The sequence below is a fragment of the Oryctolagus cuniculus genome, chromosome 19, assembly GCF_051225735.1.
Source record: "Oryctolagus cuniculus isolate XC-2025 breed Fujian yellow rabbit chromosome 19, ASM5122573v1, whole genome shotgun sequence".
Lineage (NCBI taxonomy): Eukaryota > Metazoa > Chordata > Mammalia > Lagomorpha > Leporidae > Oryctolagus > Oryctolagus cuniculus.
In genome coordinates, this window is record NC_142885.1 from 29,539,444 (window position 1) to 29,610,455 (window position 71,012).

General features: G+C 45.1%; 1 protein-coding gene and 1 pseudogene across 3 annotated transcripts; both read left to right on the forward strand.

The window, feature by feature from the left end:
* Nucleotides 1-3,094: 3,094 nt before the first annotated feature.
* LOC149120446 (proline-rich nuclear receptor coactivator 1-like) lies at nt 3,095-5,761 on the forward strand (annotated as a pseudogene).
* A 6,010-nt stretch (nt 5,762-11,771) lies between these two features.
* LOC108176275 (glutamate receptor ionotropic, NMDA 2A) lies at nt 11,772-37,450 on the forward strand. Of its 3 annotated transcripts, XR_016226046.1 has the most exons (8): nt 11,772-11,889; nt 13,250-13,425; nt 13,681-14,207; nt 14,705-15,389; nt 21,755-21,960; nt 25,728-25,897; nt 26,003-26,154; nt 37,356-37,450. XR_016226046.1 is itself a non-coding variant. In XM_089321438.1 (7 exons), the coding sequence occupies exons 4-7, from the start codon at nt 15,360-15,362 to the stop codon at nt 26,089-26,091; spliced, it is 495 nt and encodes a 164-aa protein (XP_089177564.1). In that variant the 5' UTR covers nt 11,772-11,889; nt 13,250-13,425; nt 13,681-14,207; nt 14,705-15,359; the 3' UTR covers nt 26,092-27,011. The 3 variants fall into 3 exon arrangements, 1 of the variants encoding a protein (XP_089177564.1); XM_089321438.1 differs by lacking the exon at nt 37,356-37,450 and having other exon boundaries at nt 26,003-27,011; XR_011384394.2 differs by lacking the exons at nt 11,772-11,889; nt 13,250-13,425 and having other exon boundaries at nt 13,442-14,207.
* The last annotated feature ends 33,562 nt before the right edge of the window (nt 37,451-71,012 follow it).

The following is a 71,012-nucleotide window of genomic DNA, read 5'->3' on the forward strand; positions in this document are numbered from 1 at the left end:
TCTCGCTTCCCATGTTGGATCACACTCCCCTTTATTTATTCTATCGGTTAGTATTAGCAGGTACTAGACGTGTTTATGTGCTCCCTTTGACTCTTAGTCCTTTCATTATGATCAATTGTGAACTGAAATTGATCACTTGGACTGGTGAGATGGCATTGGTACATGCCACCTTGATGGGATTAAATTGGAGTCCCACTTTATTACATTTTTTATCAAGTCTTATAGTCTCTTTGTAGAGTTTCTAGGTCTTTCTACAGACAGAAACATGCCATCTGCAAACAGGGAAATTTTGAGTTATTTCTTTGCTACTTATACAGTCTTTTAACTCTTTTTTTATTTTTTCCTAATTTCTCTGGCTAAGATTTCCACTACATTTATAAGAGCAATGAGAGTATATATTCTTCTTTTGTGCTAGATAGTTAAAAAAGATACCTTCAATGTTTTCCAATTTAGCATGATATCTATTGTGGTATGTCAAGACTTGTTTAGCATTTATTATATTGATCTATGATCCTCTCATACTTAATTTCTTTGAGATTTGGATAATGAATGGGGTAGAATACTATCAGATGCTTTTTCTGCGTCCATTGAAATGATTATAAAAGATTTTCATCTTTCATTCTTTTATTGTGATGCATTACACTTACTGAATTTAATATGTTGAATAATCTTTGCATTACTTGGAAAAATTTTCCATGATCATGGTGGATGAGAATTTAATGTGCTGTTATACTCTATGTGCTAACATCTTGTTTAGATCTCTACACGTTGGTTTATGGTTTTCTTTTTGGTGGTTGTTTCCCTATCTGGTTTTGGTATTAGGGTAACATTACCTCTTCAGATGGATTTAGGGGGATTCTTGCTTTTTGGAAAAGTTTGAGAAGACGATTCACTAAAATTTTAGTGGAATTCAGCAGCAAAACCATCTAGTCCTAGGTTTTTATTCATTGAGAAATTTCATTTACTGATTCAATTTTATTACTAGTCATTGGTGCACTCCAGTATTCCATTTGTTCATGGTACAATTTTGATATATGTATATTATATGTATATATATCACATATATATGATATATGTATATATGTATATATAATATATAATATTATATATAATATATATAAATAAATGTATTTATTTATCTTAGGTTTTCCGTGTTTTATAGTTATTTATGATAGTTCCTAATAATCTTTTGTTTTTCTGTGGTATCAGTTTTACGAGATTCCTTTGTATCTCTGATATTATTTTTTTTGCATTCTTTTTATTTTCAGAGAAGGGGTTTATTTTAGCACAGTCTGGGGGTCTGTGGAAAAACCGAACAGAAAGAGCACTCCTTGTGTCTCTTCCTCCTCTGTGCCAGAATTGGTCAGTGGGGCAGTCCCGGGGGCACACAGGTCGCCCTGGCACTGGGCGTTCTGTGGGCCCAGACAGAAACCATGCGTGGCCACCCTGTGGCATCACATGCTGCAGTCGCACTTGGCCCTCAGCCCTCGGCCCGCTGCCCCACCCCCTCGGCCTCAGAGTCACTGCTTTCTGGGGATGGCAGGCAGCCGGAAGCCCCCGGAGCCATAGGCATTCATGGGGCTGAGCTGTTAACACTCAGGGAGGCCAGGAGACCCCCAGGCTTTAGGAAGACTGGGCATCAACAGCCCACTCCCAGCTGGGGTCTCCAGGGCAGAGCAGGTCACAAGGAGAGGGTCAGGGGAGCCTCACCTGCTCCGGGTTTCCAGGGCCACCCTGGATCAGGCCCTCCCACTGTGGTGGCCGTAGGAGCAGCTGGCCACTGGTCAGCCCTGAGTGGGCGGTGGTCTCGGGCTGTGCTGTGTTGTCCCTCCCTCACCCCAGGCTCTCCTGTGCTTGGCCACTCCATTGAGGGCCCAGGGGTTCCTGGAGGTGGCGTCAGCACTTGGGCTCTCTGTCCCCCAGGCAGGCACAGAGGCGGCCCCCGGCTGGAAGGAAGCTCCAAGCGGCCTGGGCAGGTTGTGCTGTGGAGGGCAAGGACCACGGGGCAGGAGAGACCGCTTCAGAGGAGAGGCAGGCATGGTCATGGAGTGAAGGACTTCTGGCTTGGAGCTGAGCTGGGGGCAGGGCAGGGCTAGGGTTAAGGGGTCACTAGGGGCTTCAAGCCCAGCTGGGAGACCCAAGGCCGGGTAGGGGTCAGAAGTCCAGGGAAAGTAAGGCAGAGACAGTGGCAGACCAGGAGGCCCAGAGGATCCTGAGTAGGATCCTTGGGCCAGCCGTGGGCATGAAGAACTCCTGAGAGGCTACTCGGGGGCTCCATCAGCCCAGGACGTGGGAGTGGCAGCCACCACCTCCACCTCCCACCAGGCCTGAGCCAGCAGCAGGAGGAGCCACAAGACAGGGCAGCGCCAGGCCTAGGTCATGGTCAAGGGTACCTGTGGGGGCCCCAGGGGCTGGGGTCGCCACAGGGGATTCTGTGGCCTTGAGGAGGGCCTGCTGACATGTGCCAGCCTCCGTGTATGTGGAAAGGGGCTTGGAACCCTGCATTTGTTTCCCAGAAAACAAGACAGTGCAACAGGCCCAGAGGAAGCCAAGAATATTCCTCAGTCTCCTGATGGCCAGGTCTCTGCTCCCCCGCTGTAGCCAAGTTCCTGGGCCTTCCAGGAGGGGTTGGCTGGGCTCAGCCAGGCATGTCCTAGGCCCTCATCTCCCCACCTCTGTCTCTGCCAAGGCCACTGATTTCACAGCTTCCTCAGGGTCCATCCAGACCTGTAAACCCTCACCCCATCCAGGCCCCATGGGAGCAGTCCCGAGGTCTCAGGGCTGCATTCATTCCCCTGCCCCCTGCCCTTGCTGTCCCTGGGCCCTGACCAAGAGGAGCTGGGGTGGGGGCTGCACTCGTCTCTGATTTCCTCCAGCAGGGCCCAGGGTGAGGCCATGCCCAGCCAGCTGTCTGGCCTCCTGGTTTGAGACCAAAGGCCTCTGGGCAGCCGAGCACCTGCCCCACATGTGGCCAGGTGATGGACGCCGCCTCCAGGGCAGGGCCTGGAAAGAGTGGGGACCATAGCAGAGGCAGCCGCTCCCTCCTCAACACACCCCAGCCTCAGCTACACTGAGTCAGCCCTGGACCCTGGCCATGCTGGCCACCAACCTGGCCGTAGCACGAGCCACCATGCTCTGTGACTCACATGGCTTCCCGCCTCCACCTCGACTTCCAGCATCCAGAAAGAGCTCCCTAAAGCAGGTGTCAGACACCACCACCACCCCAACTAGCAGCTCTCGACAGCCGCCCCCTCACCTGGTCACCAGACCCCAGGAACGGCCCTCCCAGCCCAGCTCCTCCATACCCACCTCAGTCTGCTGGGAGTCGCATCCCCCCACCCCCTCCCCCATCCTGGCCTCCCCCTCAGCACTTGGCATCTGACCTGTGAAGGCAGGGGTTGTGATGGCCTTGGTGACTGACCCCAGGGGGCTCCAGGAAAGGACGGACGAATGATCAAATGAAGGAATGAAGGGACCCATACCCAGCCGCTTCCTCCCCGTCCTGCTGGGGAGCCCTCGCCTGGGTCTTGTCCTCTCTCTCCCGCTGGCAGGCCCCATTCATGGGTTGGATGAGGCTCAGAGAAGGTGTCAGAGTGGGTGAGGAAGGCGGGGGTGCAGCCTGGCACCGAGCAGGCCCAGACCCCACCCCATGCTGCAGGGTTCATCTCCACCAGGCCCACAGTCCCAGAGACCCCATACCCGCACTAGCCTGCATTCTTCCTTTTTTGTCTTGGTCATTCCAGCCACAAGTTTGTTGTGTTTCTTGATATTTTCAAGAAAACAATTCTTCATTTCACTGGAAATTTGTATTTTTTAGACTCTATTTCATTTGTTATTTTTCTATCATGGATATTTCTATTCTTTTACTAATTTTGGTTTTGTTCTTTTCAGGATTTTTGAGATGCTTTCTTGGGTTGTTTATTTGAAAATTTTGCCTTTAAAAATCTAGTTGCTTCTTATGATACATTTGTTATTATTGCTTTTGCTGTGTTCCTAAGATTTGAGATTTTGTGTCTCCACTATTGTTTGTTTCAAGATAGTTTTAGACTTAACTTCTGATTTCTTCAATGATCTGTTGTTCATTTCACAGTGTGTTGGTTACGGGCCATGTTTTTGTGTAATTATCCAAACAGAAGAATCTTATTCCTTTGTGGTCAGACATGAATCACTGTTGCTGCTCTGCCACCGTCCCCATGGTCTGCGCTTCTTTCTGGCTTTCGCAGCAGAAGCCACCACCGCCGCCCTGGAATCACACTGGCTTCACTTCCTCCCCCTCTTCTTCTTCTTCTTGCTGAGCCACTTGCTTCCTAGCACTCTGACCTTTGTCTCTGTCCAGCAGCGGGAGCCCTTCATCCCGGGTGGCCTGGTTGCGCCGCTTGGCTTTTCTGCTAGCGGTTACTCCAGGACCCTCCTGATGGTGACCACAGCTCCGCCGCCTTTACCCTGGATCCCGGACTCCCGGGTGCTGTCCCCGACCCTCTTTCTCCCTCACTTCCTAGGGAGAGACAGCTCCTGTGTGATCCCCAAACCTCGCGCTCCAGTAGCTCTGCCTAACTGCAGCCCTGCGATGGGGGAGGCACCTTCACCCCATGATGGGGGAGGCACCCTTCAGGCAGTGCAGAAGAAGTGGTGAAACAAGGTATGGGTCAGCCTGGCTGGTCAGCTGTCTGGCCGCTTCCACCAGTATCGCAGCACCGACAGAGGCTAGAGGGTGGCCCAGCTGGGCGGCAGAACAGAGCAGGGGACAGGAGGTCCCAGGCCAGGCCACTGTCTTGTGCCTGACTCCTGGGACAGCAAGCCAACTGAGAGATTGAACCTGGTCCCTGGGCCACTGTGACCCACAGCACCTGGCCAACTGCCGCTCAGAAAAGAGGTTTTAAAATCAAAGATGGGGCCGGCGCTGCAGCTCAATAGGCTAATCCTCCACCTTGTGGCGCTGGCACACTGGGTTCTAGTCCCTGTCGGGGTGCCGGATTCTGTCCCGGTTGCCCCTCTTCCAGGCCAGCTCTCTGCTGCCCAGGGAGTGCAGTGGAGGAAGGCCCAAGTGCTTGGGCCCTGCACCCCATGGGAGACCAGGAATAGTACCTGGCTCCTGCCATCGGATCAGCACAGTGCACCGGCCGCAGCGCGCCGGCCTTGGCAGCCATTGGAGGGTGAACCAACGGCAAAGGAAGACCTTTCTCTCTGTCTCTCTCTCTCACTGTCCACTCTGCCTGTCAAAAAAAAAATCAAAGATGGGAAAATCAGAGAAAGTTACCCTTTCCCACTGCCAGCTTGTTAATGGTATACACGTGAGTGAACAACCAAAAATAAACAGAAAAGCAAACCTAAGTTGCCAGTAACCAAGATCACTCCTACAAAAAAAGAAATGAAAGTAACTTACAGCAGGACTCTGTTTCATCTGATAGAATTCAGAAGCAGGAAAAAAAGCCTTTTAAAAATACAGAGAATATTAAAAACATGCATTTGAAGAAATCAGCATTTCTAACTGAAGTGAGCCAAAAAGTAGAATTATGCTGGCATGAAATTTAGTAACCCACCATCTCCTACTGTTCTTCCAGAGCCTCCTAGTCACTGGATGGGAAGCTCTGTTGAAAATTCCAACCAAAATGGGGAGCTGATGGCTGTGCACTTGAAAACACTGCTGAAATTCAAACTGAAGATTTCAGATTTCAATACATATGTAAAACATAGTTTTTCCCAATGCCCTGGACTCTTGGAAGTTGGTGCAGATCTGGAAAGCTGCCTTGTTGCAGTGTAAGAGTACAAAAGATGAGTTTAAAAAGCTATATATAAACAGCTTGCATTATATTTTGTATTTTGTAAATACTGTATACCATATATTATGTATATATTATTCATACTTGAGAAGTACATTATAGTTCTGTTATGAAAGTATGTATTTTGCCCTGCCCACATGGCAGGTCATTGTGTATATATATGCACATATATAATATTATATGTTATAATACATATTTTCTATAGATAATGGAAAAATTTTAAGGGTGCTAAAGCACATGGAAGATCAGTTTATTTGCCCAAGGTACTGAGAGTTTACCAAGAAGCAGCTGTCAGATCTCAAGGTGAAAATCTAAACGTGAATAGTTTACCAATGCACTACTGAAGATTAAGTCTGTGGCACAATCATTGTAAACAATGGAGTCTGTCTTTATTTAAATTGATTTCTACCTTCCAATCTATAATTACTGGAAAAACTCCTCTCCCTATTTCTACCAAATTTAATTTCTTGTTTTTGGTACATATGCATTATTCAAATTTAAGATGCCTCTAATTTTAATGCCAACAAAATTGGTCATAATTAAAAATTTTTTTTTTTATTTTTTGACAGGCAGAGTGGACAGTGAGAGAGAGAGACAGAGAGAAAGGTCTTCCTTTGCCGTTGGTTCACCCTCCAATGGCTGCCGCGTGCTTGTTCTTATAGAGAGAAATTAAGCTGTACTTTAATATTATATATTAAATGATTAAGAGGTTATATTCCAATATGACAGTATCCACATCCAAGAATGTCTTACTTGTAGGAGTCATGCTGCTTTCAAGTGTGCACATGGTGATTCTTTTGTGCAGACTTCAGAGGAGGTCCCAGCACCTGGGCAGCATGAGTCTCCTCTGCCCAACAGCCTTCCCAGAGTAAAAGGCCACCCAGACCATCCTGCTGCTGGTGAGTGCCTTTGTGGTCACCTACCACCTTAACCTCATCATCCTGTCTATCTCAGTCCATGTGTGGTGGACATACAACAAAGTCTGAGTATCTGGAAGTTAGTATTTAATGCTTGTGCTACAGTTAGTCCTGTGGTGCTGCTCAGTTCTGATAAAAGAATAATCAGTATTCTGAAAAGCACACAATGTAAGAGCCATTAATGTTTACTAATATTGTGATGGGATATTTTTCTTGAAAATATGTTCTAATGCAGTTAAATTATTCAGTAGCATAAGATTATTTTTTTATTTCTGTAAGAGGAACATTTCATTATTTCATATGTACAGTTTTAAGAGTAAAATGATACTTTATCAGATTAAAATAAAGTGCAATTATTTGATAATTCTTTACCTGAATGTAAATCATAGTTTGATGCATATCATGTATCATCTTATTTCATTTTCTTTACTGTAGAAAAACATTTATTCTTGACATGTAGGTTTAGAAAGCTCCTGTTGGTAATCAAATCTCTGTGTTTATTTTTGATTATGTTTTATTCATCTTGGTCCATTAACTAGATTTTACCTAAGGATCCAACTCTAGCTCAGATAATTGCTTTTGGCATGATTGATTTTATGTCTGTTTTACAGCACCATACCAGTTGTTAAAAGGACTATTTTAGTCACCTCTGTGAATGATCTCTGTTTTCCTCTTACTGTTTCTAATTTTTTTCTCCCCTGATGTTATGAAGTCTGATTATGTATACTTTTGTGTCTTTTTGACACACTGCATTTGTAATTCAAGAGTTTGTAAGCATAGAGTCTTTTAAATCATCCAGGTTTGATAATTGCCTTTGTGTGTTTTTCTTTTTTTTTTCAATATTTATCACATAATATTCTTTTTTTTAATTTTTTATTTAATGAGCATAAATCTCCAAAGCACAGCTTAAGGATCACAATAGCCTCCTCCCCACCGTATCTTCCCTCCCACCCACAACGCTCCCCTCTCCCACTCCCTCTCCCCTTCCCCTTCACATCATGATTAATTTTCAATTATCTTTATATGCAGAAGATCAATTTAGCGTATGTTAAGTAAAGATTTCCACATTTTGCTCCCACACAGAAACACAAAGTGTAAAATACTATTTGAGTACTAGTTATAGCATTAATTAAACACCTAAGAGTAATTGTGTATTAATTACAGAGTTCAACCAATAGTTTTAAGTAGAATATAAAATGCATCTTTTGTATTGTTGTGGCTTCCCCCCTGACCTCCCTCCCTCCCGTGGCCCTCCCCTCACCCACTCCCTCTCCCATCCCGCCCTTCATCACATTTCATTTTCAATTACCTTCATATGTTGAAGATCAACTTAGTATATACTAAGCAGGGATTTCAACAGGTTGCACTCACACAACCGAACCAGGTATAGGGTATTGTTCGACTAGTAGTGTTGTGTTTGAGTTTCATAGTTAAACATATTAAGGACAGAGATCCTGTGTGGGGAACATGAACCCAGTGACTCCCGTTGTTGATTTAACAATTGGCACTCTTATTTATGATGTCAGCAATCACCTGAGACTCTTGCTATGAGCTGTCTAGGCTATGGAAGCCCCTTGAGTTCAGCAACTCTGAATTTGTTTAGTCAAGGCCATATCACAGTGGAGGTTCCTTCCTCCCTTCAGAGAAAGGCGCCTCTCTCCTTGATGGCCTGATCCTTCTGCTGGGGTGTTGTTCACCAGGATCCTTCATTTAGATTGTTTTTTGCCACCATGTCATGGCTTTCCATGCCCTCACCATGACTGCAGGGGTTGGAGACCCAGGCAGGGGGCTGGGTCAGGTCTGCCCAGGGCGGATCCCTCGTTATGCCTGGGGTTCCTCGCCATGCTTGTAGGTGCTGGGTCCTGGACACGGGGCGGGTTCCATGTGGGGTGCCCAGGGAGGGCTCTCACAGGGCCTGCAGGGGCTGTGGATCCCAGCGGGGTTGCGTCTGGGGTGTGGGGCCCAAGCTGTGACTTAGGGGCTAGGGACTTGGGCGGGCGGGGCGGGGTCCTATCTGGGGTGCCCAAGGAGGGCTCTTTCTGTGCCTGCACAGGCTGGGAATCTGGGTGGGAGGCGTGGTCATGTCTGGAATGCCCTGGGCGCATCCCTCGCTGTGCCTGAGGGTCCCTCACCATGCCTGTAGGGCCTGGGGACCTGGGTAAGAAGCGGGATCCCGTCTAGGGTGGCCAGGGCAGTATTCTCACCATCCTTTCAGGGGCTTGGCACCCGGGTGGTGGGGAGGTAGTGTCTGGGGTGACCAGTACTGGGCCTTCAGCCTGCCTGTAGGGGTCAGGACCCGCATAGGAGGTGGGGTCCCATCTGTCGTGGCCAAGGTAGGGCTGTCGCCATTCCTGCAGGGGCTTGGCACTCGGGCGGAGGAGGTAGCGAGTGTCTGGGGTGCCCAGGGAGGGGGTCTCGCATGCCTGCAGGGGCTGGAGATCCGGGCGGGGGGGAAATAGCCTCTGGAATGCCCAGGGTGGGGCCCTTGCTATACCTGAGAGTCCTGGCCAAGCCTGTAGGGACTGGGGTCCTGGGAACGGGGCGGGGTTGCGTCTGGGTGCCCACGGTGGGGCCTTCGCCCTGCCTGCAGGTGTGGGGACCCGGGTAGGAGGCGGGGTCCCTTCAGGGGTGGCTAGGGTGGGGTCTCTGCATTCCTGCAGGGACTTGGGACCCAGGCAAGTGGTGTTCGAGTCTGGGGTACTCGGGACGGGTTTTGCCTTGCCTGCAGGGTGGGGGATCCGTACGGGGGACGTGGTTGCGTGTGAGGTGCCCAGGGCAGGGCTATCACAGTGCCTGAGCATCCCTTGCTGTGCCTATAGGGGCTGGGACCCCGGGGGGGTGCGTGGTCACATCTTGGGTGCCCAGGCGGGGACCCAGCTGCTCCCGCCCTTGCTTTACCCGTGGGGCCCTCGCCCTGCCTCCTGCAGCGGTGGCCCGGGCAGGTGGCAGGGTCACCTCCGGGGTGCCCAGGGCGGGGCTCTCCCTGTACCTGTATTGGCTGGAATTAGATCAGGGACGTGGTCGGATCTGGGGTGCTTCAGGGTAGGGCCCTTGCTACAACTGCCCTCACTGTGCCTGCAGAGCCCTCCGACTGCCTGCAGGGGTGGAGAACGGGGTAGGGTGTGGGTCGCTACTGGGGTGCCCAGAGCGGGAATTTCGCTGTGCCTGCAGGGGCTCGGATGCGGGTAGGGGGCGTGGTTGCATCTGGTTGCATCTGGGTTGCTCAGGACGGGGCCCTCGCTGTGGCTGCAGGCCCTCCTGTGCTGCAAAGGCTGTAGCTCCGGGAGGGGGACACGGCCTCGTCTGGGGTGCCAGCAGGGGCTTGTGAACCAGGCAGGTGGTGGGGTCCCAACTGTGGTGCCCACTGCAGGGCACTTACAGTGCTTGCGAGGCCTGGAGCCCCAGGCGCGGGGGAGCCGGGTTGCATCTGGGGTGCCCAGGCGGGGTTCTCGCCCTGCCTGCAGCAGCTGGGGACCAGGGCAAGGGACAGGGTCACATCTAGGGTGCCCGGGGCAGGGAGCTCGCTTTGCCTCAGGGACTGGGGCGGGGTCGTGTCTTGGATTCCCAAGGTGGGTCCCTCCCTGTGCCTTAGGGCCTGGGGACCCCGGCGGACGGGGCGGGGTCCCCTCTGGGGTGCCCAGGGCAGGCCTCTCAGTCAACATGCTGGTGCTTGGGATGCAGGTGTGTGCTGGGGCCGAGTGTAGGGTGAACAGCGCGGTGCTCTCGCTGTGCCTGCAGGGGCTGGAGATCCGGACTGGGGGTAGGTATCATCTGGGGTCCCAGGGCCGGGACTCTACTGAGCCTGCCCTTGCTTTGCCTGCGGGGCCCTCGCCCTGCCTGCAGGTGTGGGGGCCCGGGCAGGGGGTGGGGTCACGTCTGGGGTGCCCAGGGCAGGCCTCTCGGGCCAGTGTGCTAGGGCTTGGGACCCAGGTGGGTGCTGGGGCCGAGTGTAGGGTGCCCAGGGCGGGGCTCTCACAGTGCCTGCAGGGGCTGGGGATCCGGGAGGTGGGCGTGGTCGTGTCTGAGGTGCCCAGGGCGGGGCCCTGGCTGTGCCTCAGGGGCTGGGGACCTGGGCGGGCGGGCAGGGCGGGGTCACGTCTTGGGTGCCCAGGGCCGGGACCCCACTGTGCCCGCCCTCACTGTGCCTGCGGGGCCCTCGCCCTGCCTACAGCAGTGGGGGCCCAAGCAGGGGGCGGGGTCACGTCTGGGTAGCCCAGGGCAGGCCTCTAGGCCAGCATGCTGGGGCTTGGGATCCAGGTGGGTGCTGGGGCCGAGTTTAGCGTGTCCAGGGCGGGGCTCTTTCCATGCCTGCAGGGGTTTGTGCTCGGGCGGGGGTGGGTCGCCTCTGGGGTGCCTGCAGGTCCTGGGGCCCCGGGTGGGGGAGGGCGGTGCAGCGCCTGGGATGCCCAGGGCGTGGCTATTGGCACGCCTGCCCTCCCTGTACCCGCGGGGTCCTCAGAGTTCCTGCAGGGGCTCTGGACCTAGGCGGGGTGGGGTCGCCTTTGGGGTGCCCAGAACAGGGCCCTCTCTGAGCCTGTAGTGCTGGGAACCCGGGCTGGGGGCGGGGTCCCGTCTGGGGTGCCCAGGGAGGGCTCTCATCCTGCCTGCGGGGGTTGGGGATCCAGGCGGGAGGAGGAGGCGACTTGGGTCCCCATGTGCCGCAGGGGCTGGGGACCCGGGCAGACAGGGCGGGGTCCCGTCTGGGGTGCCCAGGGTGGGCTCTCACTGTGCCTGCAGGGGCTGGGGACCCGGGCGGGTGGGGCGGGGTCCCGTCTGGGGTGCCCAGGGCAGGAGTCTCGCTGTGTCTGCAGGGGCTTGGGATCCGGGCGGGGTCGCGTCTTGGGTGGCCAGGGCGGGGCTCTCGCCTGGTCTGCAGGGGTTTGGAACCCAGGCGGGGGTGTGTTGTTCCTGGGGTGCCCAGGGCGGAGCTCTCCCCATGCCTGCAGGGACTGGGATCTGGGCGGGGGGCGTGGTCGCGTCTGGCGTTCCCGGGGAGGGCCCTTGCTGTGCCTGAGGGTCCTCGCCATGCCTGTAGGGGCTAGGGTCCTGGGCAGGGGGCGGGGTTGTGTCTGGGTGCCTAGAGCGGGGCCTTCGCCCTGCCTGCAGGTGTGGGGACGCAGGTAGGAGGCGGGGTCCCTTCAGGGGTGGCCAGGGCGGGGCTCTCGCCATTCCTGCAGGGACTTGGGACCCAGGTGAGTGGTGGTCGAGTCTGGGGTGCTCAGGACGGGTTTCGCCTTGCCTGCAGGGGTGGGGGATCTGGGCGGGATACATGGTCGCGTGTGAGGTGCCTAGGGCGGGGCCCTCCCAGTGCCTGAGCGTCCCTTGCTGTACCAGCCGGGCCGGGGGCGGGTTCGCGTCCGGGGTGCCCAGGGTGGGTCCCTCGCCATGCTTGCAGGGGCTTTTGACCCGGGAGGTAGGTGGGCCCTTGCTGCAACTGCCCTCACTGTGCCTGCGGAGCCCTCCCAGGATACCCGGGTAGGGTGCGGGTCGCCTCTGGGTTGCCCAGAGCGGGAATCTCCCGGTGCCTGCAGGGGCTGGGATGCGGGTGGGGAGCGTGGTTGCATCTGGGTTGCCCAGGGCGGGGCCCTCGCTGTGGCTGCGGGCCTTCACTGTGCTGCAGGGGCTGGGGCCCCCGGCAGGGGCATGGCTTCGTCTGGGATGCCAGCAGGGGCTTGTTACCCGGGCAGGTGGCGGGGTACCCACTGTGGTGGCCATTGCAGGGCACTTAGAGGGCTTGCAAGGCCTGGGGCCCCAGGCGCGGGGGAGCCGGGTTGCATCTGGGGTGCCCAGGGTGGGGCCCTCGCCCTGCCTGCTGAAGCTGGGGAGCCGGGCAAGGGGCAGGGTCACGCCTAGGGTGCCCGGGACAGGGCCCTGGCTTTGACTTAGTTGGGGAGCTGGTAAAGCAGTTGAACCCAACTAACTGAATGTTGATGGTGTAAAATATGGCATAAGGTGGCTGCCGCCATGGCTCACTAGGTTAATCCTCTGCCTTGCGGCGCCGGCACACCGGGTTCTAGTCCTGGTCGGGTCGCTGCATTTTGTCCCAGCTCTCCGCTATGGCCCAGGAGTGTAGTGGAGGATTACCCAAGTCCTTGGGCCCTGCACCCCATGGGAGACCAGGAGAAACACCTGGCTCCTGCCATCGGATCAGCACGGTGTGCCGGCAGCAGCGCACCGGCCGCGGTGGCCATTGGAGGGTGAACCAACTGGAAAGGAAGACCTTTCTCTCTCTCTCTCTCTCTCTCTCACTGTCCACTCTGCCTGTCAAAAAAAAAAATATGGTATAAGGTATTACCTTGATATCTTGCTGGTGAAAAAAGAGAATACATTGTAAAATTCTAGATTTTTGTTTTACACTTAGAAATGAGAAATAATGACAGCTGAGGCAACTGGAAAAGTTTTAATAATGATTGCATTCTTTTTAAATGAAATTCCCTTTAATTGTGTAATCTTAAACCTGAGAGGTGAAGGGAAGCTCTCCTCTGGCCCCAAAGCTGCCTCAGACTTTCCTCTCCACTCCCGGCCTGCCTCACTTCCTTCCCGCTCACACAGGCTCCACAGCGGCCTCGAGGTCTTGCAGCAGGATGTCATAGAAACTGCTTCATACTTGTGGAGAAATAAACACAATTCTGCTGTGAGAATACGACACTCAGGAGGAGGGAGCGTGTGGAGCTCTTTGGAATCACAGTGCTCTGCCTGAGGAACGGGGTGTCTGTCCCTGGCGGTGGGTGAGTGTAGCAAATACCTCTAGACCTCTCCCGAGCAGCTGTTCCTCCTCTCCCTTGTGTGGTTGGCTGGATAGCTGAAGGGGGGGGGACTGCTGCCTCAGTGTCAATGTTGGAGCTGACTGAAAGACCCCATGGCTGAGCACCCGGGGGTGTGTTGATGGCATCATTTGAGGTGTGACCCTGGGACTTGATGGACATTTGGGTGTCATGCAGCCGAGGAGAATGCGCCGATTTCCCTGTGTCTCCTGCTTCCAGAGCCATGAAATCAAGGCTGCTTTGCACCAAGTGCCGGGAGAGCCATCTTCTCATCCCCATCAGACACAGACGTTTCTGTTGAGGAGAAGCATCTGCTCTTCATGTCAGTTCCGCACCTGGACCAGGCCTCAGCCCTGTTTTCTTCAGGACCTCTCAGGTTGATGGGTGAGGAGACCCGTGGGAGGAGGACTTAGAAGTCCGGAGGCTGAGTGCCTTCTAGTTGTGCACAGAAACACCCTGTACGTGTCTTCCTTAATTGCAGAGTGTTCCTGATGTCATGGGCACGTAGGAACCAGAGAGGAACCTCTGCCCTGGACCTCTCTGCTGGATCTCAGCTGCCTCATGTTTCCTGGTGCTGTTTTTTTTTTTCTTTAAGAGTTTATTCAAGTCAGAGGTATCTGCATTTATAGCTTCTTCCTGATAATTCTTTCCTCTCCTGATGGAGTTTCATTTCTCCTGTGTTTCAGGAAATGCCTGGGGTGGGGTGGTGTCCCCCATTGGATTCTAGTCTGAGGGAGTCTTCCATGGTGAGTCACGTGCTGCTTTGCTCATTAGAAGAATCCTAAGTAAGATGGGAAAAGACTCTTTTTGTTGGAGAGAGAAAATGAAAACCAGCTTTTCTGAGGCCAGAGGGGCTCATGTTGTAATAAACGATGAATTCATCCTTTTTTTCTGCCATCCCTCCCAGTGGCAGTTGATCTCATGACAGCTGTTTCCAGCTGTACTCTGGATTTTGTGCAGGCCCCTTGGGATGGCTGTAGTGACTCACACAGCTGGGCTTTTTCCACAACGGGCTGAACCTGGCTGCTAGAGGAGCAGGGGCTAGAGGCAGGGAAGGTGACTCTGGTGGCTGGAGGAGATTTCCTTGTTGGGATCGCTGTCCCTGCAGGGCCCTCCTGTCCACAGAGATCCTGGGAGATAACGTCTGGGGCAGGGTAGAGAATGTGTTCATAGAGAACGTGTGTTGGAGAAAGCCAAATGTTCTTTTTTTTTTTTCTTTTTTCCCTGCCCCTTTCCTTTTCAGATGGAAGTAGATCTGTGTGTGAAATGGATACATGAGTGAGTGTTGAGGGAGACGTTGGTTAACAGATGGACATTGCAGCCATCCGGCGCAGTGGGATGCCTGCATCCCACACTGGAGTTTCTGGTTTGAGTTCAGGCTCCTCTTCTTCTGACCCAGCTTCCTGTGAATGCGCTCCATGGGTGGCTGACACTCATGCAGAGACCGGGTTTGAGCTTTGGGCTTCTAGCTTTGGCCGAGCACCGCCTTGGCTGAGTCACACCCGGAGCAGAAGAAGCTGACTGAAGTGGGACTGGGGCATCAGAATGACGCTGGATGCGGCAGGGTGCAGATGTGTCCCGTGGCGCCATGGCGACGGCCAGTGGGGACTGCGCCTGCGTCCTGCACTTTGACCCGGAAGTGCACACGCACGCATGCATACCCCGACTGCCCGCCAGCGCTCTTGTAGGAGTCAGCACCGCGTCCGCTGCTGCCCAAGAGCCTGCACAAGCTGTGAGGAGCCGTGCTCGACGCTGCTGGCCAAGACTGAGGGAGACCCAGCGGCCCCAAGGTCAGGCCAGGATCAGGAGAGGCTGCATGTCTGAGGCTGCAGCACTATTTCCCAGGCGCGGTTGTCTTCTTCAGCCCCTTCCGGAAGCAACGGCCTTGGCAGACCTCTATGCCGCCAGCAGACCGGGCCCCCTTGGAGGTGAGTGACGCGTGGCTGTTGCGGCTTCCCGCTGGGGTATTGGGTGCCGGCGTGCCTGTTGCTCTTGGTCCCGAAGGCTCCGGTGGAGTCGCAGTTGTGCTGTACAGACGGTCTGGAAGGGTCCCCAGGGTACGAGCAGCTGTGTGAGAGCAGAGGTGGCTCCATCTCCTCCCGGAACTGCCCCACGTTCCCATCTGTTTGCTTTTTGAGGGCCCAGCCGCCCTGTTCTAGACCTCTGAGAGTCTTGTTGGGAGGAACGAGAGTGAGAATGTGTGTTTCTGTCCTGGTCTAGGAGGACAGTTTCCGGTTACTCGCGTTTGGTGTGCTGTTAGTACTCCGTGGGTTTTTTATGAAAGACCGTTGTCAGGCCCAGGTGTACCATCTGTTCTTAATTTGATGATTTTATTTTTTTAATACCGCAAAAGTAATGAAGGTTTTGTGAAATAGGTTTTCTGTGTCTATCGGGATACTTTGTGGCTTTTCCCATGTGGATTCTGTTCTGGGATATATTGCTTTGGTATGGTAGCCATCCTTGCATTCCCGGAGTAACTCTCAGTTGCACACAGTGTGCTAAGCTTTGTTTGTGCTCCCGGATGGCATTTGGTAATATTTTATTGAGGCATGTGACACATTCATGACGGATATTTGTGTGCCATTTTCTTTATGATGTGTGCTTGTTTTGGATGTTGGGATAACGCTAGTCTGATGGAATAAAAAGGAAAGTTTTTCCTCTTCATCTCCTTTTTGGAAGGGTGTGCAAAGAACGGATTTTAATTATCCTTTAAATGGGAGTTTTCACCAGTGGAGCCGTCTGTTCCTGGAGTTTTCTTCATGTGTGTTTGTTTCCCACTACTGCAGTCTCTTTTCAAATTATGAGTGTATTTAGGGTTTCTTGTTTTACTGTATTCAGTTTTAGTGGTTTGTGTCTTTCTGAGAATCAGTCCACACTGTATCGACATTGACCAAATCCTTGTGCCTTGGCTTTTCCATAGTGTTTTCTGATTATTATTTTGGTAAGGTAGGTAATAGTGTCTTCTCTGTCGTTTCTGTTGTGAAGTCAGTTGAGTCTGTTCCCTTTTTTCCCTTTTTTCCTGCGGATAAACATTTTGTCCATGTCACTGAGTGTTCAAGAATAATATTTTGGTCTCACTGAATTTCTGTTGTGATATTTTCTATTCCGTTGGATTTATATCAGTTTGTATATTTTTCCTCCTTCCACTTTCTTAAGATTTACTTTTCTGTTCTAGCGTTTTAAGGTACAATCCCCACCTTGGGAGACCCAGAAAAATTACTGGCTCCTGGCTTTGGATTGCCCCAGCTCCAGCCATTGTGTCAATTTTGGGAGGTGTACTAGTGGATCGAAGACCCCCCTCTCTCTCTGCTTCTATATCTCTGCAACTCTGCCTTTCAAAGAAATGCATAAATCTTGTAAAAGAAAAGATTGACAGTAGTTTTATCATTAGAAACAACATATGCTACAAGAGAACGGAGAAACTCTTTGAAGTACTGAAAGATAAAGAGTGTCAGCATAGAATTCTTTGCACAGTGAACGTATGTTTCCAGTGTGAGAGTGAAATAAAGATTCTAGACATAGGATCACAGAAATAATTCATCACCAGCAGATCCACACTACCAGAAATATTAGAAAAAGTCCTTTAGGGAGAAAGACAATGTTACTAAGTGGGTATTTGAATCAACACAAAAGATGAAAACATGAGAATTGAAAGCTACATGGTTAAATGTATACAGATTTTTTTTTTGGACAGGCAGAGTGGACAGTGAGAGAGAGAGACAGAGAGAAAGGTCTTCCTTTGCCATTGGTTCACCCTCCAATGGCCGCCGCGGCCGGCGCGCTGTGGCCGGCGCACCGTGCTGATCCGATGGCAGGAGCCAGGAGCCAGGTGCTTTTCCTGGTCTCCCCTGGGGTGCAGGGCCCAAGCACCTGGGCCATCCTCCACTGCACTCCCTGGCCACAGCAGAGAGCTGGCCTGGAAGAGGGGCAACCGGGACAGAATTCGGCGCCCCAACCGGGACTAGAACCCGGTGTGCCGGCGCCGCTAGGTGGAGGATTAGCCTAGTGAGCCGCGGCACTGGCCATGTATACAGATTTTTAAACTGTTTAGTCACTTTAAAAGATAAATGAGTTTTTTACAGCAAAAATACTAAACATGTAGCATACAGTTTATAGCTTTTTAAAGTTAAATGTGTGGCAACTGTAGTACAACTGTAGGGAGAGTGAAATGGAAATACACCATTTGGCATGGTGCAATATCACTTGAAGATAAATGTGATAAATTTAAAATATATACAATGAAACCTAAAAAAGTCACTAAAGGTAAATAAATGGGGGTATAATTAACCCGTAAAAGAAATAAAATGGAATCATGGAAAAGAAACTGATCCAAAAGTAGGCAGATAAAGAGGAAAAACAGAACATAGAACAGATAGAAAACACCTAACTAGGAGATTAATTTAAGCTTAGCTATTTCATTAATTACATTAAATGTAAATGGTATAAGGAACTCAATTACAAGGCAGAGAGATTATAACATTGAATCAAAAAACAAGACCCAAGTATAGGCTCCCTAAGTGAAATTCAGTTTGAATATAATAGCTTGAAAATTGAAATATGGAGAAAGAAATACACATTAGTCATCTACAAAACTGGACTACCTACATTAGCAACGCAGATCATGGAGTACTTTTAGGATCATGGGATATTTTCAATGATAAAGAAAGTCAATTCATGATGATAAATGCTTTGATCCATCAGTAAGACATCAATCTAAGTATTTATAGACCTAGTAACACAGCTTCAAGATGCTGAAGCAAAAGTTGATAGAACTGCAAGGTTTATCTGAAAAAAATCCATAACTGGAATGGGAGATTTCATTATTCTTATCTCAGTAATCAGTAGAGCAAGCAGATAAAAGTTGGTATGGAAACAGTCTTAAAGACATCACAAACTAGTTGACTTAATACACATATGTAGAACACTGAAATCAATAACAGATCACACATGTTTTGAAAGCACTCAGAAAATATATATGGATGTAATTCTTTAGGTCATAAAGGAAGTTTTAATAAATTTAAAAGGATTTACTTAGTGCTTCAAGGAATATATGAGAGCTATAATTGAATGACAAAGATTTCTGGAAAATTTTCCATTGTTAACACAATAAACAACACTTTTAAATAACCTGTGAGTCAAAGAATAATTACTAAAAGACAACTTTTTATGTTATCTCCTACCAGCAACCCCAGGCTCTTGGGGAAGCTGTTTTTCCCTCAGGTGTGGGATGACATCCTCAGTTAGCTAAGAGATAGGGCGTGTGGCTTGCCTGTGTCATTGTTTCTCAGGATAGTCAGGAGATGGCCACACAGTGATCATGTGTGTGAGGGCATAGAGGAAGTGTTTGTTGACACAAAGAATGGAACACTGTATCCACATGGGTGTGGGTATAGTCCCAGGCAAGCTACATTTCTTGTCTTCATGAGAGTTTTTATCTGATGGTCAAAGTAGTACCCAAAGCAAGATTTGGGGAATTAAGATCCAAAATCTTGTTAAATTCTGAAATGTTCCATGTGTCATCTTTCTCATCTAACAGATTGGTGTTGTCATTTGGATTTAAATTTCATGATGGCAGAGAAGAAAAAGATGCTAGAGACCAGTTAGGACAATAATTTTTCAAAGATTTTTCTTTTTTGTACAGAAGAGGACTAGGAGTGTTTATGTGTCATCATCATAGTCCCTAGGGTATTAAACAGTGATTATAACTTTTTTTCCTATTCAGGTAAATATTAGAATACAAGTGACTGATGACAGTAACTCTGGTCTGAAATATTTTTAAGTAGCTAATTCAGAAAATTCAACTCAAATTTATAAAAATAACATGAATTTTAATACATTATTTTAAGTAGTCTTACAACATCAAAAGTGCAATTTTCTTTTCTGTGCTGTATTATAGATGGTGAATTTGAGCCCAAACACACAGGGTTAGTTTTTCACCAATTAATAGCAAAGACAGGATAAGAGAAAACATTTTCTTTCTTCTAGAATTATATGTGTTGGGTCCACTACACCAGTCCTCTTTCTTTCTAGGTTCTGTATCGATAATAATGATCATGATAATAATAAGATGTTGTTGATGAGGATGAGGATGAACTCCAGGGACCTTACTCATTATATCTTTGTAGGCCAGTACTTGTTATACTGTGGACACTTAATAATGTTTACTGAATGAATATACAATGATAACTCCTCATAGAGCTATGATTTTGACCTAGGTGAATACAGGATCTGGGACCTCGATCGAGGTCTCCCACATGGGTATCAGTTGCCAGGTACTTGAGCCATCACCTGCTGCCTCCAAAGGTCTGCATTGACAGAAAGCTGGAATTGGGAGCTCGGGCTGGGAATTGAACCCAAGCATTCTGATATGGGATGTGGGTGTCCCAAGCCATGTTGCAACCAATTCACCAAATAGCAGCCCTCTATATTAGCTTTCCTAAAAAAAATTTATTTATTTATTTATTTTTTGAAAGTCAGAGGTACACAAAGAGAAAAGGACAGGCAGAGAGAGAAAGAGAAAGAGAAAGAGAGAGAGAGAGAGAGAGAGAGAGAGAGAGAGGGCACCTATCTGCTGGGTCAATCCCCAGTTGGCTACAATGGCTGGAGCTGCACTGATCTGACGCAGACCAGCTTTGGCTGGAATTTTGCTGTGAAGTCTTCTGTGTAATGTGGTCAGTGACATCACCAAAGGTTGTGCTGGTTGCACAACCTTAGTTTATGTTTGCCTTAGTTTATGTTGCCTTGGGGATTTAGGAGCCTAGTGTGCCAGGCAGGTCGGGTTTTGTGGCTATGACACAGTTACTGTAGCTCAGTTAACAGAAGCACCCTGCAGAATCGGAAAGCACCTTCAGATTCAGACTCCTGGTGCCCTGCTTGTCCACCATTCATTTCATGTGATGCTGATGTTACTGGAGGGGTGGGGAGGGGTCACAGCCCCCCAGCTGAGCATGGACTTGGCACTTAGCTTTTCAGACGAGGTGCTTCCCTGGAGTTTATTGTCACAAACACAGCACTGACCTGCGGTATCAAGTGATCACGTGTGGGAACAGGAGCAGGAGGAGGAAGGAGCCAGCACTGGTCAGGGCAGCTTATTCTCGGTGTGTGTGAGCATTGCCAATAAGCTGTCAAAAAAAATTATGGTTTAAAACAAACAGCCAGCTGGCACCACGGCTCACTAGGCTAATCCTCTACCTGCAGTGCTGGCACACAGGGTTCTAGTCCTGATTGGGGTGCTGGTTCTGTCCCGGTTGCTCCTCTTCTAGTCCAGCTCGCTGTTGTGTCCCGGTAACATAGTGAAGGATGGCCCAAGTCCTTGGGCCCTGCACCCATATGGGAGACCAGGAGGAAACACCTGGCTCCTAGCTTCAGATCGGCGCAGCGCACCAGCCACAGCACGCCAGCTGTAGTGGCCACTTGGGGGTGAACCAAGGGAAAAGGATGACCTCTCTCTCTGTCTCTCTCTCTCACTGTCTAAATCTGCCTGTCAAAATAAAAATACAGCCCACAGGCTTCAATTCACTTTCACCAAGACGCTCAAGCAGCTCAGAGGGAGCACAATTGATTCTGTTTTGACAGGTCCTGATGTACGCTAAGCACTGCCTTATTTATTTGTCATGATGTTCTTAGGAAGAAGGTGGGATTGTGTACATTTTACAGCTGGGAAAACGAAACTGTCAGTAATGAAGCGTGTGCCTAGAGTATTTCAGTTACAATGAAGGTACTTCAATGAATTCCTAGAAAATGGAATTCAAAGATAACTTGATTTTGTTGCAAAAATGTTTGAATTCCACAACGTAGGTTTTTTTTAATAATAGATGTTTTCATGAAGTTTTTTCAAGACCTCTCATGTAGGTATCCATGTCAAAATTTTTTATACCAAAACCAATTTTTTCGTAGCAGGCATTTGGTGCAACAGTTAGGTCACTTCCTGGGACACCCGCATCCTTTTTGGAGGGCTGGACATAGACCTTGCTGATTTTTTCAGAAGTCTACGCTTTTTCCGTCACATCCGTGACAATGAGCTCTGGCAGGACATCATGCTTTGGTGCCACTCCCAGACATGCATGTGCAGTTCCTCTGTGGAGGAGCTGGGGGGAACTGCAACTCGATACTCTGTTTTCTCATTAGCCCAGTTTGTCTTAACCTGTGAGCAAGAGCACATGTTTAGGAAAGTAAGAGGACAGCTCTTATGGCAGATGGATTTCTGCTCCCACGCCTTCCGTGGGAAGGACTTGCCCTGCCAGAAGTCAGAGGCACAAGGCAGCACTGGTGTATCTCTGTGTTTGTGGTGCAGGTGGGCAAGTGGGAGAACCAGACCCTGAGCCCAAGGCCCACGGTGTGGCCCTGGTACAAGTCCTTCTCTGACTGTGAGCTGGATCACAACCACCTGAGCATCGTCACCCTGGAGGAGGCCCCCTTCGTCATCGTGGAAGACATCAACCCGCTGACTGAGGCCTGTGTGCGGAACACGGTGCCGTGTCGGAAGTTCATCAAAATCAAGTGAGTGCCAGGGAGGCTGTGGTCTGGACATGCCCACGCCTGTCACATAATGCAAGTCACTGATCACAACAGCATCTGTACTACAAAACATAACACAGAACACACTGTTGTGATAGCTGTAGTGTTAGCAATGGGCTTATGTTTATGATTGCCTGGAGATGCACTAAGTTTACATCCGTTAAATTCTCACAGCCATATGAGGTGAGGGCGTTTGCCATTTACAGTTGATACAGTTGAGTTATGGGCAGGTTGGAGAACACGGCTGAAGCCATCCAGAGGTATGGCTGACTCCAGCTGTGTTCTTACCCATGGTGCTCAGTCATCCCCCAGCATCCTCAAAAGTCTCTCCTTAAAGTCTCCTTAAAGGATTTCTTTTTTTTTTTTTTTGACAGGCATAGTGGACAGTGAGAGAGAGAGAGAGAAAGGTCTTCCTTTGCCGTTGGTTCACCCTCCAATGGCCGCCGCAGCCGGCGCTCTGCAGCCGGTGCACCATTCTGATCCGAAGGCAGGAGCCAGGTGCTTATCCTGGTTTTAAACATTTTTCTGTCCGTTCCCTCCCTGGCACGTCCCCCCTCCTCTGTATTTCCCAGACCGGGGGTGGACACAGCTTGGGAATGATTTCCTGATGCTGTAGAGGTGGAGTTTGAACCACTGACAGCATGCCAGTGTTGCATCCCTGCTGGAGAGTCACGGGTTGGTGGAGGATGGAGGGGACTGTGCAGGGAAGTCATGGGCTGGAGGAGGATGGAGGGGACATTGCAGGTTTGTTACCAAGGGCCGTTCTGATTTCAGTGGGTGTTGGGAGCCAAGCTTGACCACGTGAAGAAAGCAAGGAGCATAACATCTGTGGGACAACACCCTGTGTGCTTCATTATGGCCCATGAGTGTAGTCTCTTCTTCATAGTCGATAGCAGGAGTTTACAGTCTTTGAAAATCAGAAGGCCTAGAGCTGAAAACAAGCAGATGTCCACATCCCAGTTTGCTTGACTATGAAGTACATGAGCCAAAAATCAACGACTCCCTATGAAAGAATTGATATTTTTACTGAACACTGTGAACAGCGTCTCAGGTACAAGCTCAAATTTTGTTGTTGTTGTTCCTGTACAGAGGGGGCAGCTTGTGACTTTGCCTTTTCTGCTTGAGAACATGAGAAGTTTACTATGTATAGAGGTGAATTAAAGCCTTTGACTTCCGTGGGAGCAATACAAAATTAGAATCCATGAATCCCAACATTAACGTAGGTTAAAGCAATTAAATTTCCTAAATGTAGCATTTTGAGCCAGGCTAATTGGTTGCAAAAAGAATTCCTGTTGGACAACATGACTGTATTTACTTGGTACTGATTTTTCCAGGGAAAAACCTGCCCTTTCTAGCCTCTGGGAGATTCTGGGGTCTTGGAGGCCCATATTAGTCTCCAAAACCAGTTTAGGTATTGAATCCAGTGGTTATCACATGGAATATATACAAGGGTGGTACCCCAGATCTGGGGTCATCTCCCTGGAGGCTAGAGCTCAAAGTCTACATGGTGATCATGGCTGTAGAAGCAGAGTGGTTGAGGCAAACTCAAGGGCAGCATGACTGTGGTGGTGAGGAAGGTAGGTGGTTGGTGATTCTGGAATAAAGGAGAGCTCCAGGGAAAAGGTGGCATTTTCAACCTACTTCTGCTACTCAGTTATATTTTCAAGTCTGTCCACATTCATGGATGTAGCTATAAATAAACCTCTCTGACTCGATTATGTGTGTGTAACAAATTATATATGCTATATGTAGTCCATATTAACTGGAGAATTTTTTTTTTATTTTTTTATTTTTTTATTTTTTGACAGGCAGAGTGGACAGTGAGAGAGAGAGACAGAGAGAAAGGTCTTCCTTTTGCCGTTGGTTCACCCTCCAATGGCCGCCGCGGCCGGCGCGCTGCGGCCGGCGCACCGCGCTGATCCGATGGCAGGAGCCAGGAGCCAGGTGCTTTTCCTGGTCTCCCATGGGGTGCAGGGCCCAAGCACCTGGGCCATCCTCCACTGCACTCCCTGGCCACAGCAGAGGGCTGGCCTGGAAGAGGGGCAACCGGGACAGAATCCGGCGCCCCGACCGGGACTAGAACCCGGTGTGCCGGCGCCGCTAGGCGGAGGATTAGCCTAGTGAGCCGCGGCGCCGGCCAACTGGAGAATTTGATGGAAAAATCCTAATATGAAAAGGCAAAATCATTTTCTACCATTAAAAATAGCTGTGCTTCTCATTATTTTTTCATCCAGTTATTTCATAAACTCATTAGTTTTTACAGAGCTGTGATTATTATTTATAGTATTATATAACCTCTTTTCTAAACTAATAGATAGAAATGTACTTTCCTACTTATGAAGTTGAGTGTCTTCAAACATTATTTTAGTGCTTAGACGATAGTCCCGTGTGTGAATTTGCTCAAAATGTAAGGTTACAGATGGAGCACCTACATTGTAGCATGTGTGATTCAAGTAGAAGGTAGAGCTTCTGGGATGTTCCAGTGTAAGCAAGTTTGTTCCCTGAAGAGGCTGTGGTCTTCCTGCCTGCATTGTCTAAGACTTTCTGCTGTCAGTGGGGAAGACCATCATTTCCTTCCTTACCAAAGACGTTTCTGATTCGTGTGGGTGTTCTTTTCTAGGAGCTGGTTGGGAGAGTATAGCAGGGTGCCTGGTAGAAAACAGTGAGGTTGACCCTGGCAGCTCAGAAGATAGACTTTCCACTGGCCATATGGTCTCTGTTTTAATGGCAATTTTTCCCCCAGTCCTGGATATTACTCTTGAAAAGTTTGACCTTTTGTGCATCAAGCCATGTTGTTAGGAAGAAAAAATAGTACGAATGAGCCTTCACGGATAGTCGGGCCTAGTGTGAGAAGTTAATTCTGTGGACTCGGGCATGGGGTAGAACCCCATGATCGTAGGAGTTATCTAGGCACTTCCAGTTCTTACCTTTGGTTTCAGGCCTCCGTACTTAGAGGATGAAGCAAAACCTTACTTTACTTGAGAATTTCACACCTTCTTCTCTTCCATTTTCCAATAAATTTTTATGACTCAACTTAGATCAGATTGCTAGACTCTGGTTTAATGAAGTTGTATGTGGGGGCCGGTGCCGTGGCTCACTTTGTTAATCCTTCCCCTGCAGCAGCGGCATCGCATATGGGTGCCAGTTCTAGTTCCGGTTGCTCCTCTTCCAGTCCAGCTCTCTGCTGTGGCCCGGGAGGCAGTGGAGGATGGCCCAAGTGCTTGGGCCCTGCACCTACATGGGAGACCAGGAGGAAGCACCTGGCTCCTGGCTTCGGATCTGCATAGCTCCAGCCATAGTGGCCATTGCGGGGTGAACCAACAGAAGGAAGACCTTTCTATCTGTCTCTCTCTCACTGCCTACCTCAATCTGTCAAATAAAAAAAGAAGTTGAATGTGTTAGAAATGTTTAAAAATAAGAGTTAGTAACTCTTGCCTGTTGAGTAGAGGTACAAATGCTACCTAATTTGGAGAAACATCATGGAGCTCAATCCAGCAAATGGTATAAAGCATTTAGTGCAGTGCCTAACTGCAGTGTAGTAACTTCTCAGTAAACATTAGCTATTGTGCTAGTAACCGCTGTAATTAAAGACACTTGCTCCTCTGGCCGCCATAAGCTCAGTGTGCGTCCATGGAAAAGTTACTTCCCTTCTTGAACTTCAACTTCGCAAAGCTAGTAGAAGGGTATAGCTAATGACTAGACAAGTCTTCCAGTACTAACAGCCCATGGTCTTGGGATTTTCTTTGCAGCAATTCAGCTAACAAGGGGATGAACTTTAAGAAATGCTGCAAGGGGTTCTGCATTGGTATCCTGAAGAAGCTCTCCTGGACGGTCAAGTTTACCTATGACTTCTACCTGGTGACCAAAGGGAAGCATGACAAAAATGTCAACAATATGTGGATTGGAGTGATTGGGGGAAGTAAGTCACCTTTCCACCCCGGCCTCCCATTCTGACAGGGGCCTGTGGTCAGAAGTGTTGGGAAGAACATGTAAAGGTGCCATTCTTTTTATGCCTTACCTCCAGGTGGTTACCACAAAGCGGTCCTGGCAGTGGGCTCGACAACATCAATGAGGAGCGTTCTGAAGTGGTGGAATTCTCCGTGCCCTTTGTGAAGACAGGGATCAGTGTCATGGTTTCAAGAAGCAATGGCACTGTCTTGCCTGCTGCTTTTCTAGGTAGGTGAACATCATAGGGAATCCTGCTTCGCTATAAGAAATTATAGTTTGCTGAAAGCATGGGACTGGACCAGACCTAGCTGTTTAGCATGATTTGCCCACATCAGCATGTTCCAGAGCATGTTGCATTTATATTATCCCAACTCACACTCCCCCACCACCACTCCAGTTCACAGCTCTCATTAATCCTGTTACAAATCTCTGCTGAAAACTACTCTCATATATTCAGATACCAGTCTTCACTCTAGAATGCAAATTAATGAATATATGGCTTAGAGCCTTGAAAATATTTAAAAACTTAAACCTGGCTGTCCACAGTTAATTTAAATCAGTGCATAAAGCTTTATTCAACATCCATGTACACATCTTGCATCCCATGCTGTGGGATAAATGCCATTAATTTATTTATTAGATGCAAGAGGGAAAATAATGATGACTGCACTGTTATTTATACCAGTACTCTTATAAACAAAATGGTAGTCTGAAGAATGTACACTGATTTAAAATTAATGGAATCACATTTTAAATATGGCTGTTCTTTAAGCCAAATAGTTTGCAAAGCAGGAAGATCTCTTGACTCTGTTTTAACGTAAGTTTGTTTTCACATTAAAATATTCCCTTTTTGGATTTGTATATTTTCTCTTCCTTTAAACTTTTCTTCAGCTCTGTATGTACATGTGTTGGATACCCCGGCTAGATTAGTGAAAACTCCATGGAAGGTAGCCCAGCCCAGTTCATTTTTCTCTCTCACAAGGAAAGTGTTGTGTTGACTTTTCTTTCACATGCATTATTTCCATTAGTGGATGTCTTGTTGACAATCAGGCACTTCAGAGCATTAACTCCCTCTTGGTACTGCTATATGCATGCATTCACCTCAAATTTGTGAAGATTGGAACACACCTTAGAGGAAAGCAAATAAGAGAGGGAAGGCAGTTCTACGAAGCTTAATCAAAGAGTTGCAGAGAGAGTTAGAAACAAAGCGAGAGAAAAAGAAAGGCAAAGAAAGAGAGAGGTCTTCTATTTGCTAGTTAACTCCCCGATGGCTGCGATGACCAAACTGAGCCAATACAAAGTCAGGATCCAGGACCTTTTTCCTGGTCTCTCAAGTGGTTTCAGTGGTCCAGTGACTTTGGGCATCCTCTGCCACATTCCCAGGCACATTAGGAGGGAGCTGCATGGGAAGAGGAGCAGTCAGGACTCGAATTGGCACCCATATGGGATGCTGGCACTGCGTGTCGTGTCTTCAACCTGCTAGAACACAGCACTGTCCCTGACAGTATGGTTTTATTCTTTCTTGATTTTGATCTATTTATGTTTATTGATTTGCAAATGTGGAACCACCATGGCATTTCTGGGATAAATTCCAATTGAAGGTAATATATGAGCTTTACCATGTGATTTTGGAGTTTTTATTTTGGCTAGAATTTTATTGAGAATGTTTTCACCTGTTTCATTAAGGATATAGGGTGGCAATTTTCTATGCATTTCGTGTCTTTTGTAGTTCCTGGCATCAAAGGAATGCTGGCCTCATAAAAAGTGTTTGCCAAAATTCAGTGTTATTCAGTATTTTGAAGCAGTTTGAGAAGTGTTGAAGTGCCTTTTGAAATGTTTTATTGAATTCAGTTGTAATGCAAGCAGTTTTCATTGCTGGAGTTTAGTGCCTGGAGTTTGCTGGAAAACTTTTAATTACTGCTTCAGTCTCACTGACTTTAAAGGGTCTTTTTCAGATGTCTGTGTCTTCTGGGTTTAATCTTAGTAGTTTACATGTATTTGTTATGGAGGAATTTCTCCATTTCTTCCTGTTTTTTCCAATTTTTTAGCATATGATATTGAATAGCAATTTCTTTTGAAGCCTTGTATTTCAGTGATGTTGGTTATTATGTCTGCTTTTTCATCTGTAATTTCACTTACTGTAGAGTTTTTCTCTTTTGTTATGTTAGTCTGGTTACAGAATTATCTATTTTTTTCAAATTTTATGTCAGGTATACAAATTTCATTCATTTCTTCTATACAGAGTCAAAACATACTGATACTTCTTCCCATGCTACAATCCCTCCATCCTGCTCTCAAACCCTTCTGCTCATTTCCTCTTTTGTTACTACTCTTTTATTAAAAAAATTTTTGACAAGCAGAATGGACAGTGAGAGAGAGAGACAGAGAGAAAGGTCTTCCTTTGCCGTTGGTTCACCCTCCAATGGCCACCGCAGCTGGCGCACTGCGGCCAGCGCACCGCGCTGATCCGAAGGCAGGAGCCAGGTGCTTCTCCTGGTCTCCCATGCGGGTGCAGGGCCCAAGCACTTGGGCCATCCTCCACTGCACTCCTGGGCCACAGCAGAGAGCTGGCCTGGAAGAGGGGCAACCGGGACAGAATCCAGTGCCCCGACTGGGAATAGAACCCAGCATGTCAGCACCGCAAGGCGGAGGATTAGCCTATTGAGCCACAGCACTGGCCTTGTTACCACTCTTAATTCTTAATAATTATCTATTTTCAATTAACTATATACTCATATGTTTAGCCATACAATAAGTAGAGAACAGTATTAAAAAAAAAAACACTGTAGAAAATCATCTATCACAGAATGTCAGTTTCCCTCCTACCCATTACCCTTTAGGTCTCTATTGGTTACCACAAATCAGGGTAACATATGGTATTTGTCCTTTCAGAATGGCTTATTTCACTAAATATACTGGTTTCCAATTATATCCATTTTGTTGCTAAAGACAGCATCTCTGTAATCCCCAATGGGTTGTGTTACCTAGTGTATATAGGCCATGATTTCTTTATCCAGTTATCAGTTCATGGACATCAGGGTTGATTCCATGTCTTAGCTATTGTGAAGTGAGCTGTGCTAAACTTGGAGGTGCAAATAATCCTTTCAAATATGCTGATTTCATTTCCTAGGGGTAAATCACCTTGAGATGGATCGCTGAGTCATATAGTAGATTTATTTCCAGCTTTCTGAGGTATCTCTACTTGCTTCCACAATGGCTTCACCGGTTTATGTTCCCACCAACAGTGGATTACGTTCCCATAGTTGTCACATCCTCAGTAGCATTTATTATTTGTTGATTTCTGTATGTGAGCCATTCTAACTGTTGTGCAGTGAAACCTCATTGTCATTTGGATTTGCAATTCTGTGATGGTTTGTGATCTTGAGCATTTTTTCAAGTGTCTGTTGGCCATATGAATGTCCTCACTTGAAAAAATGCATGTTCAAGACCTTTTCCCATTTCTAAACTGGATTTTTTGTTTTGTGGTTGTTGAGTTCCTTGAACTCTTTATGGATTCTGGATATTAATCTTTTATCAGTTTCATAGCTTGCAAGTATTTTCTCCCATTCTTTCAGTTGCCTTTTCACTTTGCTGAGTGTTTCTTTTGTAGCGCAGAAGCTCCTTGGCTTGATGGAATCATATTTGTCTCTGCTTTTATTGCTTGTGCTTCTGGGATCTTTTTCCCTAGAAATCTTTGCCTATGCCAATACCTTTCGGTTTTCTCCAATGTTCTCTAGTAGTTTGATGAGATTGAGTTTTAGATTTTGTTCCTTGAAGTATTTTTAATTGTTTTTTGTATAAGGTGTAAGGCATGGGTCTTCTTTCATAGTTCTGCATGTGGAGGTCCAGTTTTCCCAGGACCATTTTTTGAAGAGACTGCCCTTTGCACCTGGGATTGATCTTTAGCCCATTTGTCCAATAGCATTTGTTTGTAGATGTGTGCACAGATTTCTGGAGTTTCTTTTCTGTTCCATTGGTCTATATGTCAATTTTTTGCTTATACCATGCTGTTTTGATTGTAACTGCCCTGTTCTGTGTCTTGCAGTCTGTCGTTGCGATGCTTTGAGCTTTGTTTATGTATATGTTTTAAATTTGTATTTAACAAATATAAATTTCAAAAGTGCAGCTTTTGGATTATAGAGGCTTTCCCCCCCATAACCTCCCTCCCACCCACAGCCATCCCATCTCCCACCCCCTCTCCCATCCCATTCTTCATCAAGATTCATTTCCAATTAGTTTTTTTTTTTTTTTTTTGACAGGCAGAGTGGACAGTGAGAGAGAGAGACAGAGAGAAAGGTCTTCCTTTGCCGTTGGTTCACCCTCCAATGGCCGCCATGGCCAGTGCGCTGCGGCCGGCGCACCGCGCTGATCCGATGGCAGGAGCCAGGAGCCAGGTGCTTCTCCTGGTCTCCCATGGGGTGCAGGGCCCAAGCACCTGGGCCATCCTCCACTGCACTCCCTGGCCACAGCAGAGAGCTGGCCTGGAAGAGGGGCAACCGGGACAGAATCCGGCGCCCCGACTGGGACTAGAACCCGGTGTGCCGGCGCCGCTAGGCGGAGGATTAGCCTAGTGAGCCGCGGCGCCGGCCTCATTTCCAATTAGTTTTATATACAGAAGATCAACTTAATATATACTAAGTAAAGATATCAACAGTTTGCACCCACGCAGATACATAAAGTACTGCTTCAGTACTAGTTTTACCATTAATTCGCATAGTACAACACATGAAGTATAGTGCTCATTAAGAAATGCCACGCATTTACTTTTTTTCCCCCATTTTCTTTTTAATAGGTACAGTAGCATCTTAGGAACATCAGATTACTTGTTAGAACAAGGAAACTGTCTTCCAAAACCTGCCTTACAGACTGCCAGCCAGGATATCTCCTGCACGTGGCCTTTAGGAGAAGGAGACAAGCAAAAAATGCAGCGTTAAGAACACAGTTGCATAGGGAAGCAATGCCTCTCTACATGTTTTCCTCTAACTTCTATTTCAGATCATTGGGCAGAGAGAGTGCATATTCAGGGAGTTCTAAACCCCTGCCCGAGCCCCCATCACAGACAGAGAGATGCAGTGGTAAAATGGACCAGTATATTACATCCTTAATCCTCACTTTCAGTGGAGACAAGGGTTACTTAGAGGACTTTTCTCATCACTCTGGTTAACGTGTTTCTGGTTTGGATCAGAAGTGAGCAGAGGGCCTGTGGCATTATGGAAAGGACCTGAGTTGGTGTTAGTCTGAATTGAGGTCAGTCCGTGGCTTGACCTGTTTCTAGGGGAGTTATATGGCATCTTTCATCCTTCTCTGCCTCTTCCTCAAAATGGAGATAATCGTGGTTTCTTCATCTGTTTGTTGTGAAGATAGATAAGTTTAGGTACTTGCGGTAGTACCTGGTACACCCAACGTTCTGTTTATGTAGTCTTTGTCCTTATTAAAAATGTGGATGTGTGTGCAGGAAAGGGCGTGATTGTGGGGAGCAGCTGGGGGGAACTGTGGCCCGATACTCTGTTTTCTCTTTAGCGCCAGTTTGTCTTAACCTGTGGGCAAGTGCATGTGTTGAGGAAAGTAACAGGACAGCCCTTATGGCAGATGGATTTCTGTTCCCGTACCTTCCATGGGGAAGACTCACCCTGCTGGAAGTCAGAGGCACAAAGCAGCAAAAAGCCTAAAACTGGGATTCCAGATGAAATAATCTTACTTTACTTTCATTTAAAAATATTTAAATGAACACTGACCAAAAATAATGCGTAGTCTGGTGCTTTGGGGACCTGACTCTGTCCTGTTATCCAAGGCACTCTTTCTCCAGGTTGTCATTTTAATTTGTCATTCCTTGGGTATTAGATCACTGGATGGTTGAGTATATTTCTTTAGTTATTTTGAAAGTTGAAGGTGGAGGGAGGAAAGAGAGAGAGAGGGAAGGAGTCTTCCATCTGCTGGTCTACTACCGAATTGGCTGCAGTGGGCAGAGCTGAGAGTACCTGAAGTCAGGAGCCAGGAGCCTCCCTGGGGTCTCTTCATGGGTGCAGAGGCACTAGGACTTGGGGCATTTTTTACTGCCTTCCCAGACCACAGCAGAGAACTGCATTGGAAGTGGAACAGCCAGGACTCGAACTGGCGTCATGGGATGCTGGCACTGCTGGTGGTAGCTTGACCCACTACCCCACAGTGCCGGCCCTTCCCGGAAGCCTTTACCCCTGGGATCCAGCTGTCTGCTAACACGCCTGGGAAAGCAAAGGGAGACGGCCCAAGGACTTAGGCCCCTGAACCCACAATGGAGCACGAGATAAAAAGTCCCTGGCTTCTGCTTCAGCCTGTCCCAGTGCTGGCCTTTGTAGACACCTGAGGGGTAAACCCCCATATGGACTATCACTCAGAGAGAGAACAGTGCTTGCGATGGCGCCTGCACTGCTTCTCTCCCCACGTGGATTTGATGGCCAGCGCTGGGCCAGGCAGAAGCCAGGAGGCAGGAGCTCCATTCGGGACTCCGAGCGGCAGGGAGGCAGGATCCAGAGAACCTGGGCAATCAGCAGCTGCCTCTCTGGGTCAAAGTCTGGAGCAGCGGGACTGAAGTGGCCCTGGGGCTTCTGTCCCTTGATGCTGAAGTGCACAGATGCGTTCTGTAGTGCCATGGCAACGGCCACTGGGGCCTGCGCGTGCATCCTGCACTTTGACCCGGAAGTGCACCCTCTGGCATGGCCGCCTCTGAGCTTGGCGCATAGGTAGGAGTCAGCGCCTGCGTCTGCTGCTGCCCGAGAGACTGCACAAGCTATGAGGTGAGGAGCCATCCTCGACGCTGGTGGCCAAGCCTGAGGGAGACCCAGCAGCCCCAGGGTCAGGCCGGGATCTGGAAAGGCTGCGTGTCCGAGGCTGCCGAGCCATTTCCCAGGAGCGTTTCTCTTCTTCGGCCCCTTCCGGAAGCAACGGCTTTGGCAGGCCTCTATCCCGCCTGCAGACTGGGCCCCCTTGGAGGTGAGTGACGCGTGGCTGTTGCGGATTCCCGCTGGGGTCTTGGGTGCCAGCGTGCCTGTTGCTCTTGGTCCCGAAGGCGCGGGTGGAGTCGTGGTCATGCAGTGGGGACATTCTGGAAGGGTCCCCAGGGTGCGAGCAGCTGTGCGAGAGCAGAGGTGGCTCCATCTCCTCCTGGAACTGCCCCGTGTTCCTGTCTGTTTGCTTTTTGAGGGCCCAGCCACCCTGCTCTAGATGTCTGAGACTGTTGTCGGAAGGAAGGAGAGTGAAAGTGCGTGTCTGTGTCCTGGTCTAGGAGGACAGTTTCGGGTTCCTGGCATTGGGTGTGATGTTAGCGCTCTGTGGGTTTTTCATGAAAGAGCCTTGTCAGGCCGAGGTGTACCTTGCGTTCCTAATTTGATGATTTGTTTTTAATACCGCAAAAGTAATGAAGGTTTTGTGAAATAGGTTTTCTGTGTTTATCGGGATACTCTGTGGGTTTTTCCCATGTTTGTTCTGTTCTGGGATAAATTGCTTATGTATGGTAGCCTTCCTTGCATTCCCGGAGTAACTCTCAGTTGCACACAGTGTGCTAAGCTTTGTTTGTGCTCCCGGATGGCATTTGGTAATATTTTGTTGAGGTATGTGACACATTCATGACGGATATTTGTGTGCCATTTTCTTGATGATGTGTGCTTGTTTTGGATGTTGAGATAATGCTGCTCTGATGGAATAAAAAGGAACGTTTTTCCTCTTCATCTCCTTTTTGGAAGGGTGTGCAAAGAACAGATTATAATTATCTTTTAAATGGGAGTTCTCACCAGTAGAGCCATTTGGTCCTGGACTTTTCTTCATGTTTTTTGTTTGTTTATTTTTGTTTCCCTGCTACTGCAGTCTCTTTTCAAAGTATAAGTGTATTTAGGTTTTCTTGTTTTACTGTATTCAGTTTTAGTGGTTTGTGTCTTTCTGACAATCAGTCCACACTGTAGCAACATTGACCAAATCCTTGTGCCTTGGCTTTTCCATAGTGTTTTCTGATTATTATTTTGGTAAGGTAGGTAATTGTGTCCTCTCTGTCGTTTCTGTTGTGAAGTCACTTGAGTCTGTTCCCTTTTCTCCCTTGTTTCCTGCGGATAAACGTTTTGTCCATGTCATTGAGTGTTCAAGAATAGTATTTTCGTCTCACTGAATTTCTGTTGTGATATTTTCTATTCTGTTGGATTTATTTCAGTTTGTGTATTTTTCCTCCTTCCGGTTTCTTAAGATTTACTTTTCTGTTCTAGTGTTTGAAGGTAAAATTGGGTTTATTGATCTGGTATCTGTATTCCTTAATATATACATGTATAGCAATACAGTTTGTCATGTGAAACAAGTCCTGTCAACATGGAAAACTGTATGGATGTACACAGTACTGGTAACATATTGAAGGAAACGAATCATTATGTAGGCAGAGGTTTTCACAGGCCTATGCTCATTGCAGCAGGATGCAGAATAGCCAGGCTGTGCTGTCTGTACATGCATGTATGGTGTACATAGCCCATAATGTCATTATTCAGTCATCAGGTGATGTGCATTTTGGTTGCTTGCCTATCTTTGCTCTTGTAATTAGCTGTAGTAAATATGAGGGCAGAGATCACTGTTTGTATGTTGATTTCATTTCCCTTTTGTATATTCCCAGGGCTGGAGTGGCTGGCTCATATGGTACATCTATCTTCAGATTTCTGAGGTATCTCCATACTGTCTTCCACAGTGGCTATAGCAGTTTACATTCCTACCAGCAGTGGATTAGGGTGTCTTTCCCCCACATCCTGAAGGCCATTGTAGTATTGATTTGCATTTCCCTGATGGCTAGTGATCCTGAGCATTTTTGCATGTGTTTGTTGGCCATTTAGATTTCCTTTCTTGAAATATGCCTGTTGAAGTCCCTTGCTTATTTCTTGGTGGGTGGTTTGTTTTGCTGTTGTTGAGTTTCTTGAAAGTTTCTGGTACTTAATCCATTATAAGTTGCATACTTTGAAGATAATTCTGCCCATTCTGTTATTTGCTTTTTCATTTTGCTGAGTGTTTCTTTTGTAGTGCAGAAGCATCTCAATTTTTTTGTTTTCTTCTATTCTTTTGTTTAATCTTTTGTGATTCTCAGATATTGGACCTCCTTGGTTAAATTTATTCCAAGGTCCTTTATTTTCTTTGTAGCTACTTGAACAGGTTTGGTCATAGAGGTTCTTTCTCAGCCATGACATTGTTGGTGTATACAAAGGCTGTTGATTTTCTATCCTGCCACATTACCAAACTCTACTATGAGTTTCGAGAGTCTCTTAGTGGAATCTTTTGGATCTCCTATATATAGAATCATGTCATCTGCACATAGGGATAGTTGAACTTTCTCCATCCCCATTTGTATCTAACATTGAGAAATGAGAGAAAAAGTACCAACAGGATAACATGCACGTAGAAAATGTCAACAGTGACCTCAGATGCTACCTTTATATTCTATCTTGCTTCGTGGAACACAGGATTTGTCCTATTTCAAACATGATCAATACTTTAAATGCAAGGCTAGTTATGGAGATTGGAGATTGGGAAGCAGACCTGTGTTCCATGGAGAACCGTGTAGATCGTGGGTGTTTCAAGTCCTTGTGCGAATGGGTATGTAGGTGTCTGAATAAATAAATTCCAAAGATTTCCTCATGTATAATTCAGAAATCATACCACACAGAATGTTTGTAAGGAAGAAGAGAATGAATGGGTACCAAAACCTTTTCTAAGACCCAGTTAAACTCTTTTTCAAATTCTTTGTTAGTAGGGCATGTAGTGCATATAGTATCAAATTCTAGATAAACTCTACTAGTTGGCCTTGATGTAGTATTTTATTTAGAGCTATGTTTTCCTTTTTTAAAAGAATTTTGCTTTTTTTAAGGTATTTTTTACTTGAAATTAGGAGTTAGAGAGAGAGAGAGAGATAGGTGTCTTCCATATGCTGGTCCACTCCCTAATTGGCTACAATGGATAGAGCTGAGGGGATCCAGAGCCAGGAGCCAGGGGCCAGGAGAATCGCTGGGGTCTCCTGCATGGGTGCAGAGGCACAAGGACTTCTACTGCATTCCCAGACCACAGCAGAGAGCTGCATTGGAACTGGAGCAGCTGGGACTCAAACCAGTGCCCATATGGGATGCCGGCACTGTGGTCAGTGGCTTCACCTGACCCCGCAGTGCCTGCCTCTCCTAGAGGCCCTTCCCTGTGGGATCCAGCTGTCTGCTAAGCAGCTTGGGAAAGCAGAGGGAGAAGGCCCAAGGACTTAGGCCCCTGAACCCAGAATGGAGCACCAGATAAAATGTCCCTGGCTTCTGCTTTGGTCTGTCCCAGTGCCAGCCTTTGTAGTCATCTGTGGAGTGAACCCCTATATGGATGATCACTAAGAGAGAGAAATATTGTTTGCGATGCCCCCTGCACTGCTTCTCTCCCCACATGGCTTTGATGGCCAGGGCTAGGCCAGGCAGAATCCAGGAGGCAGGAGCTCCATTCAGGACTCCCACAAGGCCTGGCGGTAGGGTCCAGACTACCTGGGTCATCAGCCACAGCCTCCCTGGGTCACAGTCTGGAGCAGAGGGACTGGAAGTGGCCCTGCTGCGTCCGACCCTGGATGCGGCAGCATGCCAATGTGTCCCCTGATGCCATGGCAGCCACCCATGGGGATTGCGCCTGCGCCCAGCACTGTTCCTTGGAAGTGCTTGCACATGCGTGGCCCCTTTTGACCCGATGTGCTCAGGTGGGAGTCCGCAGTGCGTTGGCTCAACCCGAGAGCCTTTTCAAGCAATGAAGAGCCGTCCTCGACCCTGCTGGCGGAGCATGAGGGAGACCCAGCAGCCCCAGGGTTAGGCCTGGATCTGGAGAGGCTGGACCTGAGGCGGCCACATCAGTTACCTTGGGCTTCTGGAAATTACTAGGCTCGGTTCTCTTCTTTGGCTCCTTCCAGAAGAGTATGCCTCTTACTGAGTTCCTGTTCCAGAAGAACAGAAATGCTCTTTCTGTGTTGAGTTTGGTGTGTTGGCCTTTCTGTCATGGTGTGGGCGGGGGCTGGGGTGTGCATGCAAGGGGGTTAAGGGGATAGTAGTAAGAGGAAGAGTGTCAAGGGAGAGGTGGGAACGGAGAGGAATGGGAGAGAATGAAAAGGTGGCATGAATGTGAGGAGGCGTGAAACGAAGCTAAGAAAGGCGTGTTGCAGAAAGGAAAGGGAGGGGGAGTGTGGCAGGAGTCCTAGAGGGTGTGGTGGGTGGTTGGGAGAGGAAGAACTTTTCCCACGGTCCTGGTACTGTTTTGGGGGTTTCCTGTGCCTGGCCAGATGTAGCCTTGGCCACATCCATGAGAAGAGGCCTTTACTCACGGCCTCTGCTCTGGGTTGTGCAGCAGTGTAAGGTATGTGTGCAGGGGCACGGGGGCACGGGGCACTCAAATTAACTGGCATGTAATCCAGTGAATTTTCACAGACTACACACACGGAGGAGAAAGCAGAAGCTTAGAGAAACACCAAGAATCCCTCTGTGTTCTGTTCCAGCCTGTCCAAGGTTCTGACACCTCATAGTAAGTACTAGATATTTTTTACTTTTTAAAGATTGGTTTGCAAGGCAGAGTTATAGATGAGGCAGTGCAGGAGAGATCTTCAATGTATGGGTCCCTACCCCAGGTGGCTACAGTGTCCCGGGGGTGGGCCAGGACAGACCAGAAGCCAGGTACTTTATCCAGTACTCCAGTGTGGGTTCGGATGCCTAAGCCCTTGGGATGCTTCCTCTGCTTTCCTTAGGGGTATGAGCAGAAAGCTGGATTACAAGTGGGAACAGCCTAGGTATTTGGGGCAGCGGGTTGGCTGAGCCATGGCATAGTGGATGAAGCCGCCGCCTGCAGTACCAACATCCCATATGGGTGTTGGTTCGAGTCTCAGGAGTTCCACTTCCGTCCCAGCTCTGCTGTGGCCTGGCCAAGTAGTAGAAGAGGGCCCAACTCCTTGGGCCGCTGCACCTGTGTGGGAGTCCTGGAGGAAGCTCCTGGCTCTTGGCTTGAAATCTGCTTAGCTCCGGCTGTTGCGTCCATCTCCTATTTTTATCCTTGTATCTCAAGAGCAGTATCTTTCGTGTGTTTCACAATATATACTAAGCTTAATAAAATGAAAAGGTTTGAAGATTTTCCTGCAGCGGCCTTTGCTGCAGCCTCTCCAGTGGGCAGAGCACCAAACATGGCTCTGTATTTCCAAGTTTCAACTTGGTAAGAAACAAGTTGTGAGCTTTAGGACTGAAGAAACGAATTGTGCAGTGAACACTCTTTACTTTGTACTGTGAAGTTTATGGGTCAGTTTCTCTGGGATTGTGCTAATAAAGTAACTCCCATGAAAGCTGAGGGTGTTGATCCTAAAGGCTGAAGTTAGGGGATTACTCAGACTTTGAATTTCAGCTTTTTATTGTGTATCAAGTGATCCAGTGCTTGTCATTGAAGAAGAATGCGTGAATCTCTTTGACGTTGAAGTTGGCTCTGCCTCATAGCAGTGACTCTTAACCATTTAGTGCACTTAAAAGTCAACTGGGGAGCTTGTTAAAGCGCTGACTCTGGGCCCCACTCCAGAGTCTGCGAAAGGGACAGGAATAAGCATAGCCACTGGGCTCCACACCATACAGGTACAGCTATGGCTTTAAAGCTGTTTCACTGACCTCATATATGAGATTGTTAAATTAACAACAGGAGTCACTGTGTTCTAACTCCCTGTGCAGGATCTCTGTCCTCAATGAGTTGCATTATGAGAGTTAACTGTAAAACTAGTTCTCTTTTTTTATTTTTATTTTTTTGACAGGCAGAGTGGACAGTGAGAGAGACAGAGAGAAATGTCTTCCTTTGCCGTTGGTTCACCCTCCAATGGCCACTGCAGCCAGCGTGCTGTGGCCGGCGCACCGTGCTGATCCGAAGGCAGGATCCAGGTACTTATCCTGGTCTCCCATGGTGTGCAGGGCCCAAGGACTTGGGCCATCCTCCACTGCACTCCCTGGCCACAGCAGACAGCTGGCCTGGAAAAGGGGCAACCTGGACAGAATCCGGTGCCCCGACCGGGACTAGAACCTGGTGTGCCAGTGCCGCAAGGTGGAGGATTAGCCTAGTGAGTCACGGCGCCAGCCGAAAAACTAGTTCTCAAACTGTGTGTGTGTGTGTATGTGTGTGTGAGCACTTGTGTGTTCAACTTGCTGAAATCTTTACTTAATATAGAATTTGTCTTCTGTGTATAATGTTAATTGAAAATGAATTTTAATGGAGAATGGGACTGGGAAGGGGAGAGGGAGGAAGAAGCGGTGTGGGAGTGTAGGTGGGAGGATGGGTATGGTGGGAAGATTCACTGTATTCCTAAGGTTTTATTTATAAAATTTATATTAAAAGTAAATAAATAGAAAGGACGAAAAAAAAAGCTGATTTTCAGCAGTGGGTCTCTTGACATTTGGGTAATTCATAGCCGTGGGGAGTTGTTTTATGCATTAAAGACTTTAGCATCCTCTCTGGTGTTTATAGACTAAGTTTTGGTTGTACCTCACCCCCAAGTTGTGACAGGTAAATTCTCCAGCCTCTGCTTGGTGGGGCCCATTCCTGTAGATTCTGGCTGGCTGGTAGACAAGTATCATTCACTGAGTTTTGAGTTGGTAAATGGTAAGGTCAGTTTTAGAGTTTGTTGAGTTGAATTGGTTGGTGAGATACAATGAATGTCCAGTTATTTTGATATGGGAATGATTAGGGCTAGATATAGGATTTGGGAGCCATCATCATCTCTAGTTTAACTCTAAAAATGGCTAAAATATCCAAGAAAATGATAAACTGAGAGAGGAACAGTGGCTGTAACACAGAACCCGGGAGGAGTGCTAATGGTGTGGGAGGTGAGTGAAGGAAGAGGCTTCCATAAGAAGTCATCAGGGATGTAAGAGAAGGGCAAGAAGCAGAGATGTTTTGGAAAGTGATGGAAGCGAGTATGGCCAGGATAAGGAAGGTGACACTCAGCAGGAGAAATGCTTCAGAACTATAAATCCCAAAAAGACTGATTGGACCTAGCTGCTGAGAGATCATCTTGACTGTAGAGACCTGTACCTGTATAAGATGTGGCCACTGAGCACTAGAGGTGTGGCTGGACCATGCTGCAATTTGCTATAAGCACAAAGTTCACACCTCCAAAGAGTTTCCCTCATGACTCATTTGAGTCTCCTCCAGTGATTCAGACTACAGCCTGGAGGTGAGAGTGAGGGGCGGTCTCAGCATCCTAACCACTGCCATGTCTTCCATGTTGGAGAAGTTCTCCTACATCCTCGAGGACAAGGTTAGCTGCTACGGGCAGACCGAGAAGCCAGAGGCCCCACTGCATACTCTTTGCCAGTAAGAGAGAGCTCTTTGCTTATCTCCTAAAGTGAGATCGCAGTTTAGTGGTCGCTTGTTTAGATGTTTGTTGATGAAAATATGCACTGAAAATAGATAATGTGATGTGTGTGCATTTGTGATTTCTGTTGTATTTAATTTCACTCTGCTTTCCTCTCCCTTTATCTCAAATCCTTTTGCTTTTAAGATAATTAATTTTATGCTTTATTCCTAACAGTGTATTCAAGAAACTTACAAATGGTATAGAGAGTCTCTCTCTCTCTCTCTCTGTATCTCAGGGATATCTAGGTTCCTTATAATGTACAGATCACATTCTTCAATATAGAAGAAACCTGATTTATTTATCCAATCCACGTAATGATTGCAGTTTCGTTTTGTGAGATTTTCCCCCTTAGAAGTGTTGATCTGCAGTGATAATGATCCAGCTTGACTATGCACATGTGATTCCTTCTAAGAAGTGGGGGTTTGGGGTCATAAGTCATGCAAGTTTTTAAATTTAAATATCTATGACCCAGTTTTGGTGCAGAATAACTGCCAATTTCCATTCACACCCATAGGTTGTTAAATCCCCCAGTTTCCCAAGTCCTCAGCCACTTGCGACTGTTGGGGAAAAACTTCCCGTACTGGTGCTTCTGGTCTCAGACTTAGTATTTCCTGCCTCCTTATACACTAAGTATTTTTGTGGGCCATGGGACGTCTTGGCAACCATCACACTTAGAGCTGAATTGTATTCCATCAAATGGACAGCTCCTAATTTATTTGACTGCTACCAACTTGGTGGATGTAGAGTCAATTTGATGTTTCTGAGAAGTCTCATTGTTCTTGTGGCCCAACACTGGCTCAGCTGTTGAGATTTAGAGTTATCACTGCAGACTCATTTGGCATATTTTTGTCTGATGCTCACTGAATCAATCCATACTTCATTCCTCGGATAACGAGCATTGTAGCACTGTGATTGAGGGACTGGGCTCTGGAGTTAGCCTGTCTGGTTTCAAATATGGTGTCTTCTGCTTTCTCTGTGCCTTGAACGATCAATTTACCTTTCTGGGCCTGAGGTGTTCATTGTGAAATTATAACAGCCCCTACTCTCACAGTGATCATTCCCCAACTTTGGCACACATCAGATTTTTGGGGAGAGCTTGTTACATCAGAGACTGGGCTCTGCATGTTGGCATGTCTCAAGTAGCAGCAGTACAAGCATTTGTGATTCTAGCATTTTCCTGGGTGATGCTGACCTTGCTTCCTGGGGATTTTGTTTTGAGAAGCTATTGTGAGTATTAATTGAGGTGACACATGAACAATGCTGCTTAGCACCATGCTTGTGTTGCCCTCGGTAATTAGGCAATAACTTTTGAGCAATGCATGAAGTTTCTGGCCATCATTAATGACAATCAGCAGATCATGTGAGTTTATGGCAGGAGAGTACAGGGTCGCTCTAAAATATCAACCTCTAGCATAGAGGTCAAGTTCCTCTCTGTCCTGGGGCTTGAGGGGTGTGTGTGTGTGTGTGTGTTAGACAGTATACTTCTCTCTGCACTGGGGCTGGAGGGGTGTGTGTGTGTGTGTGTGTGTGTGTGTGTGTGGTAGGCAGTATACTTCTTTACAATTAACACAGACCTGAGAAAGGAACTATTCAATTGGGAAGTCATGGTCCTGTGACAACTTCCCTTCCTCTCCTCTTCACCTCAATAATCCTGTTTCTACATCACCCTTTTTAGCATTTTAAATAATTCTCCAAATGCCAGGATAAACCTCAGGTAAATCCATGTGAGACACGCGAGCCTCTTAGTGAGTGTGATTGCTGCCAGCCTAGAGACAAGAGCTGGGCTAATGAATTCGTTCTTCCTTTCATGAGGGGTGCCCTGCAGGTGGAATACTCAGAAATGTGAAATCTTGATGGAAATGTAACTCAATTGTAGGGGAGTTGAAATATACACAGAAGAATAAATTTGGGGCCAGTACCGCGGCTCACTAGGCTAATCCTCCGCCTTGTGGTGCCGGCACACTGGGTTCTAGTCCCAGTCGGGGCACAGGATTCTGTCCCGGTCGCCCCTCTTCCAGGCCAGCTGTCTGCTGTGGCCAGGGAGTGCAGTGGAGGATGGCCCAAGTGCTTCGGCCCTGCACCCCATGGGAAACCAGGATAAGAACCTGGCTCCTGCCATCGGATCAGCGCAGTGCGCCGACCACAGCACGCCAGCCATGGCAGCCATTTGAGGGTGAACCAACGGCAAAGGAAGACCTTTCTCTCTGTCTTTCTCTCACTGTCCACTCCGCCTGTCAAAAAAAAAAAGAAGAAGAAGAAGAAGAAGAAATTTGGGTGGAAGAGTTTGCAAAATATTCTGTTCCCTTTCCAGTGGCCACCCTGGATTCCATTCTTGAAAATCCTGCCATTGTAAAATTCTGTTGTGCCATTTCCAGAAGTTAAGCCTTTAAATGCAGCAAGTTTATAACGGTGATTTCAGTCCCCAGAGAAACACACATCAAGAGCAGTTTAAGTTGTCATCCACTGCCTGGAGTTTAGCCAGGCATCTCTGCACCCATGGAGGATCCAGGGTACTTACACAGGGTGTAAGGTTGGGAAAGGGCACAGGAATCTTTGTTAAACCCCTCAACCCCAACAAGCCCAGTGTTCCCACACTCACCCTAGGAGGGTGTGGGCCACGTGTCCTTGGCCATAGCTAGAGCAAGCCCAAAGAAGCCCATCGAGAACAAAGCTTGTAGAGGTCTCTGGGTTTCCACCCTCCACCCTCCCTCCTTGCATGCGCAGTCCTGGTGCATGCCCCTGGCATGTTCAGAGGAGATAGGGAATAACTTCAGTCCTTGGATACCATACACTGACATGAAGATGGGGAAAGCATGTCTAGGGACACAGTCAAGTAACAAGAATTCTTCTGCTCAATATTGACCAAAAACAAAACAAAACACAACAAAACAAAACAGGAGTGCAGAATCTGATAAAATGCCCACCCCAGCACTCACCGTGGAGAAGTGGAGAAAGAAGACTGACATGCCACATTGGTTTCAACATTTTAAAGGCAGTAAAACATTATTGATGATGTAGAAGTCCTGCTCAGACCCCAGTCCCAACTTCCTCCCCTGGTCCCTGGAGGGAACACACTGGGAGGCATTTGCTGTTCATGCAGATTAATGGACATGGTTTTGTACTTAAAGTTTCAGCATGTGCAGATCTCTAACAAGTTTGTGGAATTGTGCAGGATCTTGAAGCATTTTTAAATATTTTGTTTATTTGAGAGAGAGGGAGAGTATAAAACCCACTGCACCATAGTGTGCACAATAGCAGGAAGCTGGATTGAGAAGATGGAACTGGGAGCTGAACCCAGACACTTTGGTGTGGGACATGTGCTTCCCAACTGGCATCTTAACTGCCAAACCAAATGCCTGCTCCTGCAAGCTATTTTAATTCCATTTCTCATGAACCTTTTGAAGTACCCTCCTGTGCAGCCACATAACCAATACATAGTATCTTTTTTTTAATTTGAAAGGCAGAGTTACTGAGAGGGAGGCAGGGACATACATACTTCTCCCATGCTCTGGTTGGGTCATCTCGTAGAATATGCCATGCTTGTACTTGTGTACTGGCCAGGTGTCTAGCAGAGGGCACTTATGCACCTTGAGCCCCAGCGCTCTGTTGCAGAGTAAGGTGCTGCAGGTTGCTCCACAGCTTCCTGAAGGAGGGTGGTCTCGGCCTCTCAACCATACTTTCCCCAGCACTTTGTATTCTCATTTGCGGGCTTCTCCTGATGTTTAATTTCATCTGATTTTTTAAATAGCAACTGGAGACTCTTTCTCCTTAAGGGTTTGGGGGTGGATAGAGTAAAATAGAGTACAACAGACAGAGAACTTGGCAAATTTGTGTCTTGGTCACCATTGTGTTTTGGTATCTCATGTGGTTCCTGGCAATTTCCAAATGTTAAAAAAAAATATACTATATGTATATAAATATAATGTTATTTATTTTTATTTATTAGAGAGGTGCCTAATGAAAAATACTCTGTCAAATTTTAAAATGAATCGCAGTATAATTTCAAAGAACAAAGTGAAACAAACGAAAGACCTGTGGCCCCACTGCCCTGAGCTCGCCTCACCTTGCTGCCTACTTTTGACAGCTCGAGCTCAGGAGCCGCCTGAAGCCATGCTCCCTGTGCCAGCCTACACAGGCTAGGTCTTTGTTTTCTGATTGGTTGGCACCAGAAAGTATTCCCATCAGAACTGAAGTTTGCCATTGAATACCAGTTTTATAAAAGTGTTGCTCAGTCCCACTATTTCCCTTTAGTTTCTTGGTGTCCAGCGTTGTGGCGTTCTTCCTCGGATGCTGTGTAGAGCCCCAGCGCTGGACTTGGAACAAGGAGGTGAGCTCCATGATGAGCAACACCTGCAGGAAGGCTGGGCCGCTGGTGTCTGAGGAGTGGTAGTGGATTCACCGGGCCTCTGAATCAGGTTCATCCATCCTCGCCTGGTGAGTCTTTTTGAACTCTTTGTGCATATCGTGTGATGGCCCCGAACATGGGTCAGGGACACTCAGGCCTTCAGGAGCCAGATGGAAGGAAGAATAAATTGTGTATTACATTGTATGCTACAAATTAAATAGTGTATTTTATATTATAAATTATTTTTGTTACATATCATAAATTGTGTGTTGTTATAAGTATACTTTAAAATGTATATGTGCTCAGAGGTATCACACATAGTTCCAGAAGGAATGAGCCTACCTGGCTGAATGCTGATGCCAGGATGGGTGAACCACCAGGTGGGCGATGAAGACACCCAGCCACTGTGTTAATTTCCAGGTTTTTTGCTATTATTTTCTGGATTTATAGTTGTACTTAGTGGATAGGAACTGAGAAATGGATCTGGTCATCCAGAAAGGAAGTTTCTGCTCGCAGGCTTTGACTCCTGTTTTTCCTGATTTGCTAAGATGGTTTATCTCAGTGTGCCTTGAAGGTTCTCCAGCACAGCAGTGATAGCATTGACTGGGAAACCCAAGTAGACAGTTGTGTGTGTGTCATCGCCTACTGAACTCTGATTCTCCTCTGTGATACCCAGTGTTTCCCTAATTTTGTGAAAATTCCTGAGGAATGTCTTCTGTTATATTATCTTTATGAATGCAGTTATATGAGGAAACACAGAATGTAAAAATGTATGTATCCCAGTCATATTATTACATTAATTGGGACTGTGGGGCTCAACAGAGGCAACTAGATCAGAGAATGGCTCTAGAATTTTAAGAAGTAAGCATCAATTGCTGAGGATATTTGTTGCACTTAGGAAACTAAAGTCCTGGATACCTTAGTACAGGTTATGTTTACTTCCAGATTAGATGTTGAAATGCTGGAATTATTTTAACTCTGATATTCTTAGAGCATGTTTAGTTCTGAGTGGGCAGGGACTGTTGTTTCTGCACAGTATGCAGAAAGGTGGCCATATAATTGGTTCTAAAACTTGGGTTGACAAAATGCAATCCCTCTTTGTCCCTCTGTTTCACAAAACAAAAACTTTCAAAATATTTAGTGCTTTGTGCTTTGGTTCTTATAGAATGTGGTGAATTAAGTCTCTGTTCCTACTGGTCAGCAGTAACTAGTGTTGACCTTGAAGAGTCATTCGTCTGGCTTCATTTCCCCTGGGATTGCTATTGTGGTGACTCCTCCTCATCCTCCAGGTCTCAGCTCAAGGGCTGGCTCTGAGGAGGCCACCTGTGACCCCAGTAAGTTTATTCTGCACACCTTTGCCCTTCAAATTCCTACTGGCTTTATAGGGGTTCATGATCAGTGTGTGTGGTTTCCCTGTTTTGTAACATTTATTTGAAATGAGGAGTGGGGATGAAAAAGAGATATTTTCAGATCCTCCATCTGCTGATTCACTCCCCAAAGGCCAGCAAGAGCTGCGGATGGGCCAGGCTGAAGCCAGAAGCCTGGAGCTAGGAATCTTGGTCCTCAAGTACTGGAGCCATCATATATCATCTCTCAGGTGCATTAGCAAAAAAACTGGATCAGAAGTAGAGTGGCCAGGACCAACTAGGCACTCCACTATGGGATATGCACATCCCAAGCAGCTGCTGAACCTGCTGAGCCAAAATACTCACCACTATGTGTGTATTTGAAAAACTGCCTTAAATATATTTTATTTGAAAGGCATCATCCACCGACGTGCATGTACACACACACACAGAGAGAGAGAGAGAGAGAGAGAGAGAGAGAGAACTCTTATCTGTATTTTCACTGCCAGAATGTCCACAACAGCAGGAGCAGGGCCAGGCCCAGCAGGCCAGAACTCGGAGTTTCCCATGTGATGGCAGGAACCCAAGCACTGCTGCCTCCCAGGGTGCACATTAGCAAGCTGCTGGAATCCACAAGGGAGCTGGGACTGGAACCAAAGCACCCCCCATTAGGTTGGGAGCATCCCCAGACAAATCTTACTTCTGGGCCAAACGACCCCCCCCATATCAATGTTGAATACGCAACAAAAGGATGAATGAATGAATGAATGAATGAGTGGCAAAGGGTTAGGAAGACAGTTAGACACATGGAATTTGCTGTTTTCCAGGGCTTTACAGCATGAGTGAGAAGGGCTTTTTGCCTCTCCTTGTTTCCTGCTTGGGAGCTCACCAGGGAAACTCAACTCTGAGTGCTTCTGCAGCCTTGCTTTTGCTTTGCAGTCTTGTAGAACAAAGCCCTCATGGCCCTTGCTTTACTTGTTTCTTTACCAAAGTGGATTTTGTAAGACTTGTATTTCAGCTTTGCAAAACAGTGTTGCCAGGACTGTTCACCTGGGGAGGCCAAGCATCCTCTTTCAGGAAACTGACATGTTTTGTCTACTATTGCTCTAGAAAGGATAGGGCCGGGCCCCAGGCGGGATCTATGCAGACATCCTGGGGAAGCTCAGGAGGGTTCCAGTCATTGAGCATGGGGGCTGAGCCTGTCAAGGAGCTGGCCTCTCACAGGTGGTGAGCTAAGGGTGCAAGTCCCAGTGGCCCCCAGGTGAGGAGGGAGGGACCAAGGGACTGCAGCTCCTGGCTGTCCGGCCTGTAAGTGCCCATGGTCCTTGGTTGGCCACTTTTTTGGAGACAAGCCCACACGGGAGCGTGTTTGTGAGAGAGCTGCAGCTTGGCTGGGGGGGGTGTGCCCCCATGGGAACCTTTGCATGTGCGGGGCCAGGCTGGGACATGGCTCCTCTACCCCATTCCTGACTCTTTCAATCTTTCTTCAAGCTCCAGGCACATTGCTGTGGCTGCTGGAGAGGATGTGTCCACTGGCCTGAGCTCGGCATGAGGTCCCCCGTAGCACTTGACCCCAGGCCACATGGCAGCTGCAGAGACTCCCACTCCTGGAGTACACAGTGTGGGTGAACATGAGCGGTGAGTGCGTGCTGGGCACGGGGAGGGTCCTGGAGCACCTGGGCAGGTGTGGCTCTGTCAGGCCCAAGCCTCACCTTTCAGGGTTTGCCCTGTTTTCTGCTTGGGCACCAACACCACTGGGCCATCTGGAGTTGGGACTCTGAGGGCAGGAATGTGGCAACTCTTGCCAGTTCCTGCAGTTCCTTCTCTGAGCAAAAAGTAGCAGAGATACAGGCTGAGTGCCCCATGTGTCAGTGCAGCACGCGGGCAGGTGCAACAGGCACCTGGGCTGTGCTGGCTGGCACAGGTGCCTCTCTGCCGCACTTGATCTTGTGGTGGTTATGGTGATTAGGAAAGTGAGTTTTTTTTTGACAGGCAGAGTGGACAGTGAGAGAGAGAGACAGAGACAAAGGTCTTCCTTTTGCCATTGGTTCACCCTCCAATGGCCGCCACGGCCGGCACACTGTGGCCAGTGCACTGCACTGATCCGATGGCAGGAGCCAGGAGCTTTTCCTGGTCTCCCATGGGGTGCAGGGCCCAAGCACTTGGGCCATCCTCCACTGCACTCCCTGGCCACAGCAGAGAGCTGGCCTGGAAGAGGGGCAACAGGGACAGAATCCGGCGTCCCTACCAGGACTAGAACCCGGTGTGCCGGCGCCGCTAGGTGGAGGATTAGCCTAGTGAGCCGCGGCGCTGGCCCGGAAAGTAGGTTCTTTACAGACCCCAGGGAGGTGACATTTCTCATGATGGCATGCCCCTGCGGGAACAGTTGGAACCATGCACAGGAGAAAATAGTGATTGCTAACTAACCAGCCACGGGGTCACGGCTGTGCTGGGTGAGTGAGGAGTCCTCGGCCAACCCACACAGCACCTGGAGGCAGAAGTGCTTTGTTCATCACCATGTTACTTCACTGCTTTCTCTCACTGAGTTACAGCCACTGTTTTCTCTGATTTGACATTTGTCTTTGTGAACCCTCCCACCTCTCCATGATATGGTCGTCTTGGAATTCATTTTGGAAATGAAGGGCAGGTCTACCTCTCTGGGTTCCCCCTTGGTGAATGTCACAGGCAGTCACTTTTTCACAGTGGGGCTTTTGCTCCATACACGTTATTCTCATTTTCACATGCAGAAGTTGGGGCTCAGAGAGGCTGAGTGACTTGCCCCTGGTGACACAGCATGATGCTGCCTGTGTTGCATAATCAGGGAGTGAGTCCTTGTGAGCAGAGAAGTGAGGCTGATGGGGGCAGAATGAGTCCCAAGGCACCAGCAGGAGTGTCCTCATGGGACCTCTCTGAATCTGACCTTATGCAGCTTCCTCTTCTGCCCCATCCATGCTGGCCTCTCAGTTCCATGATGGTGCCAAGTTCTCTTCCACCTCGGGGCACTTACATTGCTTTTCTTTCTTGATTGTTTCTGTCCTTGAACTTCTGCCATGAAACTGAGGAACAGACCACATTTCCCGGTGGTTGAGAGTTTGGTAGCTGGGGGAGATGTTCGTGGAAGGATGAGTTTCAAAGCCTCATGTTCCTCTTCTGTTAAAATGGAATCCTCTCTGAAGATTATCTATTTTATCATCTTAAAAAGGTAAGTTTTGGTTTGCTGATCTAGTATATTTTTTATTTCATTTATTTATGTTCTGATCCATTTTATTTCTCATCTCATGCTTGTTTGGGGTTTTGTTTTTTCTTGTTTATCTAAATTTTTGAGATATATCACTTGATTTTGAATTTTAGGCATTTCTCATTTTAAATATGACTGCTGTATGCTATAAACTTCCCACTTAATGTTTTTGCTTTAATCAACAGTGTTTCACATGTTTTGTTTTACTTTTCATTTATTTCAAGATAGGTTTTATTTGCTTTTTAATTTCTTCAGTGATCACTCATCATTCCGTAGCATCTAGTTAAATTTCCAAATATTTATGAGTGTTCAATTTTTATTCTTATAGTTTATTCCTAGTTACCTGATAGGATTTCAGTCTTTTCAGATTTGCTGAGGATTGATTTGTGGACCCATATATAATATATGCAAAAAAAAGTTGAGTGTGCTGATGAGAAGAATGTAGCTTTTAGGTTAAATGTCCTATAAATTTCTGTCAAGTCATTGACTTGATGTAATATTTTAGCTTTGACACATGTCATTATTTATATTGTATTTGGATGATCTGTCCATTAATGAGAGTGCATTGTTCAACTTACTCCCTATTGTTGTATAGGAATGTCTCTCCCTTTCGGTCTAATGCTATTTTCTGTGTATATCTTGGTGGTCTTGTGTTGGTTGCTTATATATTAATGATTGTTATATCTTCTGCTGAATAAAATTTAATCAATGCAATGTCCTTTTTATCTCTTTTTATAATTTTTGATTTCAAGTTTTTTATTTGTTATCAAGATAGCCAATTCTCCTCGTTTTTATTTTCTGTTTGTGTGGAATATCTTTTTCTAGCCCTCCACTTTCAGTCTATGTGTGTCCTTGTGAAGTGAATTTCTTATAGATATTATATAGTGGGGCCTTTTGTATTTAGTTCAAACTTTTATTCTTGAGATTTTTTCCACTTTTTTAAAAATTTAAGTTATATAAATTTCGTGCATTTCATAAATGAAAATTTAAAGAGATATTATTTTTTCCCAGCCGCACTCTAACCCTTCTTCCTCCACTATCTCTATTCCCTTTCTTATTTGTTTAGTAAGATTTATTTTTAGTTAACTTTAAATGCATAAGATTAAGCATATACTTATTAGAGCTCAGCAAATGGTATGAAATAAATAAAACTGCTCCTCAACAGTTGAGACAAAGGCTGTTCAAACCATAGCATTTCAATGTCATTTTTATTTTTATAGATTACCATTTTTTACTGTTATTATAAATATTTTGCTCAAAACATTTTATCTAAGGTACACAAGCTTCATAAATTTCTTTTTAAAAAAAATTTTTTATTTGAAAGGTAGAGCTATAGACAGTGAGAAAGAGAGAGAGAGAGAGAGAGAGAGACAGAGAGAAAGGTCTTCCTTCCATTGGTTCACTCCCAAAATGGCCGCACTGACAGGTGCTGCGCTGATCCAAAGCCAGGAGCCAGGTGCTCCTTCCTGGTCTCCCATGTGGGTGCTGGAGCCCAAGCACTTGGGCCATCCTCCACTGCCTTCCTGGGCCACAGCATAGAGCTGAACTGGAAGAGGTGCAACCAGGATTAGAACCTGGCGCTCCTATTGGATGCTGGTGTCCCAGGCAGAGGATTAACCAAGTGAGCCACTGTGCTGGCCCCACACTTCATAAATTTCATTAATATAAATTTATGAACATAGTGATTATTTTCTACCCTATCAGTACTCCCACCTTTCTTCCTCCTCCCTCTCCTATTCACATTCTCATTTTTTGTGAAGATCTATTTTCTTTTCTTTTTAAATATTTATTATTTGTCTATATGAAAGGGTTACGCAGAGAGAGAAGGAGAGGTAGAGAGTCTTTCCTCCGCTGGTTCACTCTCCAGTTTGCTGCAACTGCTGGAGCTGTGCCAATCTGGAGCCAGGACCAGGAGCTTCTTCTGGGTCTCTCAACAGGTGCAGGCACCCAAGGACTCAGGTCATCTTCTACAACTTTCCCAGGCCATAGCAGAGAGCTGGATTAGAAGAGGAACAGCCAGGACTTGAACCGGCCCCAGTATGGGATGATGGCACTGCAGGTGGCAGCTTTACCTGATATGCCATGGCACCGGCCCATAAGATCTATTTTCAATTAACTTTATGCACATATGATTACCTCTATAGTAAGTAAAGAGTTCAAGGAATAGTATGAAAAAAGAAAACCTGTTCCTCAGCAGTTGAGATAATGGCTGTTCAAAGTAATCACATCGGAAATTGGCAGTTTAACTTCTGTGGATTACATTATAGATACACTATTAATTATTAACAGAAATTTGCGGAGAACATATTGTATTTGTCCTTTTGAGACTGGCTTATTTTGCTAAGTATAATGTTTTCAGGTTGTAACCACTTTGCTTCAAATGACAGGATTTCTTTTTTTTCTTTAGGACTGTGTAGTATTCTGTGGTGTACATATTGAAAAATTTCATTATCTTTTTTCAGTTAAAGCACATCTGGGTTGATTCCACATCTTAGCCATTGTGAATTCACCTGTAGTAAACATGGGGGTACATATCAGTCTTTCATAGGCTGATTTCATTACCCTTGGGTAAATTCCCCATAATGAGATGGCTGGATCATATTGCAAATCTATTTTCAGGTTTCTGAAGAATGTCCATACCATCTTCCACAGTGGTTGTATCAGTTTACATTCCCACCAACAGTGGATTAGGATACCTTTTTCCACACATCCTCACCAGCAATTAGTTGTTTGTTGATATCTATATGAAAACCATTCTAATGGAGGTGAGGTGAGAACTTAACTGTGGTTTTGGGTGGCATTTCCCTGAGGTTAGTGATCCTGAGCATTTTTGCATGTGTCTGTTGGATTTCCTCTTTGGAAAAATGTCTGTTTTTCTCCTTCACTTATTTCTTAACTAGATTGTTTTGTTGTTGAGTTTCTTGAGCTCTTTATATATCTAGTATTAATCCTTTATCAATTGCATAGCTTGCAAACAATTTCTTCCATTCTGTTGGTTGGCTCTTCACTTTGTTGAGTGTTTTTTACAGTGCAGATTCTTCTCAATTTTATGTAATCCTATTTGTAAATGCTGTCTTTGATTGCCAGTGCTCTGGTGTTTTTTCCAAGAAGTTTTTGCCTATGATAGTGTCTTGCCGGTTTTCCTGAATGTCGGGTAATAAATTGATGGTATTGGGTTGTCGATTTAAATCTTTAATCCATGTTGAGTGGATTTGTGTGTAAGCTGTAAGGTAGAGGTCTTGCTTCATACTTCTGCATGTGGAGATCCAGTTTACCCAGCGCTATTTGTTAAAGAGACTTTCCTTGCTCTGGGCATTATTTTAGCTCCTTTGTCAAAGACAGGTTGGTTGTAGAAGCATGGGTTGATATTTGGAGTTTCTGTTCTGCTCCATTGGTCTATCCATCTGTTTGTGCCAGTACCAGGCTGTACAACTGTCCTATAGTATGCCTTGAAATCAGATATTGTGATGCCTCTGGCTTTGTTTTTGTTGTTAAGATTGCTTTAGCATTTTGGGGTCTCCTGTGTTTCCAAATAAATTTAAGCATCTCTTTTCTAGATCTGTATTCTGATTGATATCACATTGAACCTATTAATTGCTTTTGGTAGTGTGGGCATTTTGATGATAATGATTCTTCCAATCTACCAACATGGACGATTTGTCCATTTTTGTTTCTTTATTTCTTCCTTTATTGTTTTGTAATCCTCATGTTAGATTTAGTTGCTGTCCTTGGTTAAATTTATTCCAAGGTATTTAATTTTTCTGTAGCTGTTGTGAATGGGATTGAGCTTAGAAGTTCTTTCTCAGCCTTGGCATTGTCTGGGTATACAGAGGCTATTAATTTCTGGTTTTTTAAATATTTTGTTACTTTACCAAACTCTCTTATGAGTTCCAGTAGTTTCTTATTGGAGTCTTTTGGATGCACTAAATACAGAATCATGTCATCTGCAAGTAGGGATAATTTGACTTCCTCCTTCCTAATTTTATCCTTTGAATTTATTTTTCTTTTCTGTTGGCTCTGGTAAAACTCGCAGGACTGTATTGATTAGCAATGATGAAAGTGTGCATCCTTGTCTGGTTCTGCATCTTAGTGGGAGTGCATCTAACTTTTCCATACAGTAGGATGCTTGTCCTGGGTTTGTCAAATTGCCTTGATTGTGGTGAGGAATGTTCCTTCTGTAGCCAGTTTGCTTAGAATTTTCATCATGAAACGGTGCTGTATTTTGTTAAATGGTTTCTCTGCACTGAGTGAGATAATCATATAGTTTTTATTCTGCAGTTTGTTAATGTGGTGTATCACATTGTTTGATTTGTGAAAGTTGAACCATCCCTGCATTCGAGGGATAAATCCTTCTTGGTCTGGGTGAAGGATCTTTCTGATCTGTTGTTGTTTTTGATTAGGTAGCATTTGCTGAGGATTTTTGTGTGTATATTCAACAGTGAAATTGTTCTGTAATTCTCTTTCTCTGTTGTATGTTTTTCTGATTTAGGAATTGAATCATGCTGGATTCATAGAAGGAGTTTTGGAGGATTCCCACCAATGAATTTGTTTTGAATAGCTTGAGAAGAATTGTGGAGTTAGTTCTCCTTTAAATGTCTGATAGAATTCAGCAGTGAAGTCATCCAGTCCTTGTCTTTTATTTATTGGGAAGGTCTTACTGATTCACTTTCCTTCTTGGTTAATGGTCTGTTTAGGTTTTCTGTTACATCATGGCTCAATTTAGGTAAGTTGTATGTATCCAGGAATTTATCCATTTCTTCTAGGTCTTCCAATTTGTTGGCATACAGTTTCTTGTCATAATTTCTCATGATTCCTTTTATTTCTATGGTATATGTTGTTTTGCTACCTTTTTCATCTCTAATTTTATTGAATTGGGTATTCTCCCTTTTTGTTTAGTTGGCCTGATGGTATATTATTTTTTTTCCAAAAAAAGCAGCTTTTTTTACTGATCTTTTGTATTGTGTTTTGTATTTCAATTTTGTTAATATCTTCACTAATTTTAATTATTTCTGTTGTCCTACTAATTTTTGGTTCATTTCCTGTATTTTTCTAGATCCTTGAGAGCTGTTGATAGCTCACTTATTTGGTGCCTTTCCAATACCTTGATATAGGCACCAATTGGTATAAACTTTCCTCCTAACACTTCTTTTACTTTATCCCATAAACTTTGATATTTTCTATTGTCATTTCATTCGTTTTACAGAAATTTTTTGATTTATCTTTTGATTTCTTTTATGATCCACTATTCACTCAGAGCATTTTGTTCAGTCTCCACATGTTAATATGTGTTCTGGAGATTCCTGAGTTTTTGATTTCCAGTTTCACCCCATTGTGGTCAGAGAAGATGCATGGTATGATTTTGATTTTTCTGAATTTCCTGAGACATGCTTTATGGCCTATTCTGTGCCCTATTCTAGAGAAAGCTCCATGCCCTGGTAAGAAGAATGTGTATTCTGCAACTGTAGGATGGAAATTTCTGTAGATATCTATTAGGCGCATCTGGTCTATATGTCAATGAACTCTGTTGTTTCTTTGCTAATTTTCCATCTGGTTGGTCTGTCCATTGCTGAACATGGGGTATTGAACGTTCCCATTTGTATTATGTTGGAGTGCATTACTCCCTTTAGGTCCATTACCATTTATTTTAGGTAGTCAGATGCCCTGTAATTATTGGGTGCATATATCTTGACTATAGTCACATCTGTTGAATTAATCCCTCAGTTGTTATACAGTGTCCTTCTTTGTCTCTTTTAACAGTTTGTGTGTTAAAGTCTATTTTTTCTGATATTAGGTTGGTTACACCAGCTTTTTATTTTTTTGGTTTCTGTTAGTGTGGAATAATTTTTTCCATCATTTCACTTTCAGTCTGTGCAAATCCTTGTAGGTGACATTTGTTTGTTGTAGGCACAAATAGATGGGTCTTGTTTTCAACCCATTAAGCTAGTCTGTGTGTTAACTGGAGAGTTGAGACCATTTATATTCCAGGTGACTGTTGATAGTGACTTGACCCTACCATTTTCCCATAAATATTCCTGTTTTTCCTGTGGATTTCCTTTGTTGTTTTATTGGGGAATTGCCTTCACCTTCTTTCATAGTGCTGACCATGTTTGTATATTCGTGTGTGTAGTGCTTCCTTAAGTAAGCACTTCCTTTTGTAAGGCTGGATGAATGATGTCAAATTCTTTCAATTTCTTTGTTGTGGAAGGTTTTCATTTCCCCTTCATTGATAAATGAGTGCTTTGTGGGGTACAGTATTCTGGGTTGACCTTTTTTTTTTTCCTCTTAAGACTTGGGATATATATTGTGCCATTCTCTACTAGCCTGTAGGGTTTCTGATGAGAAGTCAGCTGTGAGTCTAATTGGAGATCCTCTGAGAGTTATCTGGCATTTCTCTTATGCACATTTTAAAATCTTTGTTTCACAGTGGAGATTTTGACTACAATGTGCTGTAGTGAGGATCTTTTCTGGTCATGTCTATTAGGAGATCTGTGTGCTTCCTGTACTTGGATGTCCCTTTCATTCTCCAAATTAGGGAAGTTTAGTGTAATTACTTCACTAAAAAGGCCTTCTCATCCATTCTGTCTTTCTCAGAAACGCCTAAGACCTGTATGTTTGGTCATTTGATATTTTCCCATAAATCTCCAAGACTGTTTTTAAGTTTTCTGATTTCTTCTTCTTCATTTTTTTTGGTTTGACTGTAAAATTTCCAGAAAATTGTCTTCTAAGTTAGATACTCTTTCTTCTGACTCACTGAGTCTGTTGCTAAGATATTCCACCACGTACTTTATTTGAGCTATTGAGTTCTTGATTTCTAACATTTAATTTCATTTCTATTTAAAATTTCAATTTCATGGAAAAATTTTTCATTCATGTCATCTATGGATTTCTTTAATTCGTGGATTTACTTCTGATGATTTCTAAGTAACCTACAATCAGTTTTTCGAATTCCCTATCCAGCATTGCATCAATCTCTTCATGTTCGCATTCTAATAAGGAATTGTTTTGTTTCCTAAATTCCTCTTTTTTCTTTTGTTTGATTATATAGTTTCTGGTGCTTGGTCTTCTGTGCCGATATCTTCTTATGCTTCATCAATTCTATTGTTAAAGGTCTCCACTGCATTTTTGTTTGTTCTGTTGCATTTTTCATTTCATTGAGATTTCTCTTTAAGATCTCAATTTCATGGGACAAATTTTCTTTCATGTCCAATATGGATTTCAGTAGTTCATGCATTTGCTTCTGATTACTTCTATGTATTTTACGATCAATTTTTTGAATTCCATTTCTTCAATTCTTCTATCTCATCATCTTCACAATCTAGTATTGAAGTTTCATGGTTTTTTTTAAGATTTATTTATTATTTATTTGAAAGCACTACACAGAGAGAGAAGAAGAGGCAGAGAAAGAGAGAGAGAGATAGAGAGAGAGAAGTCTTCCATCAGCTTGCCACTACCCAGTTGGCCACAATGGCCGTTGTATACCAATCTGCAGCCAGGAGCCAGGAGCTTATGGAGATCTCCCATGTGGGTGCTGAGGTCCAAGGACTTTGACCGTATTACACTGCTTTTCCAGGCCAGAGCAGAGCGCTGGATTGGAAATCGTTCAGCCAGAACTTGAAGTAGTACCCATATGGTATGTTGGCACGGCACATGGCGGCTTTACCGACTATGCCACAGTTCAGGCTCCAAAGTGTCTTGTTCTTTTGGGGGCATGATATTGTCTTTCTATTCTTGTTTCTTGAATTGGTGTATTTATTGTTTGGCATTTGTGGAGATACTTGTTGGTTTTCTCTTTGTCTCTCTCTCTCTTTTTTTTTTTTTTTTTTTTTTTTTGCTGTGGCAACTTTTATCTTTGGACTATGACTGTGTAGATAAGTGGAAGGTTTTCTTAGTGAATATCTAGAGGCTTGTAGTGGGGGTGGCCAGAGAGCTGTGTTCAGTTCTCCAGGGATAAGGGAATGCCCCAGGTGACACACCCAGGTTTGTTGTGGCAAATCTCTCTCTCTCTCTCACTCACTCTCTCTCTCTCTCTCTCATCAAAAGGGAATTTATTCTGTGCAGCTGAGCTCCTCTCCTCAATGGAGACCCAGGCTAGAGTGCTAGCCCAAGTTTGTATTATATTTATCCGCTCTGTCCCAAGGTCCACACAAAGGATCTGTGCATTCCTCAGTGTAAGATCAGTTTCCCTAGCAGTATCTCTAACAGGTAACCAGGAAACCCTGAGCATATGGAGTCTCCCACTGTAACTACTCAAAGTCCTAGCCACACTGTGAGTCTTCCCACACACCCTCAGTTTTTTCCCGTGTCCAAATACAGACACTTCACACAGTCACAAGCTATCGGCCCCCTGTTAGTTCTCCCCACCAGAATCAGGAGTCTCCACTTGGCTGGTTGCTGGGCAGAGATACGAGCTGGTGCACCTGTGATGTATCTCTGAAATGGCACCCTTCTACTGGCATGTTACAGGATGCTGTTGTAAACTGATTTGGGAGAGAGAAACGTGTCCACCCCATTCTTTTTCTTTTTATCATCTAGTTTGGCTAGTACAGTGTCTCCCATGGGGCTCCAAGCCTGGTTCGCTCTAGACTCTTTCTGCAGCTTTTTTGCCACTTCTGGGTCTGCTGTGGTCTTGTCTCACTTCACTTTCTAGTGCTGGTCCATAGGCTGTTGGCTGGGTAGGCTAGAGTCCTGAGCAATGTGCATCCATGCCTGCCACGTAGGTCCACCCTGTCTCTCTAATTTCGGTAGAGTTTCCTCTGCCATTGACTCACTAATTCTATCCTTAGATTACACTCTCTCCACATTTTTAAACTATCATCTCCTGGGCTAGAAGCGAAGAGTTAAGCTCACTCCCTACTCTGCCATATTTGGACCTCCTATGAGTTCTAATAATCTCTGAGTAGAGTCTTTTGGATCCTTTATATAGAGTTTTTACTCAGGTTTTCATCATGAAAGGGTGTTGTATTCTATGAAATGCTTTTCCTGCTATTAATGAGATAATCATATCATTTTTGTTCTTCACTTTGTTAATGTGGTGTATCACATTGATTTGTGAATGCTAATAATCGCTGTGTACCAGGGATAATACCCACTTTGTCCGGATGAATGATCATTTCTTATATGTTGTTGTATTCAATTGGCTAGTATTTTGATGATGGTTTTTTTGTGTGCTTATCAGGGACATTTGTGTGTAATTTCTCTCTTGTATCCTTTTCTGATTTAGGAATTAAGGTGATGCTGTCATCATGGAAGGAGTTTGGAAGGCTTCCCTCTCTTTCAGTTGTTTTGAATAGCTTGAGATTGGAGTTAGTTCTTCTTTAAATGTCTGATAGAATTCAGCAGTAAAACTGTCCAATCCTAGGTTTTTCTTTGTTGGGAGTGTCTTTATTACTGAATCAATTTGTGTCTTGTTTATTGATCTGTTAGGTTTTTCTGTGTCTTGGGTCAATTTTGGTGGGTTGTGTGTGTCCAGGAATGTTTTTCTTCTAGGTTTCCTGATGTGTTGGGCTACAGCTCTTTGTAGTAATTCCTGATGAGAAGTCAGCTGTAATTCTAATTGAAGATACTCTGAAAGTAATCTGACATTTCCCTTTATGCATATCTTTGAATCTTTTCTCTATGTTTTACTGTGGAGCATTTGACTACAATATGTCATGGTGAAGGTCTTTTCTGGTCATGTATATTAAGAGTGCTGTGTGTTTCTAGTACTTGGACATACTTACTTTCTCCAAATTCGGGAAGTTTTCTGTAATTATTTCACTAAAAGGCCTTCTAATCCATTCTCTCTTTCCATGCCTTCAGTAACCCCTAAGACCCTATATTGTGTCATTTGGTAGTATCCCATACATCTCCAACCCTATTTTTCACTTTTCTAATTTGTTCTTCTTCATTTTTTTGTTTGACTGTTAATTTTCCAGAGATCTGCCTCATGAAATCTGTTGTTAACCCTCAGTGGGTGCTGTTCTCATCTGTGGTTCTGTGGTTCTGAATGATTGCCACAAAGGGTCTGTGCAGTGTTCAGTGTGAGCACAGATCCTGCTGCAGTGACCCACCCCAGGCAGCCAGGGTGCTGAGCTTGTGGAGCTACCCAAGTATTTTCCCAGAAACCAGCTACACCGTGCACCCTCTCCTGCATGCCTGGGTTCCCACAGTCTCAGTACCAGAGCTCCCACAGACACAGGGTGCAGAAGACCCACTCCACCACACTAACCTGTTCTGTCCTTGGAGAGGCTGAGAAATTCTGAGAGCCAGTTGCCTATGGGTTCTCCACTTAGGCAGTTTGAGCTCCAGAGCCTGCGTTATGTTGAGAGGCTAAGGGCTCATGATAGTCATAGGTGCATTTGCAGCCCCCTGTCAGTCTTTACACCCAGACTGAAAGTCGGTGGGGAACACAGATTTTTCCCTGTGGTGAAATCCCTGGTCATACATGTCCACAAGAGCTGCTGGCCACAGCACTGCTTGTTTCACAATCGTGCTTCTCCCCGCCAGTTTATGGACACTTAGAAGAGTCCCTGCAGCTAGTGATGATGTCTGAATGGCTCCTTCTCCCTGCCTGTTGCTGGGCAGCACCTGGGCTGTTGCTACTTGAGAGAAGATGGCGCCTTTTCCCTGACTGTTGCTGGGAGCCTGCACAAGAGCTGCTGCAGCTACTAGCATATCCAATATGGTGACTGCCCTCTCTCAGCTGGTTGTCGGGGGCTGTTGTGAGAGGATGGGGAGAAATTGTCTCTCTTTTCTGCTGGGTTAGGGGATACCCGTTACCCTCAGGGTCCAAGTCACACCCCAAGACAGTGTAGTCTGCTAGGCTCTCTCTGCAGCTATTTCAGCATTGGCATGGGCCACTGCAGTCTGATCTCACCTTGGTCTTCAGAGCCGGCACTTTCTCCAGCTCTCGGCTGCTGGCACTTGTGTAGTATCAGTGCTTGTTGCTGGGCATCTGCAGCTTCCACACAGATCCACAGCATCTCTCCTCTTACAGAATCTCCAGTCTCCCCTGAGAATGCACTTTCTTGCCTTTTTTTCTATTTTATGCTAGCCTATAGCAGCCCTCCATTTCCCTATTCCTCCATGTTGGAATCCCCTCTGAGGATTATTAATTTTGTTTACCTTCTCAAAATGAATTTTTGATTTCTTGATCTTTTTTTAATTTCATTTATTCATGCTGTGACATAGATTATTTCTCACCTCCTTCTGCTTAAATGTTGTGATCTTATTTTTCTAAGTTTTTGAGATGCATCATTAGATCTTTAATTTTGAAACATTTCTCTTTTTTAATATAATCACTATATGCTATAAACTTACCTCTTAATAATGCTTTTGCTGTAACTCACAGGAGTTAATATGTTGTGTTTTCATTTTCATTTATTTCAAGAAATATTTTATTTCCTTTTAAATTTCTTCAGTGTCCCATTGTTCATTCAGGAGCATCTTGTTTAATTTCCATATATTTTTTGAGTATTCTCTTTTTGTTCGTTTATTTCTAGTTACTTGATAGGATTTCAGTCTTTTCAAATTAAATGAGAGTTGATTTGTGGCCTAATGTTTGGTATACCCTGAAAAAATGTTCAATGTGGTGAATAGAATGTAGCTTTTGGTCTGTTAGGTCATTTGTTTGATGTTATGTTTCAACTCTGATGTGTCTTTACTTATTTTCTATCTAGATGATCTGTCCATTGATGAGAGTGCATTGTTGAAGTCACCCACTTTTATTGTCTAGGAGTGTCTCTCTTTCTTTAGGTCTAATAGTATTTTCTGTATATAACCGGTGGTCTTGTATTCAGTGCATAAATATTTATGATTGCTATGTCTTCTTTTGGAATCAAAAGTTTTATCAGAATACAATGTCAATTTTATCTCTTTTTACAAATTTCTATAGAAAGCATACTATGATATGCTTCTTTGATGATATCCAATTTCTATATTAAAGACCTTGAAAAATGTACCCTTGGTTTAAACTGATTCTTTTTTAAAAGATTTATTTATTTATTTGAAAGGCTGAGTTACAGAGAGACAGAGGCAGATGCAGAAGTGGGGGTGCAGAGAGAGAGAGAGGTCTTCCACCTTTTTTGGGTTCAGGGGCCCAAGGCCTTGGACCATCTTCTGCTTTCCCAGTCCGTAGCAGAGAGCTGGATTGAAAGTGGAGCAGCCGGGACTCGAACCTGTGCCCCATATACATGCCGGCACTGCAGGTGGTGGCTTCATCCACTATTCCACAGCGCTGGCCCCTAAACTGATTCTTGACAATAATTTGTGAACTGAAAAAATATCAACCATGCAACCACTGGTAAATTTTCACCAAAATCATTCACATGACCAGTGAACAGGACTAAAACAGTAGTCTTATTGCACAGTGCATATGGCCAATCTTAGAATTCTCCCATTAGTATCTATGTAGTTTCAGATTCTTTTTGGGGTTGCCAGGTAAAAATATATTAGTAATAGAAGTTACCTTCACAGAATCATATCATCTGTAGTATTTTAATGCATATTTTACAAGCTTTATAATGAGTTTTTATAATTAAATATGCATTGGGGGTTCATAATAAATGATTTGGGGTAGCTGTTGCTAACTGATGTGTCCCTCAATAGGCATGTGTTGAAACGTAATACTCAATGTGTTGTTATTTAAGAGCAGGGGTGCTGGGAGGTGACTGGATCATGAGGGCAGATCTTCTGAGAATGCTATCACTGCCTTTATTTTTTTAAAAAAAGTTTTATTTACTTATTTGAGAAGCAGAGTTAAAGACAGAGAGAGGAAGGACCAGAGAGAAAAGACTTCCATCTTCTGGTTCACTCCCCAGTCGGCCACAATGGCCAGAGCTGAGCCAATCAGAAACCAGGAACCGGTGTATTCCAGGTCTCCCACATGGAAACAGGGGTCCAAGGGCTTGGGCCATCTTCCGCTGGCACTGGTTTCCCAGGCCGCAGCAGAGAGTTGGATCAGAAGTGGAGCCTCTGGTACTCAAACCCGTGCCAATGTGGGATGCCAGGCCTGAAGGCGGCTTTACCCACTATGCCACAGCACCCTTTTAAGAATGGCTTGATGGAGCAGCTTGTTTACCCCTTTGCTATTCTGCCACATGAAGGCACACAGACATTAGCCAGCAAAGCTTCACTAGACACTGAGCCCCTAACACTGTGATCTTGGACTTACCACCCTCCAAAAGAGAGTAATATATTCCTGCTGTTTATAAATTTCCCAGTGTAATGTGTTTACTTACAGTAACCCAAATAGACTAAGATGCAGTAACTAATCAGAAAAGTTTAGAAATGGGTGGGCATGATGCACAGCAGGTTAATGTGACATTTGGGTTGTCAGCATCCTGCATAAGCTGCCTGTTGTGAGTCCTAGCTCCCCCATGTCCAGTTCAGTTTCCTGGTAATTCCCCTGGGAGGCAACAAACAATGGCCCAAGTGCGTAGTTCCTGCCACCTACATTGGAGACTGAGATGTAGTTCCTGGCTCCTGGCTTCTGCCTGGCCCAATCCTGGCTGTTGGGGGCATTTGAGGAGTAAGTCAGCAGGTAGAAGATCTCTCTTTGTGTCTCTGTCACTCTGCCTGGCAAATGAATACATAAGCCTTATGAAAAACATTGATGACATGACTTTGGTAAATGCTTCATCAAGTAAGAAGTTTAAGAACATGGGAATGGCACTGTACGAGCTCTGGTTCAAATCCTGTCTGTTCTACCTCTGATACAGCTCCCTGCTAATGCCTCTAGGATAGTAGCAGAGGATAGCCCAAGTGCTTGGGCCTCTGCACCCTTGTGGGTGACCTAGAATAAGCTCTTGGCTCCTGGTTTCATTGTGGATGAACCCTGGCTGTTCTGGCCATTTGTGGAGTGAACTGAGTAGATGGAAAATCTCTTTTCCTCTCTCTCTCCTTCTCTCTGTAAGTAACTGTGCCTTCCAAGAAAATAAAGTAAATCTTTAAAAAAAAAGTAAAAGGCTGGCGCCGCAGCTCAATAGGCTAATCCTCCGCCTTGTGGCGCCGGCACACCGGGTTCTAGTCCTGGTCAGGGCGCCAGATTCTGTCCCAGTTGCCCCTCTTCCAGGCCAGCTCTCTGCTGTGGCCCGGGAATGCAGTGGAGGATGGCCTAAGTCCTTGGGCCCTGCACCCCATGGGAGACCAGGATAAGTACCTGGCTCCTGCCATCGGGTCAGCGCGGTGCCCTGGGTGCAGCGCTCCGGCTGCAGCGGCCATTGGAGGGTAAACCAACGGCAAAAAAGGAAGACCTTTCTGTCTCTCTCTCTCTCTCTCACTGTCCATTCTGCCTGTCAAAAAAAAAAAAGAAGTAAAAAAGAAAAAAAAAAGAGAAACCCTAATTTAGTGGGAAATAAGCAAACAGGCATAAACAGCTGAATGGAAAATGACCATTTTACCCAATAGCATAAATTTTAATGTAATCACAGATCATTAAAACTATGCTAGTGTAATGTTCTTCATTATTTTTAAATTATGTTTGAAATAATTTTTCATGAATTTCATAGGTGCTGTTCCAGGAAGACAACCACATTCCTCTTTTGCTCTTCCTCTCCCTCCCTTGTCTCTCTTCTTTTCATTATTTTTTGCAAGATATAATTTTAATTCACTTTATTATTCATAATCTTAATTCACCACTAACCATAGTATTCAACAAGGAAAAGTAGGAAGACCACAATTCCACAAGAGCAGTATAATTGTCCTTTTTTTTAATAATTATTTTTTTTTGGCAGGCAGAGTGGACAGTGAGAGATAGAGGCAGAGAAAAAGGTCATCCTTTTACTGTTGGTTCATCCCACCTTGTCTCCCCATAAGGGTGACAGAGGCCCAAACAATCGACCCATCCTCAACAGCTGTTCCCCAGGCCTCTAAAAGGGTGCTGGATCAGAAGTGGAGCAGCCAGGGCAGGAATTGGTCTGATCAATGGATGCCTGCGCCACTGGTGGCCCTACCCACTACACCACAGCACTGGCACCTGGCTTCACTGTTTTTGACCATACTTGTAAGAACAGTCTTCTGAGAAGTGCACGGCTGCCCCATCTCAGTTGATATTTATAAATGATGAGAGATATGGATCTAAATCCATTCTTCTACACGAATACATCGAGCTTTGCCAGCACCATTTGTTGAAGAGATTATCTTTACACCAATGAAAGGTCTGACCCCTTTTGTCAAAAATCAGGTGGCTATATGTATTTACATTAACTTTGGGATTCTCTGTTTCGCTCCATGGGTCTATGTCTCAGTTTTTTTTTTTTTTTTAGTATCAGTGTGATGTGATGTTAATACAGTTTTTTAGTATGCTGTGAAGTCAGGTATTGTGATGTCTCCAGCTTGATTTTTATTTCCTCAGGTTCACCTTAGCGTTTCTGGATCTTCTGTGGTTCTGTATGAATTTGAGGGTTGTTTTTTTAAATTCTGTACAGAATGTCATTGGTATTCTGTAGATTTCTTTCCATGAGATAGACATTTTAATGATACAAATTCTTCCAATCCACAAAAAAAGGATTACCTTTCAAGTTTTGTGTTCTTGACGGTTTCTTTGGTCAGCGTTTGATGATTTTCATTATAGAGATCTTTCACTTATTTGATTAAATTTATTCCTCAATAGTCTAATTTTTGTGGTTATTGTAAATTGGATTTTTGTTGCTTTCTTTGTCAGTGAGGCCATCATTAATATGTAAAAAGCAGCTTTTTCAAATGTTTACTTGTACTTCTAAAGTTTTCTGAATTGGATTATCAGTTGAAGCAGCATTTTGCTGGAATGTTTGTGTTCTTCCAGGAGCAACATCATGTCATCTGCAAACATTAATTATTTGACTTGTTCTTTTCCAGTTTTAGTGCCTGTTATTTTGTTCTCCTCTGTAATTGCTTTTGTGAAAATGTATAGTACTGTATTCAGTTAGAGTGGTGAGAGTGGACGTCCTTGTGTTGTTACAGATTTTGACAAAATGCGTTCATCTTCTCCTCATTCAGTATAATATTGGCTGATTCTTTGTCAAATATCACATTTATGTTTTTGAGGCATGTTCCTTCTATGCCTAATTTGTGGAGGTTTTTTTTTTTGTGCCATGAAACACAATGCATCATATCAAATGCTTTCTCTGCATCTAATGAGAGTATGGTTTCTATTCTTTCATTATGTTGATTAATTTATGATATTTATTGTTTTGCAAATATGGAGCCACCATGGCATTTCTGGGATCAATTCCGATTGATAGTTATGTATGAGTTTTTTGATGTTTTCAATTGTTTATTTAGTACTCTGTTGAGAATCTTTTTAACTATGTTCTTCAAGAATATACGCCTGTAGTATTCTTTCCATTTTGTGTCTTGGTTTGTTTTTGGCACCAAAGGGATGTTGGCCTCCTAAAAAGTGTTTGACAGTGTTCCATCCTGTTCAGTGTTTCCAAATAGTCTGAAGATTGTTGGAGTTTATCTTTAAATGTTTTGTAGAATTGGATAGGAAAGCCATCAAGTCATGGGTTTTTTATTGATGGAAGAATTTTGCTTACTGCTACAATGCCATTACTTTTTGTGAGTCTGTTACATTGTCTTTATCTTCTGGATTAAATTTGGTAAGTTACATGTATTGAAAAACTTCTCCATTTTTCTGCTTTTTCCAGTTTATTAGCATATAGTATTGAATGGCAGTTTCTTTTGAAGCCTTGTATTTCAGTAGTGTTGATTATACTGTCTGCTTTTTCATCTAATCTTATTTATTTGAGGTTTTGAGGTTTTTTTCTCTTTTTTTCTTTGTCAGTCTTGTTAGAGACTGATTTAGTTTTTAAAAATTTTATGTGAGGTAAACAAATTTCATGTACTTGCCATATACATATTCAGGAACGTATTGATTCTTCACACCCAACGCTTCCTCTAGCCCATGCTTCCATACTTCTTCCTCTTCCCTCTCCTGTTTCCACTGTTAATTCTAATAGAAAAATATTTTCAGGTAACTTTATACTCATAATAGTCACTATTCACTAAGTAAAAAGTTCAACAAATAGTATGAAGAAAATAAATTGTTCCTCAAAGTGAGACAAGGCTTGTAAAAAAAAGCATCATATCTCAAAATACTCATTTTATTCCTACACATTATTACCTGTTAAATACTCTCTTAGTCACCGCAGATCAGGGACAACATGTGGGATTTGTCTTTTGGGGACTAGCTTATTTCACTAAGTATAATGTTTTCTAGTTATATCCATTTTGTTGCAAAAGACTTCATTGCATTTTTTCCTGCTGAGTAGTATTCCATAGTGTATATATACCATAGTTACTTTTTTTCAAGATTCATTTTTCTGAGAGGCAGAGTTGAGAGAGGGAGAGACAGAGAACGAGAGATCTTCCATCTGAGAATGAGAGGTCTTCCTTCTGGTTCACTCTCTAAATGGATGCAATGGCTAGAACTGGGCTGATGCAAAGCCAGGAACCAGGAACTTCTTTTGGGTCTCCCACGCAGGTGCAAGCGCCCAAGGACTTGGGCCATCTTCCACTGTTTTCCTAGGCCTTCATCAGGGAGGATCCAGGCTTCGAACAGGAACACCTATGGGATGCTGGTGCAGCAAGTAGGAGGCTTAACCCACTTTGTGCTGGCCTCCATAATTTCTTTATCTAATCATCATTTGATAGACATCTGGATTGATTCCATATCTTAGCTGTTGTGAATTGAGCAGCCATAAACGTGGGTACAGATAACTCTTTCATCTGCTGATTTCAATTTGTTTAGGTAAATTCCCATGAGTGGCATTGCTGGTTCATATGATTCATCTATTTTCAGCCTTTTGAGGTGTCTCCATACTGTCTTCCACAATGGCTTCACCAGATTACATTCCCAGTGGATTAGGGTACTGCATTATTATTATTATGTTATTTATATTAATAATATTAATATATTATTATAATTATATTAATAATTGAGAGGAAGAGTTACAGACAGTGAGAGTGAGAGTCAGAGAGAAAAGTGTTCCATCCAATGGTTCACCCCCCAAATGGCCACAATTGCCAGAGCTGCACCGATCCAAATCCAGGAGCCAGGTGCCTCTTCCTGGTCTCCCATACGGGTGCAGAGGCCCAAGCACTTGGGCCATCCTTCATTGCTTTTCCAGGCCACAGCAGAGAGCTGGACTGGAAGAGGGGAAGCTGGGTTTAGAACCCGGTGCCCATATGGGATGCCAGGACCGCAGGAGGAGGATTCACCTCGTGCACCACGGCACTGGCCACTTGTGTACTGTTTTGCCACATCCTTTCCAGCATTTGTTGTTTGTTGATTTCTGTATGCAAACCATTCTAGCTGTGGTGAGGTGAAACTTCATTGTGGTTTCATTTTGCATTTCCCTAATGGCTAGTGATCCTGAGCATTTTTCATGTGTCTGTTGGTCATTTGCATTTCCTTCCTTGAAGAATGTCTGTTCAAGTCTGTTGCCCATTCTTAACTGCATTGTTTGTTTTGTTGCTGTTGAGTTTCTTGAGCACTTTATACATTCTGGATATTAACAATTTATCAGGTCATAGTTTGCATATATTTTCTCTCATTCTGTCAGTTGCCCTTCACTTTGCTGAGTTTTCATTTACAGTGCAAAAGCTGCTCAGCTTGATGTAATCCCATTTGTGTGTTTTTGCTTTTAGTGCCTGTACGTCTGTGTTCTAAGAAGTCTGCATCTGGCAATGTCTTGCATCATTTCCACAATGTTCTCTAAGAATTTGATGGTATTAGGTTGTACATTTAGGTCTTTGATCCTTTTTTGAGTTTGTTTTTTTGTAAGAATGAGGTAGGTTTTTATTTTCATACTTCTGCATGGGAGATCCACCTTTTATGCATCATTTTTTGAAGAGACTGACCTTGTCACATGGTTGGATTTTAGATCCATTGTCAAAGATAAATTATTTGTACATGTATAGATTGAGTTTTTGGAGTTTCTATTGTGCTCCATTGGTCCACATGTCTATTCTTTGCCAGTATCAGGCTGTTTTGTTTGTAACTGTCCTGAAGTATGTCTTGAATTCTGGTATTGTGATGCTTCTGGCTTTGTTTTTCACATATAAGATTCCATTAGCTATTCTGGGTCTCTTGTGTTTCCATTTGAATTTTAGCATCTTTTTTCCCTAGATCTGAAAAGAATGTAATTGGCATTTTAATTGGGATCACATGAATTTGTAAATTGCTTTTGGTACTATGGACATTTTGATTATATTGATTATTTTAGTCCTTGAATATTAAAGATTTTTCCATTTTCTGTGTCTTCTGTTTCTTTCACTAATGTTTGCTAATTTTCATATTAGATACTTTGGCATCCTTGATTAATTTTATCCCATGGTGTTTAATTTTTTTGTAGCAATTGTGAATGGGATTGATCTTAGAAGTTCTTTCCCAGCCATGGCATTTTATACATAGACTATTGATTTTTGTGTTAATTTTGTATCCTGGCACTCCCCCAGATTCTTTTTATGAATTCCAGTAATCTCTTAGTGGAGACTTTTATTTCCCCTATATATAGAATCCTGTCACCCGCAAGTAGGGGTAATTTGATTCCCTCCTTCCCAGTTTGTATCCTTTGATTTCTTTTTCTTGCCTAATAGGTCTGGCTAAAACTTCCAGGTCTATATTGAATAGCAAGGGCGCAAGTTGTCATCCTTGTCTGATTCCAGCTTTTCATGGGAATGCTTCCAACATTTCCCCATTCATAAGATGCTGTCTATAGGTTTGTCATAAATTGCCTTGATTATGTTGAGCAATGTTCTTACTATACTCAGTTTCCTTAAGGTTTTCATTATGAAAGGATGTTGTATTTTGTCAAATGCTTGCTCTGCATCTATTGAAATAAGCCTATGGTTTATTTGAAAGTTTTATTTATTTATTTGTGAGGCAGAATTATAGATGGAGTAGGAGAGACAGACTTTTTGATTGGTTGGAATACAGTCCTTTGTATTAGCTCCTGATGGGTAAGTCTTTTAATCATCTGTGGTATCTGTTGTTACCTTTCATTTTTCATCTCTGATTTTACTGATTGGGGTCTTCTTTTTTTTAAGGATAGTTGGACCAAGAGTGTATAAATTTTTTAAGCAAGTTCTTCATTTCACTGATATTTATATTCTTTTTTGCTTTCAATTTTGTTTATTTCTCCTCTAATTTATATATCTCTTTCCTCTTGATAATTTTGCATTTGATTTCATTTTTTTTTTCAAGGGTGCTACATTGGTGGCTCACTTATTTGATTCTTTTCCAATTTCTTGGTATAGGCACCAATTTCTCTAAACTTTCCAGTATCTGATAAGTTTTGATATGTTATACTGTCATCTTTATTCGTTTTCATCTTTTTTTAATTTTTTCTGACTCACAGTTCATTCAGGAGCATGTTCAGTCTCCATGTGGTTGTATATGTTCTTGAGGTTCTTGGTGTGGTCATTCGCCCCTTCATTCCATGTAGTTGTGGAAGATGCATGGTATGATTTTGATATTTGTTGAATTAGCTGAGACTTATGGCCTACCTTATTGTGTATCCTGGAGGGTGGCTCAAGGCCTTAGTTCCTGTCAACCATGTGGGAGACGTGGATGAATATCCCACTTCTCAGCTTTAGTCCCATCTTGAGGGCATTTGGGGAGTGACTCAGTAGATGAGAGCTATCTCTAGCTCTCTCTCTCATAATGAATCATTCAAAATTTTACCTCCCTTTTTTACCTGGAAACTTGATTTAAAGTATTCAAACTTGATGTATTTCATATATACAAATTTAGAAACATTAATTATTCCCACTCTACCCTCGCTCACTCCTACCCACCGACCCGAACATGCTCCCATCCCTCTTCATTTTTTTAAAGATTTATTTATTTATTTATTTGAAAGTCAGAGTTACAGAGAGAGAGGAAAGGCATAGAGAGGTCTTCCATCTGATGGTTCACTCCTCAATTGGCCACAATGGTCAGAGCTGTGCTGATCTGAAGCCAGGAGCCAGGAGCTTCTTCTGCGTCTCCCAATGGGTCAGGGGCCCAAGGACCTGGGCCATCCTCCACTGCTTTCCCAGGCCATAGCAGAGAGCTGGATCGCAAGTGCAGAAGCCAGTCTCAAACTGGCGCCCATATTTAATGCTGGTGCTCCAGGCCAGGGTGTTAACCTGCTTGGCCACAGCACCGGCCCTATTTCCCATCCCTCTTCATCCTCTATCCACGATTCCCATTCTTATTTTATACAAAAATCTATTTTCAATTATTTTATACTCATAATATAAAGCCTGCAATATGTAAAGAATTCAACAGTTTGAAAGAATCAAAAAAAAATCTGTTCCTGAAGAGGCAAGACATGGTTTGTTTAAAATCATTCTATCTGCAAGACAAGAGTTGTCTAAATCATTGTACGTCAATGTGGGGAGCAAACCGGACTAGACTGTTACTGGAATTAAGACTTATTCTATGCATCTGCTCTCCCACAATATGGCGCTGGGAGAGAAGTAAACAGCTTCCGCACAGCTGCCTCCAGTTCAACCAATTAACTGTAGGACTTGCTCCTGATTGGAGAGCAGCGTACTCGGCGTGTGGGCAGCCGAGTTGGGATTGGCGGAGGAGGACTATAAAGGAGGAGAGAAACGGCATGCACCAGGAACATCTATGGGGAACATCTAAGGGAACCCGTGCAGCCCCCAGAGAGCCGGCCGGCGGTGTGCCGCTCCCCTGCGGAAGTGGGGAATGTGGCCAGGGGGAGCTGCCCTTCCACGGAGGTGGAAGGGATAGTAGCCAACCCGGGAAGAACCAGCAGCAAACCCGGGGAGGGCCGAGCAGATGAAAGAACAGCGCAGGGTCCTGTGTTG

Excerpts from the sequence above, each read along its gene's own strand:
- LOC108176275 (XM_089321438.1), top strand. The coding sequence starts at position 15,360 with ATGCCGCCAGCAGACCGGGCCCCCTTGGAG. Across the intron at positions 21,961-25,727 it reads CGGAAGTTCATCAAAATCAA|CAATTCAGCTAACAAGGGGA; the intron begins GTGAGTGCCAGG and ends TTTTCTTTGCAG. Across the intron at positions 25,898-26,002 it reads GATTGGAGTGATTGGGGGAA|GTGGTTACCACAAAGCGGTC; the intron begins GTAAGTCACCTT and ends CCTTACCTCCAG.